Source organism: Elaeis guineensis, chromosome 6, assembly GCF_000442705.2.
Source record: "Elaeis guineensis isolate ETL-2024a chromosome 6, EG11, whole genome shotgun sequence".
NCBI lineage: Eukaryota > Viridiplantae > Streptophyta > Magnoliopsida > Arecales > Arecaceae > Elaeis > Elaeis guineensis.
Window position 1 is genome coordinate 125,308,467 of NC_025998.2, and position 72,089 is coordinate 125,380,555.

At 39.8% G+C, this 72,089-nt stretch overlaps 1 protein-coding gene and 1 long non-coding RNA gene across 2 annotated transcripts; both read left to right on the forward strand.

The window, feature by feature from the left end:
• Window positions 1-4,028: 4,028 nt before the first annotated feature.
• On the forward strand, window positions 4,029-43,810 carry LOC105060009 (protein LATERAL BRANCHING OXIDOREDUCTASE 1). The gene is made up of 3 exons (XM_010943559.4): window positions 4,029-4,527; window positions 42,785-43,112; window positions 43,217-43,810. Exons 1-3 carry the CDS (start codon window positions 4,037-4,039, stop codon window positions 43,478-43,480), a joined length of 1,083 nt encoding a protein of 360 aa, XP_010941861.2. The 5' UTR covers window positions 4,029-4,036; the 3' UTR covers window positions 43,481-43,810.
• Window positions 23,505-32,249, forward strand: LOC140858595 (uncharacterized). The gene is made up of 3 exons (XR_012142192.1): window positions 23,505-30,842; window positions 30,924-31,441; window positions 31,515-32,249. It is a non-coding gene; the product is annotated as an uncharacterized lncRNA (long non-coding RNA).
• Window positions 43,811-72,089: the final 28,279 nt, after the last annotated feature.

Genomic DNA, 72,089 nt, shown 5'->3' on the forward strand with positions numbered 1-72,089 from the left:
TCAGATCTAAATTAGATCTGAAATAGAGTCAACAACCTGGCTCTGATACCACTTGAAGGAGGAATACCGCTTTTTCTTGTAAGATCTTTCAGATTTCATCAAATCTGGGATGGAATAAATTCAAAAATTTTTTATCCTACATGTATTTTAGATATAAATCTCTAGATCTAATCTTATTATCTGATATTTTAAATCTAAAATTAAATCTAAAACTATGATGAAAGAAGAAATACCTCAAGGATAATCTGATTACCCTGTAGATGATCTCTGCACAGCCCGAGGTTCTGATGTAGCCATGCAAGTGCCTGGCCTTTATCAGTATCCACTCAGGTAGAACCTAAAACATCTTCTCCTTCTGAATCTATGCTTCAAAAATCAGATCTAAATCTGATTAGGAAGATCTTCAAAAGTCTTTCTGAAGTTGGAGCAGCAGCCTGTCGAAGAAGTCCTGCAGCCTTTTGTTCCAGGCGTCACCACATCTTGGATCTTTGCCAGATGGACGTCCAACTCTTTGAATATGAAGAGGGGAGGAAGGAGAGCAGGGAGGATGTAGAGAAGAGGGGAGGGGGTGGCAGCTATTGGATTTTGTGCATAAAACAACTTCTACCTTGAAACCCTAGGCGCAACAGGGTTTATATAGACCCTGTATGCTGCGCAGTGCCACATCTTTCAACCAATCAAAAAATTTTAATAAATTCTGAAAAAATTTTAATTCATGGAGTGATATCATCTGATCATATCAGATAAGAACCCTACCTTATCTCCAAAAGATGGCGCCAATATTGGATAAGCACAAATAGAGGTGGCACCCAAGAGTTTAAATTGATCAAGACTCTCCAATCCTTATCCACTTGGGGCGCCCACTTTAATCCAATTGGGCTCACACCATAATCTGATTATGGCACCCAATTTGATGTGGCTTGGCTTGTGGATACTCCATAAAAATCCTCCAATGAGCCCTCTTCAGTTTAAGACCCATATGTCAACTTTTGACAGATGTCTTAAAATAAAATTGGCAGGTGCTAGGAATTAGCAGGTGTTGTCTTAAATTCATCTCATAAATTAAGATAAGCTTTTTTTAAGCTAGACAAGCTTTATTTAGACTGAAAAAAATCTTTCTAAGGTTCTCTGGATGAGTCAAATCATATTTAGCTCAGTAGAGACAGAAAAGATTACATGAGGAGAAAGTTAGGCTCAATCGTGTGCTAGCACGATTTTCTTGAACCTAATTGGATCTTATTCAAATCAATTGGGTTAGCTCAATTGATAACATCCAGATCCTAACCCTTGTTTGTGTGACCCAGTTAGGTTCAATTCTGTATGATAATGAGACATGTCATGATCTCATCATCGACATCATCGAAACTCCTTTCGATGGATCAGAACTCTTCTGATTCAGACAATTAGAATGATCGATCATCAATATCATTCTAATTGCTCCCAAAATCCATCAATGACATCTAGCAGTATGTGGTGGCAACCCATCAGAACTGAAGACGAACCTCTCGGTGCAGCTATCTATGTGATTGAGTTTCTCTATCATGAGTTCCGATTGAATTAGGGTTAAGGTGAACTCGTCAAACCCAACATCAGTCATATGAGTTAATCGATCGATCCGAGTCCGATATGAAATCTTAATGAAAAACTATTTTTCATTATTTCATTTTGCCATGGCCATGGGCTTAAGGACTCGATCTTTCAATTATCATAGGTCTACTCCTCTCATCTACCGAGGTTGATAGATCTCATCTTGGTGCGACCTAGTTTCTACAATAAATATGCTACAGCCAACATACACCTCAGAATTTCGAATGGCTAGGAGACTGAATTATGGTATAGTCAAACTATAACACACTCAATGTGAACTGTCGATGCACCTCAGGTCAAAGAACTAGACACACAACTGCAGCATCGAGCTAGTCATTGACGAGAAGGTAGACTTTCTTATGATTGCTCGAAGTGGTCACGCTCAGTACTCTCAGTCTCAATGAATATCTGTACTCTCGCTCCGATATCTCCACACCGTAGACTCAAGACACATCTACTCTAAGAAAGCGATCGTACACCAACCTTCCAGATCAATCACCATCCTCATGATGATCCTATGGTCAGAAGCTGTTTATGAGTTAGTTATGTAAATTCATACTTTAAATTTTCAACTCTTGAAAATATGAATTTACATTCCTACTAACTCAAAGGATGTATTACAGACACAATGTACACAATGTGATAGAAGAATAATCCTTTTATTTATTTATAGTCAAAATTATAAATTTATTCTTAGATTTGTATAGGAATGTGTCAGCCAATCTGGCATCTAGGGCACACATCTAACACAAATTCACTTAAAAGAGATCAGAGGAGAGAGCAAAAGGAGAAGAAACCGCTGAGAAAGTGAAGAGAGAAGAGAGAAGTAAAGAGCAAAGGGAGAAGAGAGGAACCTGCTAATTTTCATAGTTTTAAATATGAATTTGGTCTAAAACTCTGGCCAAAGCTCGCGTTAGTTCCTTCCCACCATGCTTGGAGGTCAGAAGCTGATGGAAGTGGAGGACATTACTTTTGGGATGAGTGTTCTCAATGAAGTTTGAGAAATTCAAGAACGTGAGCAATCAAGATGATGGTACTGGTGGAGATAATGTTGATGATAATGACAGTTTTAGAGGTAGTATAAGAAGTGACAAATGGGGGAGTAGTGATAGTAGTTTGGATGCAAGAAGATGCTACTCTATGTACTCTTATAAGTATGTTCTTAGAAGGCAAATCTTCAATTATCTCTTTGCACTAACTCTATTAGGATTGAAAATGATAAAGGGGTCAAAGGAAGGGGAGCGGATGGAAATTCACTAGATGATAAGATTTTGGAAGGGAAGAGACTAGGTATTGCAACTAAAGATGAAAGCTTTTCAATATTAGAGATCTAGCAATGGTTTAATAAGAAAGGAAAGATCCTAATCTTTTTAGATGTTTCCTCTTTGGATGAGAGATTTCTGTGAGCTGGGAGAAGTGACTCTTTATATCAATTTTTTTTATTTTACTTTTTCTCATTTTTTCTCCTCTATTATTTGTAATTATTCAATCATTGAAACCATTGCATATATTCCTTGATTCTCTTGATTTCTAGTAAATGATGGGTGGCTGGCTGATTGGTCTCTTTTATTCTCCTTTCCTCTAAAAGAAATATATTTTTCAAGTAAAATCTTTGCAAATCTCTTGAATATGGTCATAGGAGATTTGTTGATATTGAAATAGAGTATCGCAAAGTGAGATAAGATGTCTAATATAAAAGATTTTATCTCGTAAGTAGCAGTAAAAATAGCAGCCAGGAAAAGGGTCGAATATGACTTTTCAAAAGTTTTAAAGTTTACATAGAAATCATGATTTTTTAAAGACATATTTTTTGAATCTTTGTTTTGCTTTAAAATGAAAGGATAAATTAGTAATTTGATAGTTATCGTTAATGATATTACATCTCCATTGGACAGCCATGCCATGTTGCAATAAAAATCTAAATTTTAAAGTGTAATAGATAAAATTAAAATTTTTAGGATATAAATATAAATTATAAAAAATTATAGAAGTGTACTGTAATCTATTTATTTATTTTTTGTCGTAAAGAGATCAAGAAGGTTCCTGCCATAGTGACAGGAAACCTACCGACTCATTAAAAGGAGAACAGTCACAATTGGTTATCCAAATCCAGTGCTTGGCAATGAAAGTATAGAAAACAAATTTGTGCTCGTAAAAATCTAACAACGAAGAGGCTGCAAGAAGCTCCAAAGTAGGTTAAAATTGAGTTGGTGCCCACCCTTGAAATTTCCCCTTGCTTTCGACTGATCCGAGGCACGGAAGACGTCAGCCGTTTGGCAAGAGGCATGACTAATAATATAAGATGGTGATGAAAGACAATAAAGAGGAATAAAATATTGCAAAAGAGCAGAAGATAAACAGAGTCCAGATTCATTGTATCCAATCAATCATGAAACATCCCCAACCACTCTCGAACTCCCACAATCCTTTCGTGCGTGAAGGAAAAGATATGGGTTCTCTAGTGGATCCAGCCTTCGTCCAAGCTCCCGAGCACCGACCCAAACCCACCGCCACGGAGACGGCCGTTGGCATCCCACTGATCGACCTCTCCCCCCTCCTCCACTCCCCCATCCCCACCGATGGCGGCGCCGCCCCGCCGGCCATCTCCAGTCTGCTAGCGGAGGTGGAGGCGGCGTGCCGGGATTGGGGGTTCTTCCAGGTGATCAACCACGGGGTTCCTTCAGAGCTGCTGGACAACATCATGGCAGCGTCCAAGGGATTCTTCGCGCTGCCGGCGGAGGAAAAGTGGCAGGTGAAGAGAGATGAGGTGAATCCGCTCGGCTACTACAACACGGAGCATACCAAGAATGTAAGAGACTGGAAGGAGGTCTTCGACTTAATCGTTGAGGAGCTGCCGGTGCCGCTGGCGTTGGCCGAGCCCGGAGCTGATGAATTCCTCTCGCTTAGGAACCGGTGGCCAGAACATCCTCCGGCATTTAGGTATCGACTTCCCGTCAATGACATGTTACTAACGTGTTGCGCATTAAAGTTATTAATTTTTTCCTCTCAAGCATTTGTTGATCTGATATGTGTTCGTGTCAATGGAACCGATGATGGCTTATTATTTCAATGGATTTGTTGATGCGAAAATCCATCTCGAGATCAAGTTGGTTGGAGCTGGGCAACGAAGGCATATCGATGATGGTACGATGATGCATTACAATAAAATAGATTATTAGTGATAAAAAAATTTTATCATTAATTATTCGTCATAAATAATCGTATCGTTGATAATATTTTATAATAAAAAAAATATTTCATCACTAATAAACAGTATTTACGACGAATAATTTTTATCGTTCAAATATTTTCGTTGAAAAATTTTAATTATATAAAAAATATTTGCGACGAATTATAATGTCGCTAAAAAATAAAATATTAATAGCGACGAAAATTTTTTCATCGCTATTAATTTAATTAAAATATTTTTTAAAATAAAATTTTTAAAAATTTTTAGTGACGAAAAATTTTTGTCGCAAAAAATATTTTTTACAATAAAAATTTTTCGTCGCTATTAATTTAATAAATTTTTTTAAAAAAAATAAAATTAAATAATATTTACGATGAAAATCTTACATCGTAAATAAGGTAATTTACGACGAAAATTTTCGTCGCTAATAATTATTTACGATGAATAATTGTTCGTCGCTATTAATTATATATAAAATTTTAATAATTTTATATTTATTGAAAAATAAAATTATCGTACTAAAATATTTTTGGTGATCAATATTTTATCGAAAATAATTTCATCGCTAATAATTTAATCATATTTTTTAAAAAAATAATTTATGAATATATTTTTTAATTTATATCTATAATATTTTTTATAAATTTAAAAAATAAAAATAAAAAATTCACACAATAAATAGATAAATAAATTTTATTATTTTATTATATTAAATTAAAATTATAAGAGATTTCAAATAGAAATAAAAAAGTACATGAACAAACCGTCAATTGTCAGCATCTGGAGAACGAGCTGGCGAATGGGAGCGCTCGAAAGAGCTCGGACCGGCCTGCTGCTGCCTTATCAGCTGTATCGTCTGCTCTATTTGTGCCATCTGCTCTATCATCTAGATCTGGAGCTGCTGATATTCATCGATGCGTGCAGCCAACTTCTGAGCTCACTGCTCAGCCTACTGTCGATCCACGACAGCCTACCTCTGCACCTCCGTCAGCTGAGCCTCGCACGCAGAATGGATGTCAGTCCTAGATGAGCATGATGATGAGGGAGCAGTGATCCCATACCCTAAATCTCTAACATAACAGGATCTCGTACCAAGCACCTGATCACAGATCTCATCATCTGTGGGTGCGGTCGAGCCCTCAGGGATAGGCTGGAATCTTATGTCTGTCATACGGTCCTGAAAATTAAAATTATAACTATTTTAATTTTATAATAAAAATCAGACTACGAATGAAAAAATAATTTAAAAAACTTATAAAGAGCTTTTCTGGCTCCCCATCGTCCACTCTCCTGACCATCGCTGGTGGGTTCGCTGGTAGATATCGATCCTACCAAGAAGTTCGCCACTCTTAGTATCTCTCTGTAATTTGAGAATTAATTAAATTTTTTTTAAATAACTACAGAATTATATGCTAATTAAAAATTAAAAATTACCTACTATGTGCTCCATGTGACGAGCGAACGATGTCGAACCCCCACAATGCGGTACGGTCTGTCTCGCTCGATTTGCGATATTCTGGGCACATCTTCTCTGTACAGTTACCAGTCAAATTAGTAGATAACAAATTTAATTTAAGAATAAATGATTCAATTATTAAACTCTAAAAAAAGAAGAAGTTTGGATGTATAACCTGATATGTCGGATCCTCGTAATGTCGGCATATGACAGTCCAGTCATCCATAGTGATGCTGTCATAGGGCTGCTGCCGCGCTGCCTCTTCCCCATGATCCTGCATCACATGGTATCAATTCTGATACATGTGATGGCGATAATCCCTGAAATGCAATGATAAATGAGTGTCCACGGCTCGCTTCACATGATCCTCCTCAAAATCAATGATGTCGAATACACCCTGCTAATAACAAATATTAGAAGAATAATATGTAAATTAAATATTTATAATATAATTTATTTTACTTGTAAGTGGGTGTACAAAATCTTTCTCTGAGCCGGTAGAACGTGATGCCAATTGAAGAGCGTCATGGGAGCATAGCTGCAACATATGATGCCCAGCTCGGTCTACCACGGCTCGCACCATCCCCTAATAGATCTGGTGTAGTCGGCTGGTATCTTGATACGGAGACGCTGTCCCGAGTGCTCGCATCTCCAATGCTCTAGAGCGAGATTATTCGATGGACCTCGTCCTCACCTCACTACAGATGAAAACTGATCTGAAATAATAATAAATAAATCATCAGTATGATAGCTGTTGGGTATGAAATGCCCACAGCCGAAGCCCTCAGCGGAACTAACTACTGCACAGCTCCGCCCGGACTCCTACAGGAGCCGGGCTCCGCCGCCGACATCGGCTACTGCACAGCTCCGCCCGGACTCCTACGGGAGCCGGGCTCCGCCACCGACATCGGCTACAGCACAGCTCCGCCTGGACTCCTACGGGAGCCGGGCTCCGCCGCCGACATCGGCTACAGCACAGCTCCGTCCGGACTCCTACGGGAGCCGGGCTCCACCGCCGACATCGGCTACTGCACAGCTCCGCTCGGACTCCTACGGGAGCCGGGCTCCGCCGCCGACATCGGCTACAGCGCAGCTCCGCCCGGACTCCTACGGGAGTCGGGCTCCGCCGCCGACATCGGCTACAGCACAGCTCTGCCCGGACTCCTACGGGAGCTGGGCTCCGCCGCCGACATCGGCTACTGCACAGCTCCGCCCGGACTCCTACGGGAGCCGGGCTCCGCTGCCGACATCGGCTACAGCACAGCTCCGCCCGGACTCCTACGGGAGCCGGGCTCCGCCGCCGACACCAGCTACAGCACGGCTCCGCCCGGACTCTTACGGGAGCCGGGCTCCGTCCTCAGCGTCGGTCGCTGGTAAGTCTCGTCCGGACTCCTACGGGAGCTGGACTTCATCTTTGACCTTGATTGCAGGGAGACTTCGCCCGTACTCCATGGGAGCCGGGCTTCATCCTCGACGCCAACCACTGCAGCCGCAAGCAGACTCCGCCCGGACCCCTACGGGAGCCGGGCTCCGTCCTCAACAACAACTGCTGGTAGACCCCGCCCGGACTCCTATGGGGGCCGGGTTCCGCTCCCAGTATCCACTACAGGTAAGCTCCGTCCGGACTCCTACGGGAGCCGGACTCCACTTACGACCCCAACCAAAAGGAGGACCCCTCCCGGACTTCTACAGAGGTCGGACTCCGACCGCTGTCGAGCCTCGATCAACAGATCCGCGCCCCCTGACAAATCACAATAACAACCATGATTCTGTTCCGCTTCCTGTAGCGGATTCCGCGCGGCTCCATCACCCCCTGCGACGGACCCATTATTCTCTGACAGGCTGTGTCAACGGCCACGATTCTGCTCCGCTCCCTGCGGCAGGTGCTGCACGACTCCACTACTCGCTGACAACTAGCGGCAACGGACGTCGCTCCACTACCTGCAACAGGCCCTACGTGGCAGGCTATGACAATAGCCACGGGTCTACTCCACTACCCTTCGCAATAAATTTCCCTGACCATGGGCGGTCCACGATCAGACGGTTACAGACGTCGCCATCAAACCGTTACCTCCTCCGCCTATAAAAGGGGGACCCAGATACGTTATTCTCTAGGCTCATTTCTTATCTCAAAACTCTGCTAAATTCTCCATTCGAGCACTCCATTCTTGTTGAGGCAGAGAACTGACTTGAGCGTCGGAGGGTCTTGCCGGAGCAACCCCACCTCCGGTTTAGACTTCCTTTGCAGGTCCCGGCGGCGACCGCGGCTTCCTCGACTCCAGCTTCTCCGGCGCAAGCAGATTTTTGCACCAACAGGATTGACGCTAGAGGAAGGGGTGAACCTTCGCAGTACCCTTGTTCTTAAAGGAGCGCTCAACGGATCCGCTTCCGGTCATTTTTTCCGGCGCCCAATCCTCCTTCCCTCATCTGACCCGGCTATGGTCGCCGATAAAGGGTGGCCGGATGACCGGTCTCTACCGGATTCCGTCAACGTCATCTCGGGGGAATCCCGACGGGGGGCAATCAGCACACCAGCTGTATCCCCCAAGCGACAAAAGATTGAAGAACCCATAGCCTTCACTGAAGAAGACGCTCAGGGAGTCCAATTCCCTCATAACGACGCGGTCGTAGTTTCCTTGAACATAGCGAATTACGACGTCCGTCGTATTCTCGTCGACAATGGAAGTTCGGCCGACATCTTGTTCTACAACGCCTTTTCAAGAATGGCCACTCTTGGCGGTCATCTGAGACCAATTTGCTCCCCTTTGATAGGATTTACCGGTGACTCCGTTCCGACGAAAGGGATGATAGCTCTGATTGTGACCGCAGGTCAGCATCCAAAGCAGTCCAGAGCTCTGGTAAATTTCCTGGTGGTAAAGGCTCCATCTGCCTACAATGCAATTCTTGGCCGACCTGGCCTCAACGCCCTCAGAGCTGTTGTTTCAACCTACCATTTGAAATTGAAGTTCCCCACCAGCCAGGGGATCGGAGAGGTCCGGGGAGACCAAGCCCTGGCCAGATATTGCTACAACATCGCCTTGCAGAGAAGTGATCAAGCGGACCTCTGTTCGGTCGATAGATTGGATGCGCGCGATGACCTCACTGAAGAGAGGGGCGGTCCAATCGAAGACCTAATACCAATTCCTTTGAATGATGGGAATGCAGAGCATGTGGTGTTAATTGGCTCCAACCTGGAGGAGGAGGTGCGGACGCGTCTTGTGGATTTCCTCCGAAGGAATGCAGACGTTTTCGCATGGGTCCCGACGGATATGCCGGAGATCGACACAGAAGTCATAAAACATCATCTGACGGTCGACGCGAAACATCGACCGACAAAAGAAAAAATCCGGAGTCATGCCCAGGAGAGGCAGAAGGCGATAGCCGAGGAAGTGGATAAGCTTCTCAAGGCCGGATTTATTAAAGAAGTCAATTATCCTGAGTGAATCTCCAATGTTGTTCTGGTCAAGAAAGCAAACGGCAAGTGGAGGATGTGTATCGACTTCAAAAAGCTGAATAAGGCTTGTCCAAAGGACAGCTACCCCCTTCCCAGGATCGACCAACTGGTGGACGCTACCTCAGGCCATGAGCTCCTCACTTTTATGGACGCGTTCTCCGGCTATAACCAGATTAGAATGGCATCGGAAGATGAAGAAAAGACAGCTTTCATCACTAATCGTGGCCTTTACTGCTACAGGGTCATGCCATTCGGCCTCAAGAACGCAGGCGCAACCTATCAGCGACTGGTGAACAAAATCTTCAAAGAGCAGATCGGCCGAAACATGGAGGTTTACGTGGATGATATGCTTGTAAAAAGCAGGTCTTCCAGAAGTCATGTCGTCGACCTCGAGGAAACCTTTGGTGCTCTTCGAAAGTATAGAATGAAGCTGAACCCGACCAAATGTGCTTTTGGGGTAACCTCAGGAAAGTTCCTGGGCTTCATGGTATCGGGGCGCGGGATTGAGGCCAATCCAGAGAAAATTCGCGCCATCCAAGAGATGACCGCCCCAAGGTCGATCAAGGAGGTTCAGTGCCTCACGGGAAGGATTGCAGCTCTTAATCGCTTTGTCGCGAGGTCGGCCGACCGATGTTTGCCCTTCTTCCAAATCCTCAAGCAGCCGAAGAACTTCTGTTGGACCTCTGAATGCCAACAGGCATTCGAAGAATTAAAATGCTACCTTAGCTCACCCCCACTGCTGGCGAAGCCCGAACCTGGGGAGGAACTATTTTTGTACCTGGCAGTCTCTCCCGCAGCCCTCGCAGCTGTCCTTGTCAAAGAAGAAATGAAAGTCCAGCGACCGGTCTACTACATTAGCCGCGTGTTGAGGGACGCCGAGACCAGGTATATTAAATTAGAAAAACTGACCTACGCCTTGTTAATTACAGCTCGGAGACTCCGACCTTACTTTCAAGGGCACACGGTGACGCTACTCACCGATCAACCGATCAAGGCGGTTTTGCACCGAGCTGATACCTCTGGAAGAATGGCAAAATGGACAATCGAGCTCACAGAATTCGACATCAACTACAAACCTAGACCAGCAATAAAGGCCCAAATATTGGCAGATTTTATAGTAGAATGCACCATCCCAGAGGAGGCCGAACTTGAGCAAAGCAAAGTTGACGACCTGAAGACTCAACCGAACTCCCCCAACGAAGAAGCCAGTTCCTCCGATTGCTTTTGGACCCTCTATGTGGACGGATCTTCCAACATGGCAGGTGCGGGTACAGGCCTGATCTTGGTCAGCCCAGAGGGAGTCGTCGCAGAGTATGCTCTGCATTTCGGGTTCCCCGCAACAAACAATGGAGCAGAATATGAAGCTCTGATTGCAGGATTAAGGATCGCCAAAGAGCTTGGAATAGGTCAACTCCGGGCGCACAGCGATTCCCAACTTGTGGTGGGACAAGTCAGCGGGAGCTATGAAGCGCGGGAGGACAGTATGGCCAAATATCTTGAGAAAGTAAAGGAGTTTACCCTCGTCTTTAGCAGTTTCGACATCAGGCAGATCCCAAGGTCGGAAAATACCAGAGCCGATCTTCTCTCCAAGCTGGTGACATCAGCTCCGGTCGAATTGCCCAAAGGCGTCCTCTTTGAAGTTCTAAAACATCCGAGTATGGAAGAACCGGGCCCGTAATGAAAATCGACCACGAGCCCAGCTGGGTCGACCCGCTGATAACCTATCTTAGAGATGGAGTTCTCCCCCAGGACGCGAAAGAGGCCCGAAAGCTCCGAAATCAAGCCTCCCGGTACATCCTTTATGAGGGCAAATTGTACAAAAGATCGTACTCCTTGCCCCTCTTAAGGTGTCTCCGGCCCTCAGAAGCTGACTACGCTTTATGGGAAGTGCACGAGGGAGCTTGCGGAAACCATCTGGGAGCCAGATCTTTATCCCACAAGTTACTCCGCCAAGGATACTACTGGCCAACAATGCATCATGATTCAATCGAATATGTCAAAAAGTGTGATCGATGCCAGAGATACGCCAACATCCAGAGACAGCCCGCTATCGAGCTCACACCCTTGAGTGCCCCATGGCCTTTTGCACAATGGGGGATGGATATTCTTGGCCCCTTTCCCATGGCATCTGGGCAAAGGAAGTTCCTCCTTGTAGCGATCGACTACTTCACCAAATGGGTCGAGGTCGAGCCACTAGCAAAAATCACAGAAGCAAAAGTACAGGATTTCATTTGGAAGTCAATTGTGTGCAGGTTCGGTCTACCTAGAACCCTAATCACTGATAACGGACGGCAATTCACGGGAGCAAGATTCGCCGAATTCTGTGAAGATCTAAACATCTTCCACAATTTCACATCAGTAGCCCACCCTCAGGCGAACGGCGAAGCTGAGGTAACTAACAGAACCCTTTTGCAGGGAATTAAGATAAGGCTTGAAAGAGCGAAAGGAACTTGGGCGGATGAGCTTTATCACGTGCTATGGGCGTATCGAACTACCCAGAGGTTACCTACAGGGGAGACTCCCTTTGCTTTAGCCTTTGGTATGGAAGCCGTCATCCCGATCGAGCTTAAACTCCCATCGGCACGAGTCGTGGCATTCGACGAACCCCAAAATGCACAAAGTCTCAGAGCCAACCTCGACCTGCTGGAAGAAAGACGGGAGATTGCTCAGGTTCGAATGGCAGCCTACAGACAGAAAGTTGCCCGATATTACAACGCCCGGGTCAAGAACAAAGCCTTTAAGGCAGGAGATCTGGTGCTTCGACGAGCTGCTGTCTCGCAACCTCAGGACCGGGGGAAGCTCGCCCCGAACTGGGAGGGACCCTATGAGGTCAAAGAAGTAGTTCGGCCCGAAACTTACTATCTCAAGGAGCTCGAAGGAGCCGACCTCCCGCGACCGTGGAGCTCAGAAAACTTACGGATGTACTACCAGTGACTTCGCTTTAGTCAAAAATCGCATACCCATGTGTCTTTAGACAATTCAAGCAAACTGTGTCAAAAATAAAAAGGCAATCTCATAAAGTCGAAGGCCCGGTTCTTTTAGACCGGATGGGGGGAGAGGCCTTGCAACGCCCATATGTGCCCCCACAGCCCTGTTAGGGACAGGAGGAGAACCTCGCCCTAACTTGAGCAAAGTCGAAGGCCCGATTCTTTTAGACCGGATGGGGGGAGAGGCCTTGCAACGCCCATATGTGCCTCCACAGCCCTGTTAGGGACAGGAGGAGAACCTCGCCCTAACTTGAGCAAAGTCGAAGGCCCGGTTCTTTTAGACCGGATGGGGGGAGAGGCCTTGCAACGCCCATATGTGCCCCCACAGCCCTGTTAGGGACAGGAGGAGAACCTCGCCCTAACTTGAGCAAAGTCGAAGGCCCGGTTCTTTTAGACCGGATGGGGGGAGAGGCCTTGCAACGTCCATATGTGTCCCCACAGCCCTGTTAGGGACAGGAGGAGAACCTCGCCCTAACTTGAGCAAAGTCGAAGGTCCGGTTCTTTTAGATCGGATGGGGGGAGAGGCCTTGCAACGTCCATATGTGCCCCCACAGCCCTGTTAGGGACAGGAGGAGAACCTCGCCCTAACTTGAGCAAAGTCGAAGGCCCGGTTCTTTTAGACCGGATGGGGGGAGAGGCCTTACAACGCCCATATGTGCCCCCACAGCCCTGTTAGGGACAGGAGGAGAACCTCGCCCTAACTTGAGCAAAGTCGAACGCCCGGTTCTTTTAGACCGGATGGGGGGAGAGACCTTGCAACGCCCATATGTGCCCCCACAGCCCTGTTAGGGACAGGAGGAGAACCTCGTCCTAACTTGAGCAAAGTCGAAGGCCCGGTTCTATTAGACCGGATGGGGGGAGAGGCCTTACAACGCCCTAATGTGCCCCCACAGCCATGTCGGGAACAAGAGGAAAACCTCGTCCTGACACGGGCAAAATCGAAGACCCGGTTCTTTTAGACCGGATGGGGGAGAGGCCTCACAGTGCCCTAACGCGCCCCCACAAATCAGGCTGATAACGAGAGGAGAACCTCACGCCAGCTCGAGTAAAATGGAAGGTCCGGACTCCTACGGGAGCCGGGTTCCAACAAAAAAAAAAAAAAAAGAGAAAGAGACTTCACCCGGACTCCTACGGGAGCCGGGTTCCGTCCACGACGCCAAAGAAGACTTCACCCGGACTCCTATAGGAGCCGGGCTCCACTGACAACAGCAACTGCCGGTAAACCTTGTCCGGACTTCTACGGAAACCGGACTTTGCCTATAACTTTGATTACAGGAAAACTTTGCCCTGACCCCTACGAGAGCCGGGCTACTCCAACTTCAAGAGAGATTCTCCGTTCGGGCTCCCACGGGGGCCGAACTTGGCCTCGACTTCAGCGGAGAAAAACTCCAAGCAAAACCTCGGGACGACGTGAAAAAGAAAAGAAGAAAAGAAGGAAGAAAGAGGAAAGGAAAATGAAGAAGTTTGACAGACAACTATTTAATGCGAGATACAGACGAGGTAACAAAATCTCTTTTTTTCATTTAACAAGAATATACGTTACAGGACCCGGTGGGTCAGGAAAAAAAAGAAAAAGAAGATACACGTCATCGCAAGCCTCGATTCGGGAAGGATGAACCGGAGGCCGCTCCGAGCTGCAAACTCCTCTTCCCGTCTCTGTCCTTCTCAGTCGCGTTTTCCAGTACGTGTAACAGCTCTCGCCCCATCTCGCCTCATTCTGTCTCCTAAGTCCCGACCCTAGCGAGAAAAGGGTGGGATGGATCTCCGGGGGCGGTAAGGGCAACGGCGGCAGTAGCGAAGATCTGTTTCAAGAAGAACCGGAGTCACCCTGGAAGCGGTAGCGACGCCAGAGATATGCCTCATCTCCGAATGCCCCATGACAGCCGCCACCCAAGATGCTCCGACAAGGTCGGCATGCGCTACTTCCACCGCCCCCGCAACAAGTTCTACTGCCCCACCATCGACGCCGACCGCCTCTGGTCCCTCGGCCCCGATGGCGTCAAGGATCCCGTCATGGCTTATGACGACAGCTCTGCCCTCTTGACCGGTATCGCCCCGCCTTGCTACTCCGAAATTTGTGGGCAGAATAACTTCACCGACAGCCCCCGTTATTAAACTCCTGTTGTTGAAGGAATTCTTTCTTGAGCCCCCTTTAAAACGACGGAGATTCTCCCCGGCCGCCGTTCTCCTCCTCACCTTCCTGCAAGCCCTAGAAATCCCCTCAAGAACAGATTTCTCCGGGGTAGAGGACATGGTGTAGAAACCCTCAGAGAAGAATTGGAGGGCTGAAGAAGGCGAGGACTGGTGCAAGGGAAGCAAGGCTCCCAGACGAAAGAAATACGCCAGGATGAAGCCACGAAAGGACTAGGGGGTTTAAATAGCCGACGGATCCCAGCGCAGTTATGGCGGCGGGTATTCCTGGGCCAACTGGTGCGTGCCACGTGTCGCGCTTATCCCCTTCATCGCTATCGAGGGTTGATCATTCGCAAATTCCCGTGGCACGGCGCTTGGGATCGCGCTCCGACGGGGGTTCCGAAAAGACTCTTCAAGTCACATTCGCCAAAGAGCGGGCTCTGACGTACGCACATTAAATGCCAAAATATCTAAGGGCGGCAGTGCACAGGGTTTGGAGGGACGGTTTCGGCTGCGCCCATTTCTCTCTCTGTACTTCCTTCATTTGAAATTCAAACTCGAAAGTAGGGGGACTGGTGTTGGGTATGAAATGCCCACAGCCGAAGCCCTCAGCGGAACTGACTACTGCACAGCTCCGCCCGGACTCCTACGGGAGCCGGGCTCCGCCGCCGACATCGGCTACTGCACAGCTCCGCCCGGACTCCTACGAGAGCCGGGCTCCGCCGCCGACATCGGCTACAGCACAGCTCCGCCCGGACTCCTACAGGAGCCGGGCTCCGCCGCCGACATCGGCTACTGCACAGCTCCGCCCGGACTCCTACGGGAGCCGGGCTCCGCCGCCGACATCGGCTACTGCACAGCTCCGCCCGGACTCCTACTGGAGCCAGGCTCCGCCGTCGACATCAGCTACTGCACAGCGACTCCTACGGGAGCCGGGCTCCGCCGCCGACATCGGCTACTGCGCAGCTCCGCCCGGACTCCTACGGGAGCCGGGCTCCGCCGCCGACATCGGCTACTGCACAGCTCCGCCCGGACTCCTACGGGAGCCGGGCTCCGCCGCCGACATCGGCTACAGCACAGCTCCGCCCGGACTCCTACGGGAGCCGGGCTCCGCCACCGACACCAGCTACAGCACGGCTCCGCCCGGACTCTTACGGGAGCCGGGCTCCATCCTCAGCGTCGGTCGCTGGTAAGTCTCGTCCGGACTCCTACGGGAGCCGGACTTCGTCTTTGACCTTGATTGCAGGGAGACTTCGCCCGTACTCCATGGGAGCCGGGCTTCATCCTCGACGCCAACCACTGCAGCCGCAAGCAGACTCCGCCCGGACCCCTACGGGAGCCGGGCTCCATCCTCAACAACAACTGCTGGTAGACCCCGCCCGGACTCCTACGGGGGCCGGGTTCCGCTCCCAGTATCCACTACAGGTAAGCTCCGTCCGGACTCCTACGGGAGCCGGACTCCACTCACGACCCCAACCAAAAGGAGGACCCCTCCCGAACTTCTACAGAGGCCGGACTCCGACCGCTACCGAGCCTCGATCAACAGATCCGCGCCCCCTGACAGATCACAATAACAACCATGATTCTGTTCCGCTTCCTGTAGCAGATTCCGTGCGGCTCCATCACCCCCTGCGACAGACCCATTATTCTCTGACAGGCTGTGTCAACGGCCACGATTCTGCTCCGCTCCCTGTGGCAGGTGCTGCACGACTCCACTACTCGCTGACAACTAGCGGCAACGGACGCCGCTCCACTACCTGCAACAGGCCCTACGTGGCAGGCTATGACAATAGCCACGGGTCTACTCCACTACCCTTCGCAATAAATTCCCCTGACCATGGGCGGCCCACGATCAGACGGTTACAGACGTCGCCATCAAACCGTTACCTCCTCCACCTATAAAAGGGGGACCCAGATACGTTATTCTCTAGGCTCATTTCTTATCTCAAAACTCTGCTAAATTCTCCGTTCGAGCACTCCATTCTTGTTGAGGCAGAGAACTGACTTGAGCGTCGGAGGGTCTTGCCGGAGCAACCCCACCTCCGGTTTAGACTTCCTTTGCAGGTCCCGGCGGCGACCGCGGCTTCCTCGACTCCAGCTTCTCCGACGCAAGTAGATTTTTGCACCAACAATAGCTATCCAAATAAAATAATCAAATTTTATTATATAAAAAATATAATAATACCACTCGGATCCATCTCACTCGGACCCACCTCATTGGGACCTACCTCACTGGGACACATTAGTGCAGGAACCTCTGATAATGGAGCCGGTGCGGCAATGGAGATCGATGAAGGCGCCTCAACCTTCGGGCTAGACTGTGAATGCGAACGTTGTTGTCTGTTTTCTGGTGCCATATCTACAATAATTGACATATAAATAAATATAATATTGAATAATAATAATAAAAAATAAATAATATTCTAATGAATACAATTATATCGCATACCATTATTGCAAGAGAAGATTGAACGAAGAATATAGATCTACTCATCAATATTCATATCTTCCTCGATGTGTAGATCCTCTTCCGAATCACAATAATCGATATATGTGTCGTCTTCTATCTCATCATTATTTATGAACTGATCGTCGCCCTCCGACTCATCAAGATTAAATATAAAATCAGCTTCAACTTCGTTGGACGACAGATAAGCCCTATTCAAAGGTACTGTTACAAGTTCTTCATCAACCAAAAGCTTGGCTAATATTTGTTCTTCTTGCTGAAAAGCTTCCTCTTCATGTAAATCCAAATTTTCATCCATCTCTAATCGGGTTGGTATGTCAATACGTCTCTAGGTATTATTTTTTGTACAACATGCTAATTACCTCGATACTTTAGATCCTTCAAATATATTACTTATTTTGCTTGAGTTGCTAATATATACGGCTCATTTTGATACCATATTCGTACAAAATTTATATTGATAAAGTGTGAATCGATATGAATATCGATCTTTTTATTACTAATATCTCACCATTCATACTGAAACAAGAATATGGGATATCCAAGAGTCGATCTCGATGAAGATCGATTCCTGAACGAAAATCTATGGCTCAATGCAATTTAACTACCATCTTTGAAAATATATTCGAAGATAGATTTTTAATTTATCAAAAAAGAATAACTCCGTATTGAAATTTTTCATCAAAAATTTTAATAGAGTTTTTTCTAAAATAAAAATATTTTTTATTTTTAATTATAATTTCAGCAGCATACAAAATAACACATAAAATAATTAAATTATAATAAGTAACAGCAACGTGCATTGTGTTAGTGAAAAAAATTAATCAAATAATTAAATAATTTCAACAATAATACTAAAAAATAATATGTAATAAATATAATTAATCAAATAATTTTTTTGGTCCTATCTCCCCCGATCACCCCCTCCCCGGCCCCATCCCCGTTGGTCCGGCCCCATCTCCGTTGGCCCCGGCGTCATCCCTGCTGGCCCGACCCGACCCCATCTCCGCTGGCCCGGCCCGACCCCATCCCCGTCGGCCCCCCGATGTCCCGAGAAAACATAAAAAAAAACTTACCGACGGCGGACATAGGTGCCGCCGGCCCGGCCCCATCCCTGTCGGCCCCGGCCTCATCCCCACCGGCCCTTGCCCGGCCCGACCCCATCCCCGCCGGCCCCGGCCCGACCCGACCCCATCTCTGTAGGCCCCGACCTCATCCCCACAGACCCGGCCCCATCCTCATCGGCCCCCCGGTGGCCCAAGAAAACACCAAAAAAAAAGAGAAAAAAACTTAACGGTGACAGACGCAGGCGCCGTCGGATTGGCCCGACCCGGCCCCATTCCCACCGGCCCCCTGGTGGCCCGAGAAAGCACCAAAAAAAAAAAATTTACCGGCGGCAGACACAGGCGCCGCCAGCTCAACTCGACCCGGCCCCATCCCTGCCGGCCTCGGCCACATCCCCGCCGGCCCAGCCCGGCCCCATCCTTGCCGGTGTCTCCCCCATTTCCGACGGCCCATCGGTGGCTTGAGAAAATGCCAAAAAAAAAAAACCTTACCTTATCGATGGACGACGACGGTGACGGTGACAGACGCGGCGACGGACACGACGAGGAGAGGGGGGAGAGCAGAGAGGGGGAGGGGGGGACCAATTTCGCATGAAATATGGGGGGCGGGGGGGAAGAGGAAGAAAATGGGTTTCGGGATGGGACTTGACGGGATGTGACCTATTAGCGACGAAAATTTTGGTCGCTAATAATTTATTTTCATTGCTAATAATTACATAAAAAATATTATTTATGATAAAAAAATTTCATCGCTAATCATGTTATTAACGATGGAAAAAATTTTCGTCGCTAATAGTTTTCACCAAAAAAAAATATTTTTCACTAAAAAAGTTTTTCATAAAAAAAATTATTTACGATGAAAAGCTTTGCATCGTTAATTATGTTATTAGCGACGAAAAAATATTTTCATCGTTAGTAATTATTAAATTTTTTTTTCTATTTTTTTAAAAAATTTGTGATGAAAATAAACATGAGCCATGTGATACAATTTAACTCCTTGGTTGGTAGATCTTCCATAGAAAGTTTATATATATATAGCCATGTTAGGATCAGAAAATAAATATGAGCCATGTGATGCAACTTAACTCCTTGGTTGGTGGGTCTTCCATAAAAAGTTTATATATATATATATATATATATATATATATATATATATATATATATATATATATATAGTCAAGTTAGGATCAGATCGATAGTATTTGGACTCAGATATGATCATATCAAAATTTTGTAATAAAAGTTCTAAATCAATGATTCAGGCCGTTGAATGTGATCTAATATCTCAAAGCTGCTTGCACAAAAAAAAAATCATATGATTTCTAATCCTTAACTTCTGTATCTAAGAGTCAAAAATTGAATAGTCCAAATAAAATTAAATTAGATATTTTTTTTGATTATTTGATGCATAGGTTAGGGATCTTCAAATCATATAATATTTTTGTATACAAGCTGTTTTAAAATAGGAGATTACATCCAATGATTTGGATCATTGATATAAGATTTCTGTTGTCCAGTTTTGATTTAATCGGATCTAAACATGTATATGTTGCTTTGAAAGGATAAACACTTTGTAATTCTTACTAGTCTTTAAAGATTTCACGATAGGTACCTCAAGTATTCATGCATGGTCCTTGCCTCTAAAGATCCACCATAGGTATCTCAACGATTCATATGTTATTTTATTATGTCAGAATCCACTTATATTTTAGATTATGATTGTGAAGTTATAATATAAGATGGGCAACCAACATAAACGTCAAAAAAAGAGTTTAGAGATATAAGTTTGGTTTTGTTTAGAATTGAATGAACAGTACTGTTTGATATTTATATGAGAATGAGTTTAGAATTGGAATCCAAGTCTTCCAATGAAAAATTATTTAAATTGGATCACATTGTCTAGGATACATATTAGGTGACTTTGTGTCAATTTGCTTATCTAATCTATATTTTTTATCATAAATATATATTATTTATGACGTAATATTTTTATCACAACTAATCTGTTATTTTTAAATTTTTAAAATTTTTTAAATATTAGTGATGAAATATTTTTATCATAAAAAAAAGGTATTAGCGATGGAAATTTTTAAAATTTTTTAAATATTAGTGATGAAATATTTTTATCATAAAAAAAAGGTATTAACGATGGAAATATATTTTTTCATCACTAATAGTCAAGTTTTTAAAATTTTAAAATTTTTTATTTTTCACATATTAGCGATAAAAAATATTCATCGTAAATCATCAAGGATTTTATGATGGATAATTAAAATTTTATCACAAATATGGGATTATTTATGACGTAACCTTTTCGTCGTAACTAATCTTTTATTTTTAAATTTTTAAAATTTTTTAAATATTAGCGATGCAAAAGTTTCATCGTAAAAATAAGTTTATTAATGATGGAAAATCTATGTTCCATTGCAAATAAGCTGCTTATTTATGATGAAAATATTTTCATCGCTAATAGTTCAGTTTTTAAAAATAATTTTTTTTAAATTTTTTTCACATATTAACGATGAAAAATATTCATCGTAAATAATTAAGGATTTTATGATAGAAACTAAAAATTCGATCGCAAATATGGGATTATTTATGACATAATATTTTCATCACAAATAATCTATATTTTTTAAATTTTTAAATTTTTAATTTTTTTAATTATTAGTGATGAAATATTTTTATCATGAAAATTTTGGTATTAGCGATGTAATAACTTTATTCATCATAAATATATTAATTATTTTTAAGAAAAATTATTTTATCACTAATAGTGAAGTTTTTGAATTTTTAATTTTTTTTTAATTTTTTCACATATTAGCGATGAAAAGTATTCGTCATAAATGATGAGTATTTTATGATAAAAAATATATTTTTTTATCATAAATATTTTATTATCTATGATGTAATTTTTGCATCATAAATAATCTTTAATTATTAAATTATTAAATTTTTAATTTTTTTAAATATTATCAATAAAATTTTTATCATTAATAATTTTTATTTGCGACATAAATATCATTTTCATCGCAACTAAGATAATTATTTGCTATAAAAAATTTCATCACAAATAATCTTTAATATTTAAAATTTTAATTTTTTTATTTTTCTTCAAATATTAGTGATGAAAATTTTTAGTCATAAATAATAAATATTTACGATAGAAAACCACTTTTCATCGCAAACGCTTGTATTATTTATGATGAAATATTTTTCATCGATAATATTTGAAAATTTAAAATTAAAATAATATTTTATTATGTATGATGAAAATTATCATCACAAATAAATTATATTTATGTTGAATTTTTTTCCATCGCTAATATTATTTATTTACGATAAAAATATAATATCGTCGTGAATATTTTTTATTAGCGATGAAAATTTTGAAACATTGTAAATAGTGTTATTTGCAATGAAAATTTTTTTTATCGTAAAAAAATTCATTGCAAAAACTCTTTTTTCTAGTTGTGGCAGCGACAAGACCTGTAAAGGAAGTTTTCATCGGAGGTAGTTCTGGCAGGGATCCTCCGATGCTCAAGTCAATGTTCTGGTAATAGAAGGAGTGAGCATGTTGGGAGAAAAAAAATTTCATACCTAAAGGGTCCCTCTTGGCACTTGTTATATACGGGAACCAAAGAACTGTCCGGATAGGCTCTCCGTCTATATCAGTTTGTTAGTCATGGCTACCTGCTTTCTGTCAGGTTGTTAGTCATGGCAGAGTAAAGGTTGTTAGAGATATTTATCCACCTTTAAATGCCATCCAGAATCATGCCTTACTCATGACTGTTCTCATTTTTTAATGGGTGGTGTGGCTTGTGAGAGGCCTCTAGAGGGATCAACTACCGGAGCTGAGAGTGGAGACCGATGCTGGGACGTAGCCGATGCTAGGCGCTGAGGTCAAAGTAGACTAAAGGGTCGAAGGAGGGTTGATAGCCGATGCAAGAGCCAAGGCCATCAAAGGAGCTCGTAATCTGAGGTGGGAGTCGGAAGAGCGTGGAGGATGCTGGCATCCACGGCCACCTTTTCTCTCTCCTCCACTTTTTTCTCTTTTCTTTTTTGTCTTGTTGTATGCTTATGGGAGGATGGGATAAAAGGCACAAGAGGCAATATTTACAGCCTCTGTCAGGTCTAACTGACTAAGGAGAGCTTCCAAAGCCTATGCATGGTGAGAAGAATGACCATTTCTTTGATCAAAACAGAAATACCACCAATACTTGCCCCCCCACTCTCGAGTCCGAATCAGAATTGAGTCGGACAAAGAGAGTACTCTAGGATTGCCGAAGACGTGCTGATTGACTGAAGAGTGCAATAAAATATCTGAAGAGCGTAGTAGAATGGCGAGGCCGGTCGGAGACAATAATCGGAAGATGGCCGCAATGAGGGCTTTACGCAGTAGAAAATTATGCGACGTCAAAGATAAAGTAATAGAACTGAAGTTTGCGATGGCATCGAATAAAGCTGCAGCAAAAGTGAGAGATGCTGCGGCCGTCATAATTGAGCAGCTTCAGAAAGACCCCCAATTGGGATTTTAAAAGAGAATCAACAAATGATAACCAAACTTTGCTTCAATCTCGCATAGAGTGTGGAAGCATTTAGTCAAGCAGAGACAACTATCAGGGAGCTGAAAGCTAAACTTGTTGGAGCCATCCTTAAAGGACACTGAAGCTCTTTCCTTTTTTTTTCAAGAATAGTCATTCTAGATGACCAATGTATACTTTTATCTTCGGATATCTTTTTGTAGCTTCTGTCATAATAAAATAAATTCAAATTTGAATTTTATTCATTTCCTACCGGCACTTATTCTCCAGAGTCACTATTTCTTTGTTGATCAGAGTTGATGGATTATGGGTCCTGGTAGATTGTCCCCAGTTGCAGTCGCTTCGAGGGTCCTTGTAGGTTGTCCCCCGTCATAGTCACCTCGGGAGTCCTTGTTGGTTGTCTCCGCTTTTGGATCAGTTAGAGTCTTCAGGGGTGTTGGTTCGTTGAAGAATGAACTCGGCCTATGGGGGTCCATGTTGGTTAGCCCCCATTTTTTAATCTGACGAGGTCTTCAATTCTCAGACGATTAAGGTCTTCAAGGTATTGGTTCACCGAAGAGTGAATTCAGCCTTCGAGGGTCCCTTTAGTTAGCCCCTGCTTCTTAGCAGCTGAGATCTTCATCAGACTCCAGTTCAATCGATGGTTCACATAGTTGGACTCGAAGTCCTTGCTGATTGATTTTTCGGAGATCCTCATGGGATAGCCTCCACTTCTCAACCAGTTGGAGTCTTTAGTGGCGTTGGTTCACAGAAGAGTGAACTCAGCCTTTGGGGGTCCCTTTGGTTAGCCCCCGCTTCCTAACTGGCAAGGCCTTCAATTCTCAGACGACTAAGGTTTTCAGGATGTTGGCTCACTGAAAAGTGAACTCGGCCTTCGGGGGTCCCTTTGATTAGCCCTCGCTTCTTAGTTGTCGAGAGCTTCACTTCTCATATGACTAGGATCTTCAGGGTGTTGGTTCACTGAAGAGTGAACTCGACCTTTGGGGTTTCGCTTGGGTTAGCCCCCGCTACTTAGTCATAGAGGTCTTAAGCAGTGGATCTGCACAAAAAATGAGGAAACTTGTCGGGTTGGCTTTGGCTAAGCCTCTCATTTTGTCAGTCAAGTTGAAATAAAATGAAATGTGATTAGACTTGTGTTACTCTATTTCATCCGGTTTACTTCTCCTTGGCCTTTTCAGATCAGCATTGGGCTTCATTGAGTTTTACTTCGGCTTCGATCCTTTCTCCCAGTTGTTGGCCTTTTGCTTGATAGCTTGATCTTGATTTGCTCAGATTAGTCTTCTGATTTTCTCTAGCCTTCTAATGGTGTTGGCCTTTTGTGGCTGACTGTCTTGACTGTCTATGCCTTGAGTTGTCTCTATCTTAGCTCGATCTTCATTTTATTTTGGAGTTTAATATCCGCTGTAGCTTTGTTCAATTTTTTATCTCAGCTCATATGCTTCAATGATCTATTGTCCTACAAGAATGGGAGGAAATAGAATAATGGAAGGAGCTTGAGAGCCTATTACCATGAATGTTTTGAGTTCTATTAGGAAGGCTTTTGAGTTTCACTTGGTTCCTTCTTATTATTTGCCTCAGCTTGGGCTTGAGATCTGTCTCAGTTTGGGCTTCAGATCAGCTCAATTTTGACTTAGGATTGGCCTACACTTTGGCTTCAGATCAGCTGTGATTTTAACTTCATCTTGTCCTTGATTTTGACCTCAGCTTGGTCTTGATTCTAACTTCAGTTTGGCCTTCATTTCAACTTCAGCTTCAGCCTTCATTTTGGTGTCTCCTGGTCTTGCAAGAAGGAAGAGGAAGAATAGTGGATGAAAGCTTAAGAATCTTTTATCATGTGTTTTTTGCTTGAGAGCCCAAGAGTTCTACTCAGCTTATTATTATTCGGCTCTGGCTTGGTTTGTGCCTTGGATCACGTCAATTTTGACTTCAGATAGGCCTAAACTGGGCCTTGGGTCAGCCTGATTTTAGCTTTGGGTTTGTTTGATCTTAGCTTTAGATCTGCTTTAATTTGAGTCTTAGACTAGACTTGAATTTGACTTTGGATCTATCTAGGTCTAATTTTGGATCAGCCTCGATTTGGGCTTTGGATCAAACTTGGATCTGATTTTGGATCAGACTTCGGATTGGCTAAGAAACTATTGCTGAAGCAAGTGATGCTAACTAATTTTGTAAACCTCTGCACACTGATCCTCAATTTCATGCCGGAGCTTCAGAGTATACTTCGCACTTGCATCCATATTATTCAAAGCAGTGGCAATCACTGTCCCGATCTTCTGCACTCCAACATCCCCCAAGAACAGCTTTCGCCCCTAGGCTAGGCTTCATTTATGCTTTGGTTTGGTCTTGGTTTTGCTCCCGAGGGGTCTCGTGGAGATCATCATCCATTCCACTTTTGAAAGCTAGCTATCCCCAAAGCAAGCATGTGGTTGGCCACATTGACATCCTTGGTATCACTTGTCTTCCGATTTGCGGTATACTAGGGATTCGATTAATAAAGCAGTCAAAGGATCTTCGGACGGCTCTAAGCCTCCTATCGATGCGCTGCATGTCCATCCGATTGAACCATAGGATGAGAGCTCCTGGAGAACTATGATGAGCTTTCCCCGATCCTCATGGTCATGCATTCCAAAAGCAGCCCGAAAGATGCCCTCAGTGAGGTTGAAGAACCTGCCCAGGTTTACGGTGGGATTGCTCCTATCGGAGGGGGAGCTTGGATGAGCAGATCTGAGAGAGAGTGGCACCACGAGCAGAAAAATTTTAGACATCCAGAGCTATGATGGATCAGTATTATGGAGGTAGGGTGCTTGCTGGGCGACCTCGGAGGCTCGAATCTGGGCGAGATCGATGATGATGGAGGTTGTGAAGGCTTCAGTGGGCGATTTTGGAGTTGTCGGAGACTGTACATGCGGGAGAGTTTCGAAGCCATGAATGGGAGGCTTGGTCAGACCTGCTGCAGCTGGAGTTGCTTCGGCCAGGAGGGATGTGACTGCTCCGACATTGTTTGAAGTCGCAGGTGGGTGTGCCGGAGGGTCCCAAGCCGCGATTGTCGGCCTTGGGGTCATCACAAACTTGATGGGAGCTCAGATCAGGGGGGTCAAGTGCCTTCGAAAGTAAGGATCGATCTTTTTAGCTTCACAGTCGATCGAAGTCAGCTCCAGAAGTCTCTGTAACAGGATGGGATCTGTCGGGGGGCGCATCGGGAGCCCGAATTTGGGCAAGATCGGCATGGTGAGGAGTTTATCCTATTTCGATCGATCCCTTTCCCAGAGATTGGCTCGCTCATGGATGGAATCGGTGCCGTCGGTAGCCGATCGGGTGTACAAGAGGAGTCTCAGTGGTGATGGACACGCAAGGAGGCTTCAGGCCACCGGAGGCATGTGCATAGGAAAGGAATTTGGGACTCGAACTACCCATGGGTGGACATGACGGCAAAACAAAGCGGCGGGGCTAAGGTCTCGATGCTGACAGGAGAGTGACGCATGCCACACATGCCACTAATCCTTTTTTGCCCTTCCATCTTTGGTCGGAGATGTGAAATCTTTGGATGCTGCCGTCGTAATGGTAGAGAAGATGGACTCGAAAGAGGGAGATACGACTCCATTTTAGGATTGACTTTTGGGAGCTTACGACCTTCATATACAACTTTCGATGGGGGCTTCGGGTTCTCACGATGGAGCTAGAGTCAGCACTAACGCCACGGACAATTGGCCCACCTTTTTTCCAAATCAATTATGATAGTGATTTGATATTGGGGAGTGCTTCCGAGGATGTTAGTCAATGCAAGTCGTGGATGATTGGACTCTTTAGTGGCCTTTTCCAGTGGACTCCATATGGCAGTCGAGGATTTTTTTTTTTTTTTTAGGTACTGGATCTGCTAGAAGAAAAATAAATGAAAAAGTTGATGGGAGGTTTGGAAGCTTTCTACCATGAGATCTTTGTGGAATTATTCTTATGTGGTCTTGTTAGTTCCACTAAGAAATAGCTTTCAATTAGATCTCTATAGTGGCGTTGCATAGGGTACTCTAACTAGTCTTTTTTGACTTAATCGGCTTGAGACTCCCACACGAGCTTTGGGTCTTTTGAATTGGTCTTCTTCCTTCCTTCTTATTTGGATCCTACCAGAAATTTAGATTTAAAATTTAAATACGATTTAGAGGATAAAAATAATTCAAAAATTAAGGGATTTCTAGAATCTCCTTCTGCGCTTGGATCTTGTCAAGAATTCAAAATTCAAATAATAAGAGAATGTAAATAATTTGAAAATTAAGAGATCCTCGAGCTTGAGTCTGGCCTTGAGCTTGGCCTCGGTTCTGGCCTTGAGCTTCTCGAGCTTAGCCTCAATTTCAACTTCGGCTTCGGCCACACCGAACGCGGACGGGAAGCTTTGGTGATGTTAAGGCTACTTTGGCCATCTTCTTTTCTTGGAAATTGTGGTCTCCCTCCCTGCTTGGAGCTTCCTTCCAGTTATGAGACCGGTGAGAATGATCCCGAGGTCGCCTCTATTGTCATCTTCCTTGGGTGTCACCGGCGTGAATATAGTGTGATGAAACTCCTCCTATTGAACATTTGCTCTTTTCCGTCGGTGGGCTAAGGGAGCGACCCTTCCTTTAGCACCAATCTGTTGATGTAGAAATTTATTTCGAGGTCAAGATGGTTGGAGCTGGACGACGACGGCAGGTCAGCGATGGCATGGTGGCAGTGACAGGACTTGCAAAGGAAGTCTCCATCGGAGGTGGCTCCGGCAGAGATCCTCCGGTACTCAAGTCAGTTTTTTGGTAATAGATAGGAAGGAGTGAGCATGTTGGGAGAGGAGTTTCATACCTGGAGGGTCCCTCTTGGTCCTTCTTATATACGGGAACCAGAGAACTATCCGGGTAGGCTCTTCACCCAGATCAATTTGCTAGTCATGGCCACCTACTTTCTGTCAGGTTGTTAGTCGTGGGAGAGCAAAGATTGTCAGAGATATTTATCCTCCTTTAAATGCCCTCCAGAATCATGCCTTACTCATGACTATTCTCATTTTTTAATGGGTGGCATGGCTTGTGAGAGGCCTCTAGAGGGGTCAACTACCGGAGCTGAGAGTGGAGGCCGATGCTGGGATGTGGCCGATGCTAGGTGCAGAAGCCGAAGTAGGCTAGAGGGCCGAAAGAGGGTTGGTAGCCGATGCAAGAGCCTAGGCCATCAAAGGGGCTCGTAATCTGAGGCGGGAGTCGGAAGAGCGTGGAGGGTGCGGGCATCCACGGCCATCTTTTCTCTCTCCTCCACCTTTTGCTCTTTTCCTTTTTGTCTTGTTGTGTGCTCTTGGGAGGATGGGATAAGAGGCACAGTGGCAATATTTAAAGCCTCTATCAGGTCTAACTGACCATGCATGTAGAGAAGAACGGCCACATCTTCGGCCAGAATAGAAATACCACCAACAAAATTATTTCTTTAGATAGAAGAAGATTCTATAAATATTTACTCAAAATCTCACTACTTGTTGCCACAAGTCTTTGGTCCGAAGTGTGTGAATGTGGTTGGCCTAAAGCATAGGGAAGTAGTCGATCTCCTTCAGACCTAGAGATCGACTTAAGTTCGAGGATTGGGACTCTTTAAAAAAATCTGAAAAGAAAGTTCACTCTCACTGGAGATTCTCCGATGGGGTACCCTCCAAATCAGTTAGAGCTTGAGAACAATAGAAGAAAGAGTATGAAAAAAACTTCTATAATCGGGCTGACCATAAAAAGAATTATGGTCGGACCGTCATCGTCTATCACGTGCATATATTGGGACATCCATAAAAAAAAATTAGTTATGTGATATTTATCTAAACTGTTCAAATATCCCTAGAATTTATCCATTCCTCTTTTCTTAGTATTTTAACGCACACGCGGCCACGCATCTTTCAATGGATATTTTCGAAGCATGTCGACCATAATTTTTTCTATGATCAGTCCGACTGTAGAAGTTTTATCCAAAGAGTAAAAGAGTGAGAGGGTGAATTTATTCTCTTAGAAAAAGAACTTATCCGAGAGTTCCCTATGCCTCTCCCTTTATATAGAAAAGGGTAGCTATGCATTACCTCTAAATTCAATAACAGAAGTGGAGAATCAGTGCTCATAATTACGAGAATCGTAAATAGTGGGTTACAAGCATTAATTACATGACATTAACTTTTGTGCTTATGATTAAAGAAAATCGTATGAGATTCTAGGAGATTTCTTCAGATTTATTTTTTCTTTTTTAATGACCTGATGGCTTAAAGCTTCATCTTGAGTCGTCGGCTTGCCTCCAACCATAGAGTCGGTATATGTTCAATGATGGAAAATCATTTTAGTTTGATCGCTCAGTCTTCTCTTCCCGACATCCGAGGAAGTCATCGGTATCAGATCCGAGGTGCGTGTTCGGTCACAATCTAAAGAAAGGAAGGTCAAGGTCGGGTGGTAGATTCTCTCTACAATATTTGCCCTCTGCTTCTGAGTCCGAAGTAAATTCATAATTTCGAACGAACGAAGTAGCTAATTTCGGGATTTGACTTCGGCCCTTGGTCCGACTTTTATATCAGATCATTTAATGCGCATTATTCGATGGAGACAATTTCAGAACCATATTAAACATCACTTGGCGAATCCTATTAGAATTATGAGAGAAGGGTGGCTCGAGGCACAGTAGTATAATTATTCAAAAAGGAGATTCAACGGTTGTATTTTGGCCTATCACAGTTTGCCACATGCTGTTCGTCGATAGGCCCTACTATATCTATCGACGGTCAACCTTAGGTGGCCTGATTTGGTGGAGGTGCGACGAAGAGTTGTACGATTCAGTGGCTCTAATGTGTGCAAAGTGTCAAAATCTGATGGTAAGGGGCTTAAATCTTGACTGTTGGTGACTAGTATAAATAGATTTCTTCTGTTTTTCTTTCTATTTGCTTAGTAGAGTTTTTTGTGTCTTTACTGCCATCGCTTCTGGAGGAAGGTTTGCCATCTGCCACTATCTTCTTCGGCACTGGCGAAGTTTTTAGGTTCAAAACTTCTCTTCTAGTTGGTTTTTAATTCTTCGATTTAGCTTTTTCGTGCATTTTGTTTTATTTTTGCTCAATTTCTAGTATTATCCTTTTTTGTTTCTCTGTAGTCTCTCTTTCTTCTTTCCTTTCCATGGCTTTCGACAACGGTGAGGTCAGGGGCAAAAGTCATCATAGTGGCCGAGGTCCTTGATTGCCACCTCCATAGGCAGAGTTCAGGGATACTTGTCCGGCCATCGTCGAAGCTGGCTTTTTATCCAGGCATCGATCTTTTGAACCCTAAGGCAGGCAGTCCTGTACATGGATTCAGGGACTTCTGGGGCCCAAGTAACAGGGAATAAGTATTATTGAGGATGATATAAGAAGAATTTGGGCTCAATATTCTATTCCTTTATCTTTCCATCTGGAGGTTGTAGGTTAGGAAGATCGAGTTACCAATGCTCTAAAGGGGCGAGACGCCTTGTATGAGGAGTCCCTGCAAGATGGTCTTTATCTTCCTTTCCACCCCTTTGCAAGTAACATCTTGGACTTTTATAGAATTTTTTCTACTCAGATCATTTCAAACTCTACTTAGGTGATTATAATTTTCATCATTCTTTGTAGTTGGCTCGATATCCCTCTAAGGTGCTCGTTCTTCAGAGCGATATTCACTTTGAAGGCATACCTTCATGAAAAAGGATGGTGGTATTTTTCTCCTCAGAGCGAGTGTAAGTTCATTACGGAACTTCGTTCTTTGGTTTACGACTAAAAAAGTTGTTTCTTTTTTCTCTTCGGATTTGCCTTGAGGCTTTAATTGGATTTGGAGCGATCCTTGGCTTTCTTCAGATAAAGAAAAGTCAATCCTTCTTGAGAATGATGAAGATTATCATATGCTGCTTGATATCTAAGCATCAGAGTTGAAAGAATTAGTGACCAAGTAGATACTTTATGATGTTCACATTAGTCCGATGCTGCCTCAAGGTATGGTCAATTTTTTTTTTAACTTAAAAAATTTTGTTGTCTTGGTGTTGGATTTTGTACAACCATCTTTCCATTTTGCAGTGATAAGGCCGACTTTGAAATCGATCAAGTTCGACCTTAAAGAAGAGGTCGGGCTCCTCTGCTAGGGAGCCCTCATCTAAGAAGCAGAAGTCCTAGTCGATGACTTCTTTTTCGATCCCTATGCCATCACCAACGGTGTTGAGCATGGATTCCTTGAAGATCGATAACGAGCCCATCGCCGCCATGCCGTTAAGGTTTCTGACCACTTCAAAGTTGGCCAAGCTTTGACCCTTCCACATGCTAAGCAAACTCCATCCCTGCATCATCCAGCATCGCTGCCTCTCTCTGCAATGGAGCTGACTCAATCAGCAAGATCCGAGATGGGTCCCTTCTCATTTGGCATCGAACAGGGATTCATTACTTTAGCGAAGAGAGTGCAGAGTGGCGACTCTGCTCTTTGTGATCATTAGCTTGTCTGGGAACTGACAAAAATGGTGTTGCTTTTGTCTGATTGGACGACAAAGAAGGCTTATCCTTTGGACAAGGTGGTGGGTGCCTCCAATGCTGGTTTCCTTGGGGTAAGATTTATCTTCATTCAAATTTTTGTTCATTACTTGACCAAGTTTCTGACTAGTCTCTTTTTTGCTGTAGTTAGCTCGTGACATTACTGTCCTCAGTGAGGGCTTCATCGGGTTCAACCAAGTTAAGCTCTCGCTTGAGGAGAAACTTAGGGTCTTTGAGGCCGGCAAAAGCGGTTGAGAAGGTGAAGAAGGTGGCTAAGAAAGAGGCCTCTTGAGTCAGTTTTGAGCTCCTAACAGCTCGAGAGAGGATCAAAGCCCTTGAATGCATCGTTGTGGAGCATGGCGCCACCAAGATGCATCGGTGGAAGGTTGTTAAGCTTGGAGAAGGCATTGGAGCTCGGTGAGGCAGCAATCAAGGCTATTGAGGAGAAAAAGAAACTGATCGAGGCCCAGGCTGAAGTAGAGAAGTCGAAGGTGGTTGCCAAGGCCAGGTTCAAGGCTGTAGAAGAGTTCAAAGCCTTCATAGATTTTGAGGTTGAGATCGTCAAAGGCTCCTCAGTGGCCTATGAGTACCAGTTTGAAGCATACAAGGTGTAGGTCGCTTGGCTGTTCCCAAGAGTCGACATTAGTCACCTCAATCCCGAAGCTAGTGATGATGAGGCCGAGGAGGAGGATCAGATTGTATTGTCTGCCCCAGTTATCGAGGCTTCAACATTCGAGCCTGTCATTGAAGTTATCACCAAGCTCACAACCGAGGATGCTATTGAGCCCGCATCGAGGATGCTCCCTAATTTTGTTCTTTTAGCTTTTCTTATTTCTTGTAATGAATTTCTTCAAGTAATGAAATGAACTTTTCTTCATCATATTCTGATGTGTTTGCTTGTCAACTTATCCAAGTCTTTAGGACCGTACAGCGGTCCGACTTGAAATTTGCCAACTCGATTAGTCATCCAAGATGTACTTGAAGTAGAGATTGTTGGCTCAGATAAATATCTGAAGTCGATTCTTGATGACAGATTTTGCTAAGTCAATAGCATTATCCACATCTAACCAAATATGGTGTGGTCGAAAAGATTCCAAACCAAGAACTTTATGGAGGTTCCAACTTGGGTCAATATATCTTCCTTGGATCGGTATTTTATCGATCACTCATTTGGAGGTCTTAGCTAAAGCTGAGATATCTCCATGAGGTCGATTCTTTACGATCTAGTTGTCAGGGTCTAGACTAGGTCCTGGATATCCTTGGTCGGTTCTTATCCAACCATCTCTCTCCGAGGATTGAGGTTGGGCTCGGTTGTCTCGAGTTCATTGATAGTTTGTGCTCTTTGGATGTCCTCGGTTGTTATCGATGCTTTCGTTAATGGTCAGTTACATCCGACTTTAATCTAACTATTACTTAGTGTCTTTTATGAGAGACCTGTATAAAAACTTGAAAAAAATAACTTTATTGATTTAAAAATAAATACACAACTTACTGATAATACATTCTAAGACTCTTGATGTTTCAAGTTTGAGGAATGGGGGTGCCATCAAGACCTTCAATTTTATAAGCCCTAGATCTGATGACTTCGATGACCTTATAGGGCCCTTCTTAGTTCGGGGCTAGTTTGCCTTGCTTCATGGGTTTTGACATATTGGCTTAATGGAGGATGAGGTCACTAGTTTGGAATATCTTTGACTTGAGCATTGTGGTAGCAAGCTACCCATTGTTGATATGAACCCATCTGATTTGAGCTTGTTCCCTTATTTCTTTTAGTAGATCTAAGCTCATTCGAAGTCGATTCGGATTCTCTTGCTCATTGTAGTGCTCCACCCTAATTGTTGGCATTTCAATCTTGACAGAAATGATCGCTTCGGCACCCAAGATAAGGTTGAAGGACATTTCTCTAGTAGGTGTTCGAGGTATCGTCTAATAGCCCGCAGTACACTATAGAATTCTTTGGTCCAAAGCCCCTTTGCTTGACCGAGTCTTGACTCAGGCCTTGCAAGATCGTGTGATTGGTCATCTTGGTTTCTCCATTAGATTGTGGGTGGCTAACCAAAGTGAGCCTGTGATCGATGTAAAGCTCCAAACTCAATTCTCTAAATTTTGAATTATTGAATTATCATCCATTATCGATAATGATGACTTATGGTAGTCCCAACCAATATATAATAGACTTTTAGATGAAGTCCTGAATCTTCTTCTCGATGATATATGTCAAGGGCTCGACTTCAATCTATTTGGTGAAATAGTCGACTGCGATGATCAAGAATTTCCTTTGACTGGTTGCCTACGAAAATGATCTAAGGATGTTGATTTTTCATATAGCGAAAGGCAATGGAGTGATAATTGGTGCAAGCTGGGTTACCGACCGCCATTGGATATTAGCATATTTTTGACATCGTTCACATTTTCTGATGAGAGCAGCCGCATCCTGCTGTGAGATCAGCCAATAAGACCCTTGCTAGATTACTTTCTAGGCGAATGATCTATCTCCCAAGTAGTTACCATAGATCCCTTCATGACCCTCACGAAGTACATAATCTACCTTAGTTGGCCATAAACACTGAAGTAAGGGCCACGAGAATGACTTTTTATAAAGTCTCCCTTCTAGGTAGATATACCAAGGGGTTTGGCACTTAATCTTTCGACCCTCGATAGGGTTGGTTGGTAAATTATTATCGACAAGATAGTCGATGAGATGATCTATCCAACTTAGCTCATATCCGACCAGTAGAACAGCTAGTTCTTCTTCAATGCTTGGTATTTGCAGGTGCCCGATGAAGATCCGTCTATCGAGGTCGGCATATCCTAAGATGATAAGGTGAGATAGGGCATCTACTCAAACATTCTCCTATCTAGATATCTATTGTACTTCCAAAATTTGAAAAGCTGTCAAGAGTTTCTTGAGCATCTGTAAGTATCAAGCCATTGTTGGGTCTCGGGCTTCACATTCTCTCCGGATCTAACCGACGACGAGTAGTGAGTCTGTGAAGACTTCGAGTTCTTTTATCTTGAGCTTTTTGATGATGTCGAGGCTAGCTATCAATGTTTCATATTGTCCAGAGATAGTAACCCAAGAGGAAGGATGAATTGTGTTCTTAAAATTTTGTAGAATTTTGAAAATTTTTGCTAACTTGAAAAATGGTGAGTAGAGAACAAGGTTAAATTTTTAACAAACTTGTAGAAATTATGCCAAGGTGTGAGTAGCCAAAATATCAAGAAAATCAGAAAGTCAAGCATAAATAAAGATGTATGCAAATATGAAGGCAATCATTACACAAGCACAAGCACGATAAATTTATAGTGATTCGGTGCCAATCCTTGCACCTACATTCACTCTCCAAGCTTATCCACTTGGTAATTCTACTATAATTTTTAGAAGATTATAACTAAATTATTTTTCAGACTCACAATCCTAATCTAGTTAGTTTTTTCAGATTCACCCATCAAAATCTTATTCCAAACTATGTTCTTATTTCAAACTAAGTCCTTTGACTTAGTTCAATACAATCATCCAATTATAGGCTTGGATAGGCTTTACACCCTAAGTTTTTTATCTCAAAAAACTTATAACAATCATCAGAGTACAAGAGATAATAAATTCAAAGTATAATAAATGAAACTCTTAAAACTTTTGGAGATAGCTGAAGTTATAGATCAAATATGAAGAACTCCCTTAATGCTTCAATAAAAGCTTGAGAGTAAACTAGAAAAAAATTTTCGATAGTAGGTGTGCTCAATCAATACACTCAAGCTCTTATTCCTCAATTATGAAAGTGATTGAATGCTCTCTTTTAGTGCTTTTGCTTTCTCAAGAATTTTCTTAAAAATTTTCAATGTAAAATCTCTTTCAAAAGTCAATCTCCATCTTATTTTTCAAACCAAATTCCATACTTAAATAAGTCCACAAAAGGCTAGAGATATTGAAATAATCATTAGAGAGCTTAAACTAGCCATTTATAGCCGTTGGAAAAGGTTAACAAACTAGCTATTAATTAATTCTGTCAGAACTTAGTTGAGTCGGCTCTTAAACTTTAATATCGGGTTGACTTCTGCTAGGGTCAATGTGGCTTCTTGCTGGGGTCGACACGAATGTTGGGTCAACTATTGAGATTTCTGAAGTCGGCTCTCGCTGAAGAATTTAAATTTTGTTACTTTCTATCTTTCTATTATGAGATATCAGTAGGATTGACTCTTAGACATCTGAGGTCGACTAGCATTTAGGGTCGACTCATGAAACTTATAAAGTCAACTCGAGATACAATAGGGTTGACTCAAGTTTCTTTGGAGTCAGTTTGTATTCTTGTTCTTCAAAACATAGCTCTCTATTCGGTATTTTGAGTCTTTAGTTGGGTCGGCTCTTGAAATAGTAGGATGGACTCGAGTTTAGGATCGACTCGAAAGGATATTAGGGTCTACTCGATATGAAGTAGGATTGACTTGTCAATATTTTGGGATACACTAGAATTTAGAGTGGACTCTAAAAAATGTGAGAGTTGGCTTGAGTATTGTTAATTCCTGATACATTGTGTATACGAAAGTGTGCTAAAACTGATTTTTTTCTTTATCAAAGTTGATTTTTGAGTAGTTTTACTTGATGATCAATATTTCTAGGCTAGACTACTTGCTTTATCAAAATGAGCAATCTATTAGTTTAGAGAGTCTTTATCTACACATAATCTCAAGCATTTATTATTATCAAAAGTATTTAAGTATTTTGGTATCATCAAAATCAATTTTTGGATCGACACTCCGTATTCAGCTTTGTTGTTGGAAGCATTAAAGTCGAATCGAAGAGCATACTCTGTTATAGCTCTTTCTAGACTTACAAGAATAAGCTGAGCTCCACATCCTTGTGAGTTCAAGGCCTCGTCCACATGTAGGACCCAGTGAGGTATTTCTTCTATCTCCTCGGATTGTGCTAAAGTCTATTTCTGACCAAGGATAGTACATTTGATGAGGAAGTTAGTCAAGACTTCGGCTTTCACCATAGGTTGGGGGCAATAACTGATGTCAAATATTCTGAGCTCGATTGCCCATTTTACTATATGCTATAGGTGTCTGGCCTTTGAAGAATAGACTTTAGGGGCTGGTTAGTCAGAACAACCACCAAGTTGGCTTGAAAATATGGTCAAAGCTGTCGTACTGAGGTAATTAGTACATAAACCATCTTCTCAGAGCTTGAGTACCTTATTTTCACATCTCGAAGGATTTTGCTGGTATACTAGATTGATTTTTGATTTTCTGTATCCTTTCAGACAAGTACCAAGCTAATGGCAACAGGTGAGATAGATAAGTATAGATATAACTCCTCATCTACTGTTGGTTTGGAGAGCAGTGGAGGGGATCCAAGGTATCACTTAAGTTTCTTAAATACAACTTGGCATTCATCCAACCACTCAAAATCCTTCGTCTGCTTGAGAACATTGAAGAATAGGAGATACTTCTCGATCGACCTTGAAATAAATCGGTTGAGAGCTGCTATTGGACTTGCCAAGCACTATATATCTTTTTTAGTGCTCTGATGCTTCATTTCCAGTATTGCTTGGATTTTCTCTGGGTTTGCTTTTATTCTATGCTGAGTCACTATGAATCCTAAGAACTTTCTCGAGGTCACAACAAAAATATATTTATTGGGGTTGCACTTTATTTGGTACTGCCTCAGCTTGTGACATACCTCCTCGAGGTCGACTATGTATCGATTTATCTCGATGCTCTTGACCAACATATCATCGACATAGACTTTCATATTACATCTGATCTGATGCTTGAACATCTGGTTGATGAGGCACTAATATATGGCTCCTATATTTTTTAAACCAAAAGACATCATTTTATAGCAATAAAAACCTTTGGTTATGAATATAATCTTCTCCTCTTCTTCGGGTGCCATCCAGATCTAATTGTATCCTAAGAAGGCATCCATGAAGCTTAATAGCTGATATTCTGAGCTAGTATCTATAAGTTGATCAATCATTGGAAGAGAGAAACTATCCTTTGGGCACATGCTTTATTGAGATCGGTGTAGTTGATGCAAATCTTTCATTTGTCATTTACTTTCTTGATCATGATGATATTAGTGAGCCATTCTGGATAATGAGCTTCTCAAATAAATCCCACCATCATGAGTTTGTCGATTTTTTCCTCAATTACTTGTTGTCGCTTTGGAGTGAAGCTCCTCTTTCTCCATCGAACTGGATGATGATCCGGATCCATGTTCAACCTATGAACAATGATGTTAGAGAGTATACCTGGCATATCAGATGCTACCTGGTGAAGACATCCTTATTGCCCTACAGAAATGCCATTAGTCGATCTCGATGGTCGGGCGTTAGCTATGCCCCGATCTGAATAGTCTTTCTTAAATAATCTCTAAACAGGACTGTGATAAGTTGTTTGGCTAGCTCTTCTTTGACCTCCTTTGATTCTTCCATGTGGTCTTTAATTGGCAGAGTCTGCATTGGTCATTTTTCTTTTATAGTTCTTAAGAAGCATTGTTGGGCAAGTATTTGATTTCCTTATATTTCTTCGACCCCATTCTGAGTCGAGAATCTCATTAGTAGATGATATGTGGAAACTATCACTCGCAATGCATTCAATCCGGATCGTCTAAGAATCACATTGTAAGCGGAGGGCATCCAAACTATGAGGAATGTAAGTGGTATGATTTTTTCCCGAGGCCCTCGTCCAGTGGTCATTGGTAGAATGATTTCCCTTTCTACTACTATAGAATCCTTAGAAAATCTGACCTAAGGAGTATTGACTTTCTTTAGTTGGTCAGTAGTCAATCTTATTCATTAGAATGTATTATAAAATAACATAGGCCAAGCTTTTATTATCGATTGAAACCTCTTTTATATCCTAATTTACTATCATCATTGATATGATGATAATATTATCATGAGGAGTTTGAACTCCTCAAAGATTATTATCAGAAAAGAAAACAATATCTCCAGTATGTTATCTCTTTGTGTCTCCAGCTCGATCTTCTGCCCCCTTATCACCAGCAAAATCTGAAATCATGTTGATGACTCTGGTTATGGGTCGGTTATAGTTTTTCTCCTCATCGGATTGGTGCCGATGTAGCTCCTCAATTGCATGGTTCTCATGCTTCCGAACATATTTGCTGAGATAGCCTCTCCAAATTAGGATTTCGATTTCATCCTTTAATTGGAGACAGTCCTTGGTATCATGGCTGTGGTTGTGATGGAAGTTACAGTACTTCCTCTTACTCGTTGGTGAGGTATTTATTGGTTAAGGTCGGTGAAGATACCTCTGATCCTCGATTTTTATCAGGATCTGAGTCCGAGGAGTGGATAGAGGAGCATAGTTATCAATTCATCAAGGCATACTCCTTGGCCTGGGGTTCTTCGATGGTCTGAAGGATTCTTCTTCAACTCGAGCTATGCATGGTTCCTCCTGACCTCGCTTCTTATTGGGGATTGTTCCCCCCTCAGCCTGTTTATGCATGGCTTGGGACTCTTCTGCTTGCACATATTTTTGAGCTTATATCAGAAGGTCAGCATAGTCTCTCAAAAAAGTTCTGTCGAGAAAAAAGATAAGGTGGTCATTCTGAAGTGCTTGCTTGAGCACCGACAGGGCCACTGACTCATCAATATTGCATAGTTTGAGCATGGCTGCATTAAAACACATCATATAGTCACGTAATGATCTCCCCTCTTCTTGTTGGATCAAGAAGAGACTGTCGGTGTTCTTTGGCTATACTTGATTGTTGCCAAAATGGCTGACGAAATACTTTTCGAGTTGTTCAAATGAATAGATGGACTCCAAAATACCATACCCATGTCAATTTCTTAAGGGTGGCCAGGAAGGCGAGATAGAAGAGAGCGTCTGAGGCATCTTGGAGCATCATGAGGGCTTTGTTGCCCTCTAAGTGGTCGAAGGGATCTAAAGAGCCATCATACAACTCTATTTGAGGCATCTTAAACCAATCTAGAATCGGTTCCTCCAATATCGTATGGGAGAAGGGGGGTCACGAGTTGAAGCCAAGACTATCATCATTCCTGTGGCCTCTGCTCTGCATCTCCCCAAGATGACATTCAATCTCCCAAACTTTTGTTTGAGATCATCCTCCCAATGAGATTTCCTGAGAAGTGGAGAGTAGCCCGGGGTTGAATCTTTGCTAGAGGATACAGGAGAATGCCGACATTATTCTTTTCTCTATGGGTTTTGACAGGAAGGAGATCATCGAGTGACAAGAGCAGAATGATGTGTGCATCGAGGTGCTGGCTCTAGACTCCTAGGGCTAGAGCAGCGGATGTGCCGAGAAGGAGCTGCCTGATAAATGGGCTCTTAAGGCTGTTGCCACTTTGTTGCTTACTAGAGCTTCTACACGGCATTGGTTAATGCCTAGATTTGTTGGACAAGGGCATCGAATTACCGCATGTCTGTCATTATGGAGGGTTGTGTAGGCCCTACTGCGGTGAACAATCAGATGGCATCATTTTGGTTGTGATGGGATGACTATTGGCGTGAGGGGACAGAATTGTTGTGCACTTTTGTGCTCACCATATTCCTTTTTCTCTTCAAATAGGCATGATGCCCTTTCTCTAGCACCAAACTACTGTTGCAAGTCTCCGATCCAAGGTGGTGGATGTGGTTGGTCTCCTTTTGACCTGAAGGTCAGTCTCAATTCGAGGACTGATACTCCTTCAGAACCTAAAAAGGAAGTTCATTCTCATCAGAGATTCTCTGATGGGGGACTCTTCAATATTTAAGTCAGTCAAAGTTTGAGAATAGTAGAGGAAAGAGTATGGGAGTGAGAGAGTGAGAGAGTGGATTTCTTCTCTTGAAAGAAGAACTTACTTGGGAGTCCCCTATGCCCCCTTTATATAGAGGGGGTAGCCGTGCGCGCCTCCAAATTCGGTAACCGAAGTAGAGAATCAATGCCCATGATCACAATGATCATGAGTAGTAAGTTACAGGTGTTAATTACATAACATTAGCTTTCGTGCTAGTGATTAACGGAAACCACATGAGATTATGTGAGATTTCTTCGGATCCATTTTTTCTTCTTTAGCGATCCGATGGCTTAAAGCTTCATCTCGAGCCGTCGGCTTGTCTTCGACCATAGGGTCGGTATATGTCCGATGATGGAAAATTATTTTAGTTTGGTCACTCGATCTTCTTTTTCCGACATCTAAGGAAGTTGTCGGTATTTGATCCAAGGTATATATTCAATCACAATCTAAAAAAAGGAAGGTCGAGATCAGATGGTAGATTCTCTTCACTGTACTAATCAGAGTCCATTTTGGAATAATCTTTCGAGGAATTGGCCATGATAAATCTGATCCATGCATAATATCATGAAAAATGAATATAAATTTTTGATTGCTCCTTAGTATCGACAATGGGTCTGAAAGGTATCTAAAAGGAAAAAATTTAGATATTTGCACTTTGTCAAAGTAAGGAACCATAGCATATATATTTGGAACAGATTTTTTTATAAAGAAAAATTGGTATGTGCTATTATAAAATTTAAATGGATTTAACAAATTGCTTTCTTTTTTTTTGGAAAAAGAGGATCATTTTCTTGTTTAGCTGCAATTCTACATTTCAATGATTATCAACTTGAGGGTCAACAATCTGGATCAGATCAGTCAACTTTTGGTTAGATGCTATTGGATCATTTGCTGAGGGATCTAATTAACATAAAATATCAACCTAGTTATTAAGTGGATCCGTCATCCAACTTTATTAAATTTGCTCCCGACAAAGTACTTGAGATATACATGATGCCATTGAACTTCCTATGTTTATTTAGTATTTAATTTCTAAGTATATTTTTGTTTGGCTTTTTTGTCATCATTATTTTTGAACTGTCCTAATTTTCCATGTTATTTTACAAATTAATTATCGTTATATGAACTTATGAGTTAAAGTCTAATGATTTCATCTTAGGCTTTTAGTTGATATCTACACCAAGATCTTTGGTATCGGTGTCAGGCGTCTTGATAATCAGGTCTAAATATCTTGGCAGATATAAATTGTGACATCCTAAAATGTTAAAATTCAAATTTATTGGCTGATCCAAATTATGTTAAGCTCAGTTCAAGCTTGAGCCAAGCTTGTGTAGATATTTAATATAACAAGCTGAGCCCAAGCAACCTGGTACTTGGCTCGATTTGTCTTGTTTGCACCTATTAAAAAAAAAAAAGGCTCTAACTCATGAGATATTTTCCGCATATAGAATCATGTGATCAAAAGAATTGTCACACAATCACTGACATACATGCACACTAAACCATGTCCATATATTTCATAAAATGCCCCTTTAATGCCTAAACTAATCTTTATTTTATTGAACATAATTCCTAACATTATGCATATATTCTCTTTTTCCATAAAATGTCCAAAATTGCATGAAAGTGATGATATTATAAACTTTCATTTGTATTTTTTATAACACAACTAGGCATTAAATTTTTTCCATGAAGAAGGATTTTAGAAAAAAAAAAAATTATTGTTTCAAGTAGCATTCTAGATATACCATTAACAAGAACTATATATGCATCGCTTAAGGAAGGAAGTAAGAAGAAGGTAGTGATTTTGTTTATTTTTTTAAAGATAATTACCAAAACATACTTGCATTCACAAAAATATAAATTTTCCATCCTGTTTTGAATTGTTTTATTTCCACCAACATCTCATTTGATAAAAATAACTAAAGTTTGTCACAATATACAAGCTTATAATTGGCATGTATAGCAATGTATAATATGAGAAAATACCTGTTTATAATTGTTTATTTCAATGACATGAAATTGTAACAAAATTTACATCACATATCGATGGCATGAACCATGATCTGCATCATGTAATTAGTGTTAAATTGTGTTCATAGTAAAGGTTAAGGCATGCATGAAGAATAAAATGAGAAGGGCGAAACATTCTATTTAGGTTACGTATTGAAATGTAATAATAGTGAAATATTCAATTATAGTTGGATTTTTAATTCATTAATATCAAGCACTCACAAAAGTTATCATACATGTCTTTTCTTTTTGATGATAATAGTTATTATACATGTCAATAGAATGAACCTTCTATTTCCATAGTAAAAAGTAAGGCATGTATCATGAACAAAATAAGAAAGGAGATGGCAAACAAAGCACACCAACAGCATACAATTTCATGCCCAAACGAGACATGTGCATGCTTGTGCTAGAGAGAGAGAGATCCGTTTGCAAACAAAACCAAATTTGAGTAAAGTTGATGTCAACTTCACACTATAAATTAGATCGACTCGATCATTTAATAAAGCCTTCACAACTTAATAATCAGTCCTGTACGTATCTGGAAAAAAGTTTTGAATGATGACGACTGCTAAGATCATCTTTAGTATCAAAAGTTTTTGGAACATTATATCTATTACATGTTTCTTTTTTGTGTAGGGAGGCCTGTGAGAAATATACCAAAGCTATGAATGAGCTAGCTTTCAAGTTGCTGGAGTTGATTTCACTGACCTTGGGCTTGCCGGCCAAGCGATTGAATGGATTCTTTAAAGATCGAGCTAGCTTCATCCGCCTCAATCACTACCCTCCATGCCCCTCCCCTCACCTCGCTTTAGGTGTCGGCCGGCACAAGGATGCTGGAGCCCTCACCATCCTGGCTCAAGATGATGTTGGTGGACTGGATGTCAAGAGGCGATCTGACGGTGAGTGGATTCGTGTGAAGCCAATTCCCAACTCTTATATCATCAATGTCGGCGACATTATTCAGGTGATCAGGCATCAAGATTTCAACTTCCTATCATTTATATTATTCGACATTGATATCTAATATAGGCTTCATGAAAAACTAATGTTTGACATTGTTTATGATAGGTCTGGAGCAATGATAAATATGAGAGTGCGGAGCACAGGGTGTCAGTGAACTTGGAGAGGGAGAGGTTCTCCATTCCTTTCTTCTTCAATCCGGCACTTTATGTGACAGTGCAACCATTAGATGAGCTTATAGATGAAAAGAAGAGGCCAGCTAAGTACAATGCATACAATTGGGGGGAGTTCTTTAAGGCAAGGAAAAATAGCAACTTTAAGAAGCTGGAGGTGGAAAACGTCCAAATTTATCATTTCAAGAAGGCGGTATGATTTTTTCAAAAGTCTCGCTATGGAGAGGATTGTTAAGTCATATATATAAATATATATAAAGGACTGTTATGCTGACATAAAACCTATTGTGTGTTCCATACTGTGTATCGTTCGCATTGTGTTAACATAAAACCTACTATGTGTTATGTTGACATGAGTCTTACTATGGAGAGGATTGTTAAGCAAGTCATGTAAAGAAGTGTTACGTTGACATAAAACCTACTGTGTGTTCCATGCTAGGTATTGTTCGCACTGTGCTAACTAGAAAGTATGTAAAATATTATGATGCTTTAAGATATGGATGGGTTTCCCTTCCCTGCAATTGCTTAATTTCGACTCCAAATTAATGCGTCATTTAGTTTAGTTTATTGCGTGCTTTTATTCCTGATAAGTGGGAGTGGAAATAATTTCAGATATCCAAGAAATTAAGTCACTTGTTTAATGACTCAACTCATTTAATGAGTTCTTGGTCATCTATTTATGAGCACCTGCGACCAAAAAAAAAATTTGCGGGCAACCAAACAGGCAGCTTTACAAAAGCAATGTGGATGGCAATGCTTGGATCTTCCACTTTGAGCTCTTCATCTTTCTTCTGACTACGGTCAAAACCAATTCCCTCACCAAAATATCCCTTAAAAGAGACACCCAGTTACTAATGACTCTCTTCTAGTTCTTTTTCTTCCTGGAAAACAAGTCCATCCTGTTTTTCTTCTCCACCCATTTTTTCCCCCTTGTTTTTTCTAAAAAATTATTATCTACTTTTTCTCCTTTCATTTTGTATTCTACTAATTGAAGATGTAACATTTCAAGTTCTAAATATTAGTAGAATATAATTCACAGGAGTTATTTTTGTTATAATTACATAATGTTCCCTTGTTGTGGGATTGTATCATGAGCTCAACCTATAAGGTCACCCTATTTTGCTCTCCTCAGCCAATAAGAACATGATGTTAAGCTTCTCGGCTTTCGCTCAACACCTCTGCAGCACCTATCTGCATCAAGATATAAACAGGATAATTTTCTGTTAGAAGTGACTTTGTGTGTATCAAAGAAGTAAATCAACAAACTTGTGGCTCCAGAAATCAAAGGCGGGCATTTTGCTGCTGGAGTCTTGCTCTAGGGTGCAATACTGCGATGCATTATTGTTGTATGCCATAATATAAGGTGTATTTCATATACTATCCAATACTTCCTGGATAAGCTCATATTTATATTATATTTTTTTATCTTTATTTACTAAGTTTTGATTCATTTTTGATTTATGTTGCTGAAAATTGTACTCTAATACGGGCGTATTTTGTATTCCAAGAAAAGAAGTGAAAAAGAAGCAAAAATCAAGTAAAATAATTCAAAAATTATTGAAAAATAGCCTTTGGTGCACCGTGGATCGATTGTTCGGTCCACGAGCGGTTCATAGCTACAGCGCAGGGTCTATACATAGTCCATGAGCTGTGCAATATTGGATCTACGTGCGGCACACTGGAACAGTAAAACTCGATTTTTATCACGGCGCATAGGATGAATTCGGGCAGAAGCACGTTTGCACCATTGGACGGCCGAAAATCGATCTTCATATGCGATCGGATGGTGGGTAGTGGGTTTTGCACGATCCAACGGTTGTGATCGTTGCCGATCAGGAAAACTAAATAGAGAAGAAATTTTGAGGCACGATTCGACAGTCCAGATTTGGTCTAATGCAAGATCCGACGGCTGATATTCGATCTAACTGAGATAAGGAGTTGATCAAGTGAATTTGGGATGTTTAAATCTAATCTGAAGGTCAGAAATTGGTTTGGATTGAGACATAGGTGGTACTCGATTTTGAGATGGTTTGAGACTCCTTACACGTTTAGGACTTAGGAGAATTCGCAACTATAAAACAAGATGATTCGAGAACAACAAAAAAAAAAAATAGAGATGCCCTCTTCTCTTCTCTTCTTCATTCATCTTCACATCCAGCCATCTTCTATCAGTTTTTCTTCACACCAAGAGCCAGGAATTGAAGCCAAATTCAGTAACAAACGGTACCCTATTTGGAGTTTATGCTATTCTTTATTTTATTTACTATTTTTATTTTCTTCATCATAAATTAATTTTATTTTGCTAAGGCTAAGATGTAGCCACTCTTTTAATACAATATTCAGTATGATTATATTCTAGAATTGTTTTTGTATATGAGGAGTATGTAGATCTATTCTTAATACTTTTAAATTACTGGCCATCTTCTAATTGTTTTGATAGGCATAGATGATATGGATCAAGTACTTTTATGTCAATGCTTCTTGATTTATATACCTTGTGTTTGAATTGGATTAAGATTCCTATATATTTGGTAATTTGAAAACGCTTTAGATGCAGCGTATTTTAATTAGAGGGTTTCATAGAAATTAATGCATCATTACTTATTTAAATTATGCCTGGATCAAAAGGTAGTTAATAAGTAGTGATAGTTTTGCTAGCCTGGAGCAAAGGGTAGTGAATATTTTAGAAAACTTCACCATCACATGAAATAAAAGTTAATCTAGTTTGTATGATTACTTGAATATTGTATTGATTGAGTTGGTGAACCGATTGCCTTAGTATTTCTCTGATCTTGGTTTCAATCCTAAAAATCACATCTTTTTTGTTCTCTTGCAATTTCTTAATTGTTTCTTTATTTTTTTTATTTTCTTATAAATAAGTTTTCTAAATAAAGTTTAAAAAAGTGATTTTCGGTACTTATTTTTCAATCATCATAGGACGATACCCTACTCATACACTATATTATTTGATTGACTAGTGTATTTGCCATAGCAATAGATTTGCATGCATCAGTCCTACATAAATTATGATCAGATTATTCATGAATATTTTTCAAAATTTTCCTTGTATATATGACACTCAAGGTCTCAATAGAAATCAGGTTTCCTTTGCTGGTTTGTTGTTGGAAATATTGTACGGAAAACTTTTCTTAAAAATTTAGTTTTCCATTTGTTTATTTAACATAAAATTAAAAAAATTTAAAGAATTTTTTGTTACGACTATAAAATTTTTCTTCCTATGAACAATTGTTTTTTTTTTCTTTTATAGATTTTCTAGCAGTCAAACATATAGTAAATTGTACTGCAGGCCAAATTAATATATTAGGATAAGGATAAAAGATAAGAGAGAACAGTAAATAACAGCCGGAGAAAATGATGATCAAATATGCAATCTACTACAAAAGCAAGCCAAGATATATATATATATATATATAGAGAGAGAGAGAGAGAGAGAGAGAGAGAGGTACCCAACCACCGCTGATCATCTGAAATTTACTAAATAATAGCCGTCCAATCAAGTCCTGTTCACCGCTTGCCATGTGTTCATAGATTAAAATTTAGGGTGAACAAATGATAAGTTTTCTCAAAATTAAGAGCCCCACTTCATTTAGCTGGTAGTAAGTTATCTTGATTCTGGGCTTATCTTTATTGCATTTGATAATTTCAAATGAATTAACTCCTGTTATATCATGTCTCCGATTCAAGATCATGAGCTAGGGGTCGTGGCAACTGCCGCATACTTTGAAAAACTTTTTCCACAAGTATGCAAGATATCTCATCACGATATCATAAAACAATAGCGGAATAAAATTCAAATAATTAATATTTAACTTTAATTTAAATAACTAAATCAAATATCTTACAAAATAAAATTTTATAATTTTCTATCAACTTTTAATAAATTTTAATCTAATTAAATACTGCTTCTAATTTATTCTTCTATATCGAATCCTCGAGTCAAATTAGATCTTTAAATCTGTAAAAACAGTAAAATATAGAATAATGAGTCAGATTGCCCAATAAGCAATGTATTTTTTGACTAGATAAATTAAGTAATAATAATATACTAAAAATAAGCATGCAAGATACATCAATTCAAACGTACAATACTAATCAAAATAAGATCATTCAAATTTAATCTTTTCAAAATTTATTTTCAAATTTATGAATCGATTCCTTTCAAAACATCCGGTTCACCTCGATATCCATAAACTAAAACTAATCACAGTATCAGCACATAACCCTCACTGTAGAGTTTCGATATACTAACGTATAATTTTCATTGATAGGGTATCAATATACCAACACACAACTTTCATTAGTAGAATGTTGATATACCAACGTATAACCACAATTGACAGAATATCGATGAACCAACGCATAATTTCTACTAGTAGAGTATCGATATACTAGCGTACAATCTCTATTGATAGAGTGTCGATATATCAATACATAACCCCTACTGATAAGGTGTCGATATACCAACGCACAATCTTCATTGGCAAGATGTCGATATTGAAGCGAAAATTTAGTGCATGGGCAAAATGGTAATTTTAAAATTTTTTCAAAATTACTATTTTACAGCGGAATTATTAATTAATCTCATTAATTAATACTAATTAACCCTACACTAAGATCTAAATATGATACAACAGCATGCATTTAAATTTGAAATTCAAATTTGAATCAGTAAACGTTTTACAGTACTATGTTCAGAACACATCACCTTTTGCGGGTAGTCGATCACCACAATCTGATCACCGTCGGAGGGCTCTGATCATCACGTCGCAGCCACCCAACTGTCTGGCCTCTGCGGATCATCCACACGAAGCTCCCGTCTGATCAGCTCCTCACGAATGCTAGTTCGTGATTTCACCCTTTTGATGGCAGATGTTGATCGAACTCCTTCGATCGATGTGTGCCGACTTCTCGGATGCTCCGGATCGTCTGCACAGTTACTTGAGAGGTTGATGGATCTCTCTCTAAAATTTGGTGGACTCACGACACTCGTGGCATACCAATCTCACTTCCCGAACCCTAGGTAGAAACCCTAGGGTACACACCAAAAACCCTGCGCCCAATTTTCTCTCTTTTCTTTCTTTTTCTCTCGGAAGGTTTTGGACCTTCACCTTGCGCAGAAGCCTTCCTCACGTCCCAAAGTTTCTCTCCTAATTTTTCTACGCACGTCCCACCTTTCTCCTCTTTTTAAAACAACGTCGAACGTGTCTTATCCGCGTGAGAGGATAAAGACAAGAGGTTACACATTTGAATTCAAATCAAATTTGAATTCAAACAAAAACCAACTTATCCCTATCCTTTTGGGCGTGAGAAGAGAAGGGGCGTGGCTCTTTGTGCGTGGAAAAGTTTCACGAGAAACCTTTTCTCGTGTAAGTAATGTGGCGCACAAAATGGATAAGGATGAAAGGGCAAGTGATAAGTTATCCATTCAAATTCAAACATGCTTTGAATTTGAATGGCCAACTAATTAATTTATCCATCCATATGGCGCACAAATGAGGATGTGGGGAAGGGTTTTACGTGAGAAAAATTTCACGAGAAGTTTCTTCTCGTGAATTCAAATGGGTGCAAGGAAGTTGGGTGACGCAGGGAATTTAAAACAAGGTGGTTTGATTCAAATTGAGCCAACCTAGTTTAAAATAGGTTGAGCACAATTAGACCAAATTAAACCCAACATAATTAGGCTTAATTAGGCTTAATAAAATCCTAATCAAATCAGGAATTAACTAAACCTAACCCCTGATCAAATCAGGGACTAAACCACCTTAGCGATTAGGTCAACATTTAACCTAATCGGGTCAATCCAAACTGAATCCAATTCAATTGGACCTGATCCAAAAATAATTACTCAATCAAATTGAGTTAATTAGTGATTAAATCACTAATTAAAGCTCTCATAAATGTTGAGTCCAAATCCGATGGGCAATCAGGCATCAGAGACCATCGATATGAAACCCTGATCAAAGAGTTCAAATTTCAAATTCAAAATTCGAAATTCAAAATTTTGACCCCGGTACCCAAAATGTGTGGAACTCATGATTAGAGAATCCTAATTCTCAATCATAGAGTTCCAGATAGATAAGACTCATAATCAGCCATCAAATCAGAAAGGAACCTCTAATGTGTGTGACCCCGCAGGTTCGAACCTAAGCCGGTAGCACAGGAACCAATTTCTGTACTAATCGAAGTGACCATCTAGCAATGGTACCCGACGACCGGATAGGTCGAATAATCACAATCGCAACATTCAGAACCTACGTGAATATGGTTACCGTATAATTTATCCCTTTTGACCCCTGTGTTTAGGATGACTCAGGGTTAAACTGTCAACCCTGATGATATCATCCGAATCGTGCTCAACTCAATTAGTCCTGTGACTCCTCACTAGGACTACCCTGGCCAAGGTTTTGCTAAATTGAAACACGACTGTACACAGCTCCTAAACTGGAGTGGTCAATCCCATCTTGACACACGCACCGACAAGTCAAGTACTTGACTACACCCAGCAACCTTCCGTCACTGAATTAGAAATTCAGGTAGTCCAGTGCAGTGAGTTGCTTGCAAGTCACCGTGGCGGTCTCAGGTCGGAGGGACATTTATACCCATATTCCATCGGAGCAAATCTTGACAGCAGAAATAGCTCCGGAGTTGGTCACGTTCAGTGCAGATGTACCATTACATCTCACCTGTATGCCATACCAGTGTCTCCACACTCTTTGGTTATGAGGACAACCAACCCATATGGCACACAACGACCTATGCTCGATAAATATTGTCGTCCTTGGTAACAACGTATCATTTGATCGCGAACATGTTTAAGGACTAAACGACAAATCCTCCTTTGTCGAGTCTAAATAGTCCTAAGGACTTCACCACAACACAGGAGTTCATTAGAAGATGAAACATTTGTGATGAAAAAATACCAAAATAATTTTTATTTATTTATAATTCATGTACTAATACAAAAGGAGCACAACCGTCAACAGACTGACGATTGGCTTTGGGACACTATTCCCAACAATCTCCCACTTGGCCTAAAGCCTATCGGTGCAGTATCTAATACCCATCTTCGACTTGTAGTCGTTGAACTCCTTCACCGCAATGGCTTTAGTGAATGGGTCGGCCAGGTTCTCCTTCCCGTCGATCTTCTGAAGGTCGACATCACCTCGATCCACGATCTCCCAGATGAGATGGTAGCGGCGCAGAATATGCTTCGTCCGCTGGTGTGCCTTTGGTTCCTTCGCCTGAGCAATGGCTCCAGAGCTGTCGCAGTAGAGCAGAACTGGACCAACAAGGGAGGGTGCTACTCCGAGCTCGGTGATGAATTTTCTCAGCCACACCGCTTCTTTGACAGCATCTGATGCAGCAATATACTCCGCCTCGCATACTAAATCAGCCACAGTGTGCTGCTTGGAACTCTTCCAGCAGACTGCCCCACCATTAAGGGTAAAAATAAATCCTGACACACTCTTACTATCATCTCGATCAGACTGGAAACTAGAGTCTGTAAACCCTATAAGTCTCAAGTCCGATTCACCATATATAAGCCACTGGTCCTTAGTATTTCTCAAATACTTCAGGATGGTTTTAACAACCTTCCAGTGATTCTCTCCTGGATCAGATTGGTATCTACTCACTACCCCTAGTGAGTATGCCACATCTGGTCGTGTACATGTCATGGCGTACATGATAGATCCCACTGCCGAAGCATATGGAATCCTACCCATACGCTCTCTCTCTTGAGGTGTTGTCGGACAATCCCTCTTCGAGAGAGAAATTCCATGGCCTATCGGTAGATAGCCTTTCTTGGAATTTTCCATGCTGAACCTTTTCAGCATAGTATCAATGTACGTGGACTGGGATAAGCCAAGCAACTTTTTGGATCTATCCCTATAGATCCTCATCCCTAGGATGTAGGAAGCTTCTCCCAGATCCTTCATGGAGAACTGTGACGATAGCCAAATCTTTATTCCCTGTAATGCAGGGATATCATTCCCGATTAAGAGAATGTCATCCACATACAATACAAGAAATACTACTGCTGGACCATTAGCCCACTTATAAATGCAGGGTTCTTCTCCGTTCTTAACGAAGCCATACGTTTTGATCGTCCTATCAAAACGTATGTTCCAACTTCGAGATGCCTGCTTAAGTCCATAAATGGACCTCTGTAGCTTGCACACCTTAGACTCATCTGTGGATGTGAACCCTTCAGGTTGTATCATATACACCTCTTCATCTAGCTCTCCGTTTAGGAAAGCTGTCTTCACATCCATCTGCCAGATTTCATAGTCCAGATGGGCAGCTATCGCAAGCATAATCTGAATGGATTTGAGCATTGCCACAGGAGAAAACGTCTCGTCATAGTCTATACCATAATGTTGACGATATCCCTTGGCAACCAGACGGGCTTTATAGGTCTCCACCTTTCCGTCTGCGCCCCTCTTCCTTTTGAAGACCCACTTACACCCTATGGGTTTTACTCCTTCGGGTGGGTCAACCAATGTCCACACATCGTTGACCTTCATGGACTCCATTTCGGATTTCATGGCCTCTAGCCATTTCTCAGAGTCAGGTCTCTGCATTGCATCCATGTAGGTGATCGGATCCTCATCGTTTTCATCAAGTTCGATAGGATCACCATCCCGGACCAAGAAACCATAATATCTGTCCGATTGATGTGGTACTCTACCAGACCGCCTTAAGGGTGCATAATCAATGGGCTCCGGATCTGATCTAATCAAATCCGGTTCAGGTTCAGTAACATGTGTCGGTTTTTTCACCTGTCGAACTTCGTCAAGTTTGACTTTAGAGGCAACAGTTCCTTCACTAAGGAACTCCTTTTCTAAAAAGATTGCCTTAAGGCTGACAAACACCTTTTGCTCATCAGCAAGGTAGAAATAATACCCTTTGGTCTCTTTTGGGTACCCTATAAAATTACACTTGTCAGACCTAGGTCCAAGCTTGTCTGTAATTAAACGTTTAACATAAGCCGGACACCCCCAAACCCTAAGGTGCGAGAGTACTGGCTTACGTCCTATCCATATCTCATATGGCGTTTTGGCTACAGACTTACTCGAAATTCTATTTAGAAGGTAACAAGCCGATTCGAGCGCATATCCCCAGAGGGAGATCGACAGACCAGCAAACCCCATCATGGATCGAACCATGTCTAACAGGGTCCGATTCCTCCTTTCAGACACACCATTATGCTGTGGTGTTCCAGGAGGAGTCCACTGAGAGAGAATCCCATTCTCCCCTAAATACGTCAGAAACTCATTGAAAAGGTATTCACCTCCTTGATCAGATCGAAGAGTTTTAGTACACTTCCCAGTTTATTTTTCTACCTCATTTCGGAATAGTTTGAACATTTCAAATGATTCCGACTTATGCTTCATTAAATAGACATACCCATACCTAGATAGGTCGTCTGTGAAGGTTATGAAGTAGAAAAATCTACCTCTTGCACTTGAGCTCATGGGTCCACATACATCAGAATGTACCAGACCTAAGAGTTCACTGGCTCGCTCACCTTTTCCAGTAAAAGGTGACTTGGTCATCTTTCCAAGAAGACAGGACTCACAGGTTGGAAGTGATTCACAATCACTGACTTCAAGAATTCCTTCTTGAGCCAACCTGTTTATCCTGTTCTTATTGATATGACCTAGCCTACAGTGCCAAAGGTAGACTTCTGACACATTATCTATTCTAGAGCGTTTACCGAATTTTTGAACCACATTAACAGGCTGTGATAGTAAGTAAATTCTATTATTTAATTATCCAACAAATATTGTAACACCATTCAAAATGATATTGCAAATATTTTCTTTTATTAAAAAATCATAACCGTACATGGCCAAAAGGCCTACAGAAATAATATTTAATAAAAAACTTGGACAATAGTGACATTCACTCAGAATTACATTACGAGAATTGATTACAAGACTCATGATTCCTAAAGCTAGAACTGGAACTTTGCTTCCATCTCCAACATTCAGGAACCTCTCGCCTTCATCAAATCTCCTACTGACCTGCAGACCCTGCATCGAATTACAAATATGATAAGGGCTTCCGGTATCCAATACCCAGGCAGTAGTATCACAAATCGAAAAGTTGCAAGGAGTTATCATATAATTACCTTGCTTCTTCTTTGGCCTGTTCGGGTCCAGTGAGGCAATGTATTGAGGACAGTTCCTCTTCCAATGCCCGTGCTTCTTGCAAAAGAAGCACTCCGCCTGGCTCTGGTCATGCTTGCGCTTCTTGGTCTGACCCCGTGCTACTGTCCCAGCATGAGATTGCACCTTCTTATTTTTCTTCTTCTTGTTCTTCTTCCCCTTCCCAAAGGGTTGACGACGAGAAGAAGACCCTCCCACTACATTCACCGACTCCTTATGGAGTTGGTGATCCTTCTCAAAGTTCTGCAGCAACCCCAACAATCCGTGGTAGTTTACTGCAGGCTTTGTCATTCGAAAATGAGTAAGGAATGGGAGGAAGGACTTGGGCAAGGAATTAAGGATCGCATCCTTACCGAGCTGCTCGTGCAGAGGAAAGCCCAATTTGCTTAGGCGCTCAATCATCTCGATCATATACAGTACATGATCAGTGACTGAGGCCCCATCCCTCATCCGAGCATTGAAAATAGCACAACTAGTTTTGTGCCTTTCAACGTCGTCAGGCGTGCCAAAGGAGTCGTTCAACATTTGAAGCATCTCCTGTGGCTGGGCGTTCTCAAACCTTCGGCTGAACTCGTCATTCATTGCTGCCAGCATAATACATCGAACGGTGGTGCGGTCATTGAGCCACTTCAAGTAAGTGTCTCGGATCGCTTTACTAGCATTCGGAGCTGGCTCCTCAGGTGCTGGATCCGTTACTACATAAAGGATCCGCTCATGCTCAAGGACGATTTTCAATTTTCGATACCAGCTATCGAAATTGGGTCCCATGAGCTTGTCATTATCTAATAATGACCGGAGCGACAGGGTAGTGGCCATAGCTGCTTAAAGGAAAACGAGACCTCTATTAGTACATAAATTAATACTAAAGACTTGGACTTTAGTCTAAAATTTTTTCCAATATTTTTACGAACTGGTAGCCTCATCCTCCAATTCGAGAAATTACTTTAATTCCTTAATGGGTACTAGAATCCACACAGACTACACACGAGCCCAACTTTGGTTGGTCAACCCATGTGCATCTATGGGTAGGTTCTTAACCAGTTGTTTCTCTAAACAACTTCTAGTAATTTATTTTGCCCCAGAACCTAATCAGTAGGCTTTGGCCTCCACTGAAAAGATCTGGTTAGGTCCAACCATTAACATGACTTAATTTAGTGAATCGGACCAATAAATGATCAGGCCCGACTTTGGCCGGCCAACCTAACCACCATCAGAAAGACTCAATCAAATTATCATATTATGAATAATAATTCCATTAGCCAATGAGCACCAGGCCTTTGGGCCTCCAATGATCATTGAACTAATGGACTCATTATCATTCACTTAATGGGAGGCTATGACTTAGTTATCATTATAACTTAATCATTTTAGGGACCTAATAATTTTGAGGATTTTATTAAAGAATAGTAGAGAAGAAATCATCCAGCCAATTTCAATCCTCCCACTGACTTCACCAAGTCAGATTAAAAAAAGATTTAATTAAAGCTGGCATTAGGAGCACCTAAATCAGTCATACTGATTTACCTAATGACATGGGTGAGCTCTAATCACCAAGTGATCTAATCAAAATCTAACTTACCAGATTGGCCAGGTAAGTGAGATCAGTGGTGGAGATTTGCCATTAACTCGTCAATGATCGAATCAATGCGAGTAGCTCCCGCTTAAGAACCACTGGTCAAAACTGCCGAACTTACCTTAGACACCAACCGGTTCATTAGTTTTAATTTTGATCAACTTAGTAAATAGAGCTCCACCGCGTAGCCATGAATTAAGTCCATCTTGGTCTAGTTAAAGACATGGACCTATTCAACTACAACTATTGAAGTTGAGTCTAGAGTATCCTTGACCTAATCTAATTCAACTTTTGATTAGATTTGACCAATTACTCCAATTAGTCTATTTTTTTAAACTAACCTTAGGTCTAACCCAATTATGGACCTAATTCATCTAACCCATTGACCCAAAAGTTTATGCAATTGTCTTAGGTCTTAATTCACAATTCTAGACCTACTAGACAACACTTAATTCTTTTAATTAAGTACTTGGGCTGATGGGTCAGGGTTTGGCATTTCAAAAATAATTTTTAAATTTGAAAGATTTTATTTTCTGTTCACCAAATGTGTTAACTCATTTCACAAACGGGTCAGCACATTTCATAAACAGCAATTCTATTGCTCATTTCATAACAGAAAATAACTCAAAATAAATCATAAATTTTCTTTTAGATCTAATCTAACACATTCATGATAAATTTTTTAATTAAGTCCTTTCGCTGCTTCATCGGCATGGGATATAATTGCATCGGCACCCCTACCGCCATAGGAGACCCCATCGAATGGGAAGAGAGGGCCTTTAAACCCTACTTTTCTCCTATGACCGGACGGCCATGGCAACCAACCCAATTAGATTACTTGCTACCTGGATCAAGTATATCTAAATATACAAATTTCAAAATTTAAATTTTGAATTTCAAATTTTAAATTTCAAATTTTAAATTTTAAATTTCAAATTTGAGACTTCAACCAAATTTCAAATTTTGAATTTTCAATCTTTGAATTTTAAATTTTGAATTTTGAATTTTAAATTTCAAATTTCGAATTTCAAATTTCAAATTTCAAATTTGAGATTTTAACCAAATTTTAAATTTCAAATTTTGAATTTTGAATTTCAAATTTCAAATTTCAAATTTCAAATTTCAAATTTGAGATTTCAACCAAATTTCAAATTTCAAATTTTGAATTTCAAATTTGAAACTTCTAACAAATTTCAAACTTTAAATTTCAAATCTTTTTGAATTTTGAATTTTGAATTTTAAATTTCAAATTTAAACTTATAGATTACACCTTAATCTACGCATGCATATGTATATCATATTCTAGAACCTGCTCTGATACCAATTGAAGCAAAAATTTAGTGCAGGGGCAAAATGGTAATTTTAAAACTTTTCAAAATTACTATTTTACAGTAGAATTATTAATTAATCTCATTAATTAATATTAATTAATCCTACACTAGGATCTAAATATGATACAACAGCATGCATTTAAATTTGAAATTCAAATTTGAATCAGTAAACGTTTTACAGTACTGTGTTCAGAACACATCACCTTTTGCGGGTAGTCGATCACCGCAATCTGATCACCATCAGAGGGCTCTGATCGTCACGTCACAGCCATCCAACTGTCTGGCCTCTGCGGATCATCCACACGAAGCTCCCGTCTGATCAGCTCCTCACGAATGCTAGTTCGTGATTTCACCCTTTTGATGGCAGATGTTGATCGAACTCCTTCGATCGATGTGTGCCGACTTCTCGGATACTCTGGATCATCTGCACAGTTACTTGAGAGGCTGATGGATCTCTCTCTAAAATTTGGTGGACTCACGACACTCGTGGCACACCAATCTCATTTCCCGAACCCTAGGTAGAAACCCTAGGGTACACACCAAAAACCCTGCGCCCAATTTTTTCTCTTTTCTTTCTTTTTCTCTCGGAAGGTTTTGGACCTTCACCTTGCGCAGAAGCCTTCCTCACGCCCCAAAGTTTCTCTCTTAATTTTTCTACGCACGTCCCACCTTTCTCCTCTTTTTAAAACAACGTCGAACGTGTCTTATCCGCGTGAGAGGATAAAGACAAGAGGTTACACATTTGAATTCAAATCAAATTTGAATTCAATCGAAAACCAACTTATCCCTATCCTTTTGGGCGTGAGAAGAGAAGGGGCATGGCTCTTTGTGCGTGGAAAAGTTTCACGAGAAACCTTTTCTCGTGTAAGTAATGTGGCGCACAAAATGGATAAGGATGAAAGGGCAAGTGATAAGTTATCCATTCAAATTCAAACATGCTTTGAATTTGAATGGCTAACTAATTAATTTATCCATCCATATGGCGCACAAATGAGGACGTGGGGAAGGGTTTTACGTGAGAAAAATTTCACGAGAAGTTTCTTCTCGTGAATTCAAATGGGTACAAGAAAGTTGGGTGACACAGGGAATTTAAAACAAGGTGGTTTGATTCAAATTGAGCCAACCTAGTTTAAAATAGGTTGAGCACAATTAGACCAAATTAAACCCAACATAATTAGGCTTAATTAGGCTTAATAAAATCCTAATCAAATCAGGAATTAACTAAACCTAATCCCTGATCAAATCAGGGACTAAACCACCTTAGCGATTAGGTCAACATTTAACCTAATCGGGTCAATCCAAACTGAATCCAATTCAATTGGACTTGATCCAAAAATAATTACTCAATCAAATTGAGTTAATTAGTGATTAAATCACTAATTAAACCTCTCATAAATGTTGAGTCCAAATCCGATGGGCAATCAGGCATCAGAGACCATCGATATGAAACCCTGATCAAAGAGTTCAAATTTCAAATTCAAAATTCGAAATTCAAAATTTTGACCCCGGTACCCAAAATGTGTGGAACTCATGATTAGAGAATCCTAATTCTCAATCATAGAGTTTCAGATAGATAAGACTCATAATCAGCCATCAGATCAGAAAGGAACCTCTAATGTGTGTGACCCCGCAGGTTCGAACCTAAGCCGGTAGCACAGGAACCAATTTCTGTACTAATCGAAGTGACCATCTAGCAATGGTACCCGACGACCGAATAGGTTGAATAATCGCAATCGCAACATTCAGAACCTACGTGAATATGGTTACCGTATAATTCATCCCTTTTGACCCCTGTGTTTAGGATGACTCAGGGTTAAACTGTCAACCCTGATGATATCATCCGAATTGTGCTCAACTCAATTAGTCCTGTGACTCCTCACTAGGACTACCCTGGCCAAGGTTTTGCTAAATTGAAACACGACTGTACACAGCTCCTAAACTGGAGTGGTCAATCCCATCTTGACACACGCACCGATAAGTCAAGTACTTGACTACACCCAGCAACCTTCCGTCACTGAATTAGAAATTCAGGTAGTCCAGTGCCTAAGTGCAGTGAGTTGCTTGCAAGTCACCGTGGCGGTCTCAGGTCGGAGGGACATTTATACCCATATCCCATCGGAGCAAATCTTGACAGCAGAAATAGCTCCGGAGTTGGTCACGTTCAGTGCAGATGTACCATTACATCTCACCTGTATGCCATACCAGTGTCTCCACACTCTTTGGTTATGAGGACAACCAACCCATATGGCACACAACGACCTATGCTCGATAAATATTGTCGTCCTTGGTAACAACGTATCATTTGATCGCGAACATGTTTAAGGACTAAACGACAAATCCTCCTTTGTCGAGTCTAAATAGTCCTAAGAACTTCACCACAACACAGGAGTTCATTAGAAGATGAAACATTTGTGATGAAAAAATACCAAAATAACTTTTATTTATTTATAATTTATGTACTAATACAAAAGGAGCGCAACCGTCAACAGACTGACGATTGGCTTTGGGACACTATTCCCAACAGATATATCTGCACACAACTTTCATTGACAGAGTATTGATGTATCAGTGCGTAATCTCCATTGATAGGGTATCATATACCAGCGTATAACCCTAGGTGGTAGGATGTCGATATGCTAATATATAACTTTCATTGGTAGGATTTTGATACATAGTCAGACTACAAGTCATAATCTATCTCGATTCAAATCTTTCTTTTTGATAAATTTAATTTTATATTTTAATTGAATAAATACACAAAACCATCCAAAATCAAAGTCAATCGATTACAACTTCATAATAAAATTAATACTTTCGATAATGTATCAATAGTATCTATAATAGATTTAACCAATAAATATCATGCTTAATATTTATAAATCACAAATAATACGATTCAAAATTCAATGATGTAAATATTATATAATTTATCGATAAATTTAGAAAAGAGTCACACTACTTATCTTATACCCACTATAATAAATCCACATAATTTCATAATTTTTTTTATAAAATCTTCAATTCATAGATTATATCGTAATATCCTACTACTGGACATCATGTTGAGACAACAATAGCCTATATATAATTAAGTCTAATAATTAAAAAAAATAAGGATCATTAGGAAAGACACGATTCATAGGTAGCTGCATCTAATGGACCAGATCAGTTGGTCATCTAATCTCATCTGATCAAGGATCATACTAAGATTTAAGTAGTTCAACAGAAATCAAGAATGATCAAATTAGTAATATCTGACAAGAGTTAAGATGAAGGCCAATATGGTGCTCAGCGATTGAAGGTCAGTTCGATCAAAATCATTTATTCAGGATCGGATTATGATACAATTGACTTTATAGAGATCAAATAGATTAAACAGATAAAATTTGGATTCAGTCAAAGTGGATGCTGGCATGCTATCCGGCGATCGTGAATTAAGATCCTTCACAAGTTTGATCAAAATTATTGAAAGAAAATTCTTTGCTCAATCAATCTTAGAGAGATGACTTGTAAAGAGAGAAATCCATCAAAAGACAAAAATAATCTAGAGAGAGAAAATTATAGAGAAAAAAAATTTAAAGGGAGAAAAAGTTAGATTTTTTAAAGAGAAAGTAGGAATTCAAACTCAAAAGGAAAAGAGGAAAAAAATAGAAAAACTTTATTATTATTATTATTATTATTATTATTGCTTTCTCTCTCTCTCTCTTCTTTCTTTTTTTTTCTTTTTTTTTGCCCCTCCCCTTCTTTTCATGAAAACAGGGGACTCATGTTTCCCATTTCTTCTTCGGACAGAGGACTTCCTGCCGGTCGGCAAAACCTGTGGCTGAAAGAGGAAGCCGCAACGGTGACCACGGCCCAAGTTTGGTGACCGGCAGTGGCCAACTGAGGCAGAAAATCAAGAAAAATGCATGGGAGAAATGGAGAAATCGATAATTATTATTTTTTCCAAAAATTTCTACCATAATTTGGCAAAGATTCATGCTTAGGAACTATGGAAGATTGAGGAAAAGATAGTTGGAGGGATTAACCTGGTTACTGGTTTGAATTTTAGCAGCCAAACCAAGATTAACCGCTAGTACATCAGGAAGAAAAAAGGAAAACGGACAGCAAACGGTGACCAATCTCCGATGAAAAAATCAAAAGGGTTGGGCCTTTAAATAGATCTCTTCTGGGAGAATTTGAGTTTGATGTCACCTTGATCTTTTGGTGGGTTTAGGACTTCCAAATGGAGAAGAACTCCTTTGGGTGGGAGTTTCTTCTATGTGTTCCCCAATTTCACGGTAATTCTAGCACGTGCCATTTTTCATTTTTTTTTTTTTTGATGCTAGGTATTACATGTTATTTGAAAAACAAAAAAGTACATTTAGAATACAATGTTCAATGATCAATTTTGCTCGTTTAGATTTATAGCAATACGTTTCATTTGTCCATGCTACAACTCAGCGCCTAGGCATGGGACCAAACAAAGCACTCCTCCCCTCCTCCCCGATTCTTCTCTCCCCACTGGGTCAAAAGTTTAGGAATTCTAATAACGGAAATATAATCTCAAATTAAACAACAAAGACTGATCAAAAACTGTAAAACAATGGAAGCAAAACAACCTTGTGTGCTTCAGAATGTGGGGTTGTGATGGAACAAATATAAAGTCTGCAAAAATGGAGTGTAGGATGGAGACTAAGCTCGAGCAAGGGTTGCATGAAGAGAGAATATCGAGAAAGGTCGAGCTGTCTCAAGCCTTGAGCAAGCCTTAGGGGTCCTATCCACCTCTACATAGGATATAGGCAAAGCAAATAAAAGTCCCACACATCAGCTGGTTTCTCATTAATGGCTAATCATAGTTAACCATGATTTAGCAGGGAATATTAATGGCTTGAAAGCTTTTATTAGCCATGAGGTAAAGAGGTGAATCATGATTTCAATAAAAAAATGAGGTGGGGTACATCATATTTTGAATAAAACCTCTGCTAGTTGTGAGTGAGAAGAGATGAAGAAAGGAGGTTCCAGTATGATTTAGCCAATCTCCGACCTAAGACCTAAGAATTGAGCAGTGGTAGCAGAATTTTTCATGCTAATGGGGTAAAGTCAGATTTGCGACCATCATGATATCTACTCAATTATTCGATGACATCTTCTAAATTTAGACTTGTAGAGCTTTGATGGGAAAAGTTTGATATGTCTTTGATTGAGATGAAGGTTCTGAAACATCATTGTTAATTCCATGCCCATGTTTCTCTTTTGAACACGGAGGCCTGTAAGAAGTACGCCAAAGTTGTGAAAGAGCAAAATTTTTGGGCTATCGGAACTTGTTGCACTCTGGGCTTGCAGGCCAAGCGATTGATCAGGTTCTTTAGAGATCAATCCAAGCTTCATCTGCCTCTACTACTACCCTCCATGCCCCTTGGTGTTTGTTTGCACAAAAAATTCTGGAGCCATCACCATCAGTGCTCAAGATGATGTTGGTAGGCTTGACATCAAAAGGTGGTCTGATGGGGAGTAGGTTGGAATTAAGCCAATTTCCAACTCTTATATTATCAACATTGGCAGCATGATGCAGGTGATCAGACATCCATATTTCAACCTACATGACTTGTTGTTATCTCATACTGTTTCTGTCATGGCCCACCCCATTGGGCCTTAAACCCAGCCCAATATACAAATGATAAAAAAAAAAAAAATGGAAAGAAGAAACAGAGGAGAAGACTCCCAAAGGGAGTCTTCTTCCTCCTCTCACCGACTCCCAACCGGAGTTGGAAAGAGGCTCCCTCCGGCTCTATTTAAGGAGGAGAACCCTCCTCTCTCCCTCTCACCGGAGAACACAAAGTCCATCGGTGGCAATCGTCGGAAAATCATCATGGAAGACCGACTCTGTGCCCATCCAATTTTTTCATCGAAAAACCTCACCGGTGTCGAAGGTGAGCCTCCTCCCCTTCCTCTCTTCTCCTCCTTTCTTCTTGTGCCAGTGTGCACATTCGCTGGCGACCGGAGTCGCTAGATTTTTTTGAGAAAGGGGTTTCGGTTTTGTTTGGGTTTGGGCACCGCTGGTCGCCGCCGGCCATCGGATTTGTGTTTCTTTGGACGGTGGGTCGCCGCCCTCCTACCGATGGCCGCCCCCATGCTGGTTGCACCGTCGGTCGGTTGACTAATCGAGGGGACTGTGAGGTCCCCTGTTTCGGCCCAAGTTAAACCGTGGGAAGAAGAAAAGAAAAAGAAGACGGAGAAGGAAAAGAAATGAAAAGAAAAAGAAAAAGAAAAGAAAAAGAAAAAAAAAAGAAGAAAAAGAAGAAGAAAAATAGAAAAAAAAAATATAGTCTCTTTGCTTTCTCTCTCTCTCCCTCTTTTCTTCTCTCTACTTTCTCTTTCTCTCTCTAATCTCTCTCTACTTTCTCTCTCTAGATTATTTCTCTCTCCTAAGATTTTTTAGAATTTTAAGAAGAATGATGATGAATTTAAATGATCCTAGTGATGGATTTTTGATCTGTGATCGTCGGACGGTACATCGACACCCACTTTGATCAGATCAGATATTTTTAGATTTTATTTTTCATGATTTTATTGAATTATCCACATGATAATTTTAGCATAATTTGATCTGATCGATCGGATTTATTAAATCATATCGTGTGAAGAGTCCAAGATGAATTTCTCTCTCTAAAATTTTCTCTCTCTAAAATTATTTCTCTCTCTTGATCAATTTATCAATGAATTTTTTTTTAATATTTTTGATCTGATGAAGAATTCTGATCCATGATTGTCGGATAGCGTACTGGCACCTACTTTGATCAGATCAAATATCTTTAGATTTTATCACCCATGATTCTATTGAATTATCCATGTAATAATTTCAGCATGATTTGATTAATTTATCTTGATCTGATCAATCGAATTTGTTGAACCGTATCATCTAATTAGTACAGATTCATCTTCATAAATTTCTCTCTCTAAAATTATCTCTCTCTAGAAGTTTATTTTTTTAGAATTTATCAAGAAAAAAAATTTTATTTTGATGAGTTTGAATGATCTAGTGAAAGCATCCTGATCCGTGGTTGTCAGGTAGTATGCCAACACCTTGATTAGACCATGAATCATTAGATTTGATCATTCATGATCTCGATCTAGTCATGACTTAATTAGATCATGTTGATTTCACTAATCGAGATATTGGACCAATTGTAATGTTGGATTGTGTCACCTGATCAATTCGAATTGTACCTCATAAATTCTCTCTCCTCTAATTTTCTCTCTCTACTTGATTTTATGAAATCAATGAAGAAATCTCAGTCCTATCACTTCGAATCCGATTTGATCTGATAGTCAAACTTTAGATCGTTTATGTCCTAATTAGATTTTGATTAGATCAAAATAGATGATCGGATCCAATCTAAACCGTTGAATATAGTATTCGTATCTTTTCTAATTATTAAAATTGATTCTGTATAGGATTGTGGATGTTTGATTATGGGATATTGTGATATGATCTACGAATAAAATTTTTGAAAGAAAATTTACAGAATTATGTGGATTTATTGGAATGCGTTTGAGATAAGTAATGTTTCACTTTTTCTAGATTTGTCGATAAATTATAATAATTTTTTTGATATGATTTATGAAATGATGTATGAATTGGATGAATGATACTTTGTTATGAAAATATCTTATTTGAAATGTTATGATGAAGCATGATTGAACATATTGATTTCGTGATGCATTATATTGATTGATTTCGATACTATATGATTATATATATTTTTTATCGAAATTAGAATATGAAATATAATTTATGAAGAATTCTGATATAAGAATAATATGAATTGACAACCTGACTATGTAAAGGACCTCACCAATAGGAGCATATACATTGGCAATTGATTTGTCCTGAGGGTTTATGTCGCCAGCGAGACCAGTGATATGTCGCCAGAGAGACCAGCGACAAACTGCCAGAGAGACCAGCGGTTCTGAAGAACTTTGCTGCCAGATGATTTGCAGCTCACCGTAAGAAGATACGTGGTGTTATAATCTTGCCACAAAAAAAATATGGTCATAGTTTATGATTGATGAAAAGAACTTAAGAATGAAAGAAATTGAAATCTCGAAAAAAATTTGAATTTTTTAAAAAAAAATAAATTTGGCATAAACTATATTGCATAATCAAAATTGATGAACTCTATATGCTTATTTTTTATAAATGATTATTTACTTAAATATCTAATGAAATCTGTTGAAAGTGATCATTACTTACTGGGCTGTATAGCTCATTATATCCTATTTTACTATTTTTTTTACAGATATTGAGGAATTAAGATGATACAAAATGTGAATGGAAGAGTGATTAGAAGCAAAATCTCCGTACTTTTATTTTAGGTTGAAAGTCTTATTGAATTTGATGTAAGGCCTATAGAACTTTGTTGACTTTATCGAGATATTAAAATTGATATTTAGATTGTTATATTTTAGATTTTAATTATTGACTAATTATTCTGTTGTTGTTTTAGGATATCATGATAAGATGCCTTGTATGCTTATGGAAAGAGTTTCTTATGAGTATGCGGCAGTTGCCATGACCCTCGATTCATAATCTCGGATCGGAGGCGTGACAATTAAGGTGGTATCAGAGCATTAGTGGATAAACTAAGATGTGTATAGAATAAGTATCAGCGGATAGATACTAGGGACATTATGGTGTAGATCTTTGATGATTGTAGTGGAAGAAATCTTTATGAACTTTTGGTTAAACATTGAGATTATGTATGAAAGGATTACAAGAGATTGTGACATATAGAGTTTGAAATATGATGGATGAGATCATGATATGATTAGTTAGATTTTGATCGAAAGTAATCACAAAAGAATTGACATAAAAATTTATTGTGCATTGTGGTTATTAATTTGATCATTGGTTATTCAAGTGAATCGTAAGTTCAAATTCGATGTGAGAATAATACTATGATATTACTTCTAGTTAAGAAGTTGACTATTATTCGCAAGATAAAGATTTGATGATAAAATGTTGTTCTAGGATAGACTAAGAAAGTCTTTTATGATGCTTGATTGGAATATTTATCGAAATTGAATTTGATATGTGGATTATATATAAAGTGGCATATTAGGATGAATGCATATTTGAGGATATTGCAAAGAAACCTATTTCTTATTGATGAAATCAATTATGAGATTGTAGGATATTCATTGTACTGGAATCCTTAATTATCATCCTTGGATCTAAATAATAGATCTTATTGTGTCTCTTGGAGACTATATGATGTGTATAAAATTTTAATTTAAAGATTTCATATCTAAATTGATCAAGAAATTTTTTGATATTATTGTTAAGGTTGTTAATAAAGAATTAATATCTTTAGATTAAGATAAAAGATCTAATTTATATTTATTTGAGATTATGGGACTCATGTGAATTTATAATTTAAAAATTTTGGATTTTGAAATTGATATGGAGTTCTTTTACTTTTGTTAATGAGGTCTCTGATTGAATCTATTAAGTAGAGAATTGATTTTTTTGAGGCTTGTATGATTGTTATAAAAGAATACTTGATAGATATTGAAGATCCTGATGATAAAAATTTTAGAAAAGATAATGATTTGAAATTCATATATATTCTGATTATGTCCTAACTCAATGGAGCATCGAAGGATTTTTTCGTTGATTTAACTTATAAGGATTTTGATTTGAAAATTATCAAATTTAATTGATATGAGAATTAAGATTTGATTCATATTGATTATAGTAAACCTATATGATGGTTTTAAATATGATATTGGACTCAAGGGTTAATCAAGATTATTGTACACCAGTAAAAGTATGAATGAAAATCAAAAGTTAATCTTTGACTTCAATTAAAATTAAAAATTTTAGATCTCTTCTGTTGGTAAGATAATGAAATAATCTGATCAAAATTTTTTTTGGTGAACCTAAAAAATTTTGATTGTTAGAATAGAGTGCACAGCGGAAGCATGATAATCTGGATTATTTTGAGTAAGTCAGGAATATTGACTCTTTGAGTTAAAGAATTATGACAGATGATATGATTTGATACAAAAAATTTATTGATATTAGAAAGAATAATATTTTAAAATTTTAGATTATTTTGGATATCCTTAATGTGATTTTTAAAAGTAGTGCTTCTACCTACTATACTACAAAAATATTTAGCATCCTAATTTTAGGATGAGTGGATCCTTGATTTTTGATTTTAGATTTAGAATATTTAGAGATAAATTTTTTTTATTTTAGAATTGAATAATTCTCTATTTATTAGAAAGAATTTGAGATTGTTTATCGAACAATGATTTTGATCTTAGATTTTCATACTCAAAAATTTATCTATGGAGAATATGGTAAAATTTATTTATGATCTTGTGATAAATTGATTAAATCATGAGCAGTTAAAAATTTTTAATGAAAAATTTGATATCTTTATCTAGAATTGAGAGATTAATTTTGATAATTAGAAATAACTGTATTGATTCTAATCAATATTCGTGATATTGATCTTTTCTTTATGAAATGATTTAATGATAAAGTTGCATCAAAAATTAAAATATCAAAAAATTGAGGATGAGATTAAAATGGTGAATCTTCAACCTTTGAAAGTATGAATAAGAGAAAATATTTTTGAATTTTGATTGATTGGGATGTCATTGTAAGATTCATAGAAGTATGTTTTTCTATCTTATAATGGGTTGAGATTAAGAGTGGTTAATATTTTAAAAAAAAATGATGATGATGAATGAAGTTCATATGCAAGAATAGAGACATTGATTTTTTTCTATCTACAAGAGATGGATTTGATTTTAATTTGAGTCATGAGATATTGAATATTATTTTTATAAAAAATGAGATCATAATTTTGAAATCTTGAAATATTAAAAATCTTTGAGATATTGATCTTGATAAATAAGAAAATGCATGGTTTCGTTTCAGATCAATATTTGATGTATTGATCTATTCCTTATGAAAAGATTTAAGAATGAATTTTATATCAAGAATTAGAATATTGAAATATTTGAGGATGAGATTCAAGTAAGAAACTATGAAGACTCAAAAAAAATTTTTGGGGATAAAATTTTTTTTAGAGGGGAAGAATGTCATGGCCCAGCCCATTGGGCCTTAAACCCAGCCCAATATACAAACGAAAAAAAAATGGAAAGAAGAAACAGAGGAGAAGACTCCCGAAGGGAGTCTTCTTCCTCCTCTCACCGACTCCCAACCGGAGTTGGAAAGAGGCCCCCTCCAACTCTATTTAAGGAGGAGAACCCTCCGGCTCTATTTAAGGAGGAGAACCCTCCTCTCTCTCTCTCACCAGAGAACCCAAAGTCCATCGGTGGCAATCGTCGAAAAATCATCATGAAAGACCGACTCTGTGTCCGTCCAATTTTCTCATCGGAAAGTCTCACCAATATCGAAGGTGAGCCTCCTCCCCTTCCTCTCTTCTCCTCCTTTCTTTCTGTGCGGGTGTGCATGCTCGCCGGCTATCAAAGTCGCTAGATTTCTTTGAGAAAGGGGTTTCGATTTCGTTTGGGTTTGGGTGCTGGTGGTCGCCGCCGGCCACCGGATTTGTGTTTTCTTGGGTGGTGGGTCGCCACCCTCCTGCCGATGGCCACCCCCATGCTGGCTGCACTGTCGATCGACCGACTAATCGAGGGGACTGTGAGGTCTCCTATTTCGGCCCAAGTTAGGCCGTGGGAAGAAGAAAAGAAAAAGAAGAAAAAGGAAAAGAAAAGAAAAAGAAAAAGAAAAGAAAAAAAAGAAAAAGAAGAATAAAAATAAAAAAAAAATATAGACTCTCTGCTTTCTCTCTCCCCCTCTTTTTTTCTCTCTACTTTTTCTTTCTCTCTCTAATCTCTCTCTACTTTCTCTCTCTAGATTATTTATCTTTCTTAAGATTTTTTAGAATTTTGAGAAGAATGATGATGAATTTAAATGATCCTAGTGATGGATTTTTGATCTGTAATCGTCGGACGGTACACCAGCACCCACTTTGATCAGATCAGGTATTTTTAGATTTTATTTTTCATGATTTTATTGAATTATCCATATGATAATTTTAGCATGATTTGATCTGATCGATCAGATTTATTGAATCATATCGTCTGAAGAGTCCAAGATAAATTTTTCTCTAGAATTTTCTCTCTCTAAAATTATTTCTCTCTCTTGATCGGTTTATCAATGAGAAATTTTTTTTAATATTTCTAATCTGATGAAGAATCCTGATCCATGATTGTCGGGCAACGAACTGGCACCCACCTTGATCAGATCAAAAATCTTTAGATTTTATCCCCCATGATTCTATTGAATTTCCATGTGATAATTTCAGTATGATTTGATTAATTTATCTTGATCTGATCAATCGAATTTGTTGAACCGTATCATCTAATTAGTACAGATTCATTTTCATGAATTTCTCTCTCTAAAATTATATCTCTCTAGAAGTTTATTTTTTTCAAATTTATCAAGAAAAAAATTTTATTTTGATGAGTTTGAATGATTCTAGTGAAAGCATCATGATCTATGATTGTCAGGTAGTATGCCAGCACCTTGATTAGACCATGAATCATTAGATTTGATCATTCATGATCTCGATCTAGCCATGACTTAATTAGATCATGTTGATTTCACCAATCGAGATATTGGACCAATCGTAATGTTAGATTGTATCACCTGATCAATTCAAATTGTACTTCATAAATTCTCTCTCTTCTGATTTTTTCTCTCTACTTGATTTTATGAAACCAATGAAGAAACCTCGATCCTATCACTTCGAATTCGATTTGATATGATAGTCAAACTTTGGATCGTTTATGTCCTAATTAGATTTTGATTAGATGAAAATAGATGATCGGACCTAATCTAAATCATTAAATATGGTATTCGTATCATTTCTAATTATTGAAATTGATTCTGTATAAGATTGTGGATGCTTGATCATGGGATATCGCGATATGATCTACGAACAGAATTTTTGAAAAAAAATTTATAGAATTATGTGGATTTATTGAAATACGTTTGAAGTAAGTAATGTTTCACTTTTTTTAGATTTATTGATAAATTATAATATATTTTTCTGATACGATTTGTGAAATGATGCATGAATTGGATGAATGATATTTTGTTATGAAAATATCTTATTTGAAATGTTATGATGAAGCATGATTGAACATATTGATTTCGTGATGCATTATATTGATTGATTTCGATACTACATGATTATATATTTTTTTTATCGAAATTAGAATATGAAATATGATTTATAAAGAATTCTGATATAAGAACAATATGAATTGACAACCTGACTATGTAAAGGATCCTGCCAATGGGGGTATATACATTGACAATTGATTTGTCCTGAGGGTTTGAGATCAGCGACATGTCGTCGGAGAGACCAGCAACAAACCGTCAGAGAGACCAGCGGTTTTGAAGGATTTTGCTGCCAGATGATTCGTAGCTCATCGTAAGAAGATACGTGGTGTTATGACCCTGCCACAGGAAAAATATGGTCATAGCTCATGGTTGATGAAAAAACTTAAAAATGAAAGAAATTAAAATCTCGAAAGAAACTTGAATTTTTGAAAAAAAATAAATTTGGTATAAACTATATTGTATAATCGAAATTAATTTCAAATTGATGAACTCTATATACTTATTTTCTATAAATGATTATTTACTTAAATGCTTGATGAAATCTGTTGAAAGTGATCATTGCTTACTGGGCTGTATAGCTCATTATCTCCTATTTTACTATTTTTTTTACAAATATTGAGGAATTAAGATGATACAAGATGTGAATGGAAAAGTGATTAGAAGCAGAATCTCTGTACTTCTATTTTAGGTTGAAAGTCTTATTGAATTTGATGTAAGGCCTATGGAACTTTGTTGATTTTATCGAGATATTAAAGTTGAAATTTAGATTGTTATGTTTTGAATTTTAATTATTGACTAATTATTTTGTTGTTGTTTTAGGATAGCATGATAAGATGCCTTGCATGCTTATGGGAAGAATTTTTTATGAATATGCGGTGGTTGTCATGATCTTCGATTTATAATCTTGGATCGGATGCATGATAGTTTCTATGAAAAATTATTTAACATTGGTGATGGAAGGTTTGGAGCAATGATGAGAGCACGGTGCATGGGGTGTCGGTGAACTCGGTGAGGCAGAGATTCTCCATTCCTTTCTGCTTAAATCCACCGCATTATGTGATGGTGAAGCCGTTGGAGGAGCTTATAGATGAGAATAACCCAGTGAAGTGCAAGTACAACTGGGACAGTTCTTTAACTCTAAGGGGAAACGACAAAAAGGCAATTTTAAGAAGCTGGGGATGGAAAACATTCAGATTGATCATTTCAGGAAGACGGAACGGTCTGATTGTATCCGAAAAATGTGTATTGCAAAATTGAATTTGTGATCTCGAAGTATATATAATCACTATCCTTAAGGTGATTATTGCCCCCACTATAAATAGTTTGTTGCGGGATTTTTAATATCGCAATTCACCTCTAGGATACAATAAGATCACCAGAAATCTGTAGGCGACAAAACTGAAAATACCTTCTTCTTAAACTTCAAATAAAATTTGATTGTAAGTGAAAAAAAAAAAGATAGAAAAAAAAGAAAATTCTAATTTTTTGATGTCTGATGGAAGATCATAATTGTACTTATATAAGAAAAGATTTATCTATTAACAGATGTGATTTTTTGAAAGGTCATCTTCAAAAAAAAAATACGATTTTCTAAAAGACCATGACTGTTGAAAACTAGCAGCCATTAACCATTAATATATATATAATAAATTAATAAAGTAAATATACATATGTTGTACGTGTCCTTAAATAATTATATAAATATGCGATCATTCAACACTTTCAAATTTTGGAGGTTCTCTCTAAAACATTTTAAATAAATAAAGTGAGTTCTTACTTTTAAACCAAGTGAAAGTTTGATAACTTTCCAATATGGGATAAAAGAGCATAAGCTTTTTCTACATCTCTCATCTCTACGCTTATACTCACTTTTTTCTTTAATGCATAATCTACATATATAAATTCCAACACCGATTACCATCGTGCTTGCAGAGGCTTGTATCATAAACTATAGAAAAGGAGTGTGACGTTAAAATAAAGCCTAGTGTTAATTGTTTGGGATGTATTATTGTCTGTTCCCACCGGATTGGCTGAAGAATCCTAATTTAGCACTCAATTAAGTAATCCATGTAATAAAACTAAAGAATGTGGAAAATGAAATCCTTGCAATCCATATCATGAAATGTTATTCTATAATCAAGATGTCCAGTTTAAGAAAAAACACATACTTCTCATTTAGATTCTGTAGATCATATAAATTCAAACCATCTATTTTATTTAAAATAAATAGTTTCTTCTCACAATAAATGTATTAGAAATGTATTTTCTAATTCTACTCTCAGTGAGCTTGGTTATTAGTAGGTAGAGAACTTTGAGCTACAAACCTGACTGCCCACAAAGCATAAAAATTAAACGTGTAATATATGTTTAAATATTTACTGTAATGATCACGCAATTTCACTAATTGATAGTATGAAATGATGCGGATATGTTGCAAATGACTAGCTATAAATGACTCCTTGAAAACTGTTTACATTCCTAATGTCGTTGATACGAAGTCTCACATAAGGGCACAAAATTGCCCGGTTGATACCTGGAGGTGGTTGCCTGGTTGGGGT

Coding starts and splice junctions, on each gene's coding strand:
- LOC105060009 (XM_010943559.4), top strand. CDS start 4,037: ATGGGTTCTCTAGTGGATCCAGCCTTCGTCCAAGCTCCCGAGCACCGA. Junction 4,528..42,784: donor GAACATCCTCCGGCATTTAG/GTATCGACTTCC, acceptor TTTTTTGTGTAG/GGAGGCCTGTGAGAAATATA. Junction 43,113..43,216: donor ATGTCGGCGACATTATTCAG/GTGATCAGGCAT, acceptor TGTTTATGATAG/GTCTGGAGCAATGATAAATA.